Below are 72,089 nucleotides of genomic sequence, written 5' to 3'. Positions count from 1 at the left end.
ACCGTCCATTCACCCTCAACAATCTTGTTACATCGAGAAAGACTTAAGGTGCCTATCTCTTCCTCCCTTTGAATTTCCGTCAAAGTTTTTTGTCCATCAAGTTTCCTCTACCACCAACCCCCTTCACCCCCCCCCCCCTCCATTCCCCCCCTGCATCCCCTCCACACACCCCCCCTTCCCCTCCCACCCCCCCTCCATCCCCCCCTCTCCACCCCCCACCCCCCACCCTCCATCCCCTCGCACTTCTTCCCCCTCTCCATCCCCTCCACCCCCCTCCCCCTCACCCTCCACCCCCCCCCTCCATCCCCTCCAAAGCCCGCTCCACCCCCCACCCCTCCACCCCCCCTCCATCCCATCCCCCCCCCCACCTCCACCCCCCCTTTTCCCCCCTTGATCCCTACCCCCCCCTTCACACACACACACACACAATGCCCCCCCCCTTCCATCCCTACCCCCCCTTGCCCCCGACCCCCTTTTTCCACCCCCCAGCTACCCGCCCTTCTCTCCCTAACTAACTACCTATCTAACCTAAGGGCCTTATGCCCTTGCTCTTGCAAGGCATCCCAGCTACTCCAACTAACCATAGCACTTCCAAGGCTAAATTCATAGCCACTAGTGGATCTCCTGTCATATGCACATCCTGCCCAATTTGCATCTATGTATCCAGCTAGCTCTATTTCCTTGCCATATGCATAAAAGAGCCCATGTTCATATGTAGCCTTGACATACCACATAATCCTCCTCACTACATCTAAGTGAGACTTTCGTGGCTTCTGCATAAATTGACTAATGAGTCCCACAGCATATGCCAAATCAGGCCTAGTGATAGTCAAATATATCAAGCTAACAACCATCTGCCTGTACATGGTAATGTCCTCAATCTCAACTCCAAAATCAACCATAATCTTCAAGTTTTGCTCCAAAGGTGTATCCATAGGTTTGCATTCCTTCATGCCAAACCTCTCCAACATATTCAAGGCATACTGCCTTTGCATAAGCCAAATGCCATCAGGCGTTCTCAACACCTCTATGCCAAGAAAAAACTTCAAATCTCCCAAATCCTTCATGTCAAACTCCATTTTCAGCATGCTCTTAATTTCAGCAATGCCATCATCATCACTACCAGTCAAAATCAGATCATCAACATAAATCACAATCACAACATATCTAGCAATTGTCTTCTTTGTGAACAGTGAATGATCAGCCTTCCCAATTGCAAAACCAAGCTCCTGCAGGTATCTACTAATCCTTTCATTCCATGCTCTAGGTGCTTGCTTCAGCCCATAGAGAGCTTTCTTCAACCTACAAACATAGTTGGGATAATCAGGGTGCACATAACCCTCGGGCTGTACCATATATGTTGGGATATCTCAAGGTGTATGCCTCAGGCACACCTTGGTTTCTATGTGTGAGTGCTAGAGGCATAATTAGGTGCCCACAAGCACAGTTAGGTGGTGGAGAGCCACATAGGATGATTGAGAGAATCTAGGAGCAGATTGAGGAGATGATTGTGGAGCTCTGAAGTCATCAGTGATGTCAGTGAGCATGTATAAGGTGCCTACTTAAGGACTCACTCTTCTTCATTCCATAATGCAAGTATTCTGAGTTTGCAAGATCAATCTCACCAGCTAGAACCTTCTCTCTCACAAAGTGATAATGCACCTCAATGTGCTTCGTTCTAGCATGATAAACTGGGTTATTAGCAAGCATGATGCTGCTAATGTTGTCACAATGAATGACAACTGCTGCATGAACTGACTGTCCCATATCTGCAAGTAGCTTCCGTAACCAAGCTGCCTCACATGCAGCCATTGCTGCACCCCTGTACTCAGCCTCTGTGCTCGACAAGGCAACTGTTGGCTGCTTCTTGCTGCTCCAACTGATGGCACCACTCCCAAGGGAAAACATAAAACCACTAGTAGATCTCCTGTCTGAGACACTACCAGCCCAGTCAGCATCTGTGTATCCATGTACCTGTAATGCACACCCAGCTTCATAAAACAGTCCATAATGCAATGTGGACTTCACATACCACAGTATGCGCCTAGCCGCATCCAAATGTGGCTTCCTCGGTGCCTGCATAAACTGACTCACCAGCCCCACAGCATAGCTCAAATCTGGTCTGGTTATAGTCATGTAAATCAAGCTACCTACTATGCGCCTGTACATAGTAATATCTTCAAGAAGCTCACCTGTCTCTGCATTGAGCTTCACATTCTGCTCCAATGGAACAGAATAGGCTTACAGCCTGTCATCCCATATTTGGACAGCATGTCCAAACCGTATTGCCTTTGCAACAGCCATATCCCACTCGGGGATCTAATAACCTCAATGCCCAAGAAGTAACGCAGCTCTCCCAAATCCTTCATCTCAAATTTCTGCTTCAACAGTAGCTTCACTTCATTAATGTCTGCATCACTATCACCTGTAATAATCAGGTCATCAACATAGATGACTATAAGCACAATCCCTCTGTTTGTCCTTTTCACATAAAGTGAAAAATCTGAATTGGAAATCTGAAATCCAATAGTGACAAGATATTGCCCTATCTTGTCTGACCATGCCCTCGGCGCTTGTTTTAAGCCATACAAGGCTTTGCGCAACCTGCATACAAAATCAGGATGTGAATTATCCTCATAACCTTCCGGCTGCATCATATAAACCTCTTCCTGCAAATCACCATGCAAGAAGGCATTTTTCACATCCATCTGATGCAAAGACCATCCCTTTGCAGCAGCCATAGCAATTACTGCTCTCACGGTTGCCATCCTTGCAACTGGGCTGAAAGTTTCCTCATAGTCAATTCCATATGTCTGCGCAAAACCTTTGCAACCAATCTTGCCTTGTACCTGCTAACAGACCCATCAGCATTGTGCTTTACTTTGTAAACCCACTTGCAGCCAATAGCCTTCTTATCATGAGGCAAAGGCATCAAATCCCAAGTGTGGTTTGCATCCAAGGCAGCCATCTCTTCATCCATAGCTGCTTCCCAATTTTTATGCCCTGCTGCATCCTCAAAACATGTGGGCTCTGGCTCCTCTAGAACCTTGACCATATAAGCATAGTGATGTGCTGTATACCCATCATATCTCAGCCTGTCAACTGGATACTTAATACGAGTGGACCTCCGTACAACTGGATCAGTTGCAGGAATCTTTAAATCATGCCTGCTTTTCCTTGCACCAGGTGTAACAACAGAAGGAATCCCAAGTTCCTCATCAAGGCTCATTTCAGAGCCACTTGACTCTCCATCAACATGAGAGCTACCAGCAGACACATCAAACACTGGAGCATGGTCCACTTTTTCTTTTCCCTTATGTGATACCTGCACAACACTATCAGGGCTGCCATGTGACGATTCACTAGATCTCAATCTCCCTGTCCATGCATTAGATCCACTAGTAGAGGATTCTCTGGGTCCACTCAAGGCTTGAGATTGCTGCTCTGCATTTATTGCAGCATTCCCATTTCCTGCATCTGCATCTCCTACCATAACAGTTGGTGCATACCAGCTGCTCATTTCATCAAAAACAACATCTCTGCTCACTTGCATTTTGCGGGTGGAAGGGTTATAACAGCGATACCCTTTCTGGTGCTGAGCATATCCAATATAGATGCATTTTTTTGCCTTTGGATCCAGCTTGGTTCTCTTCTCATCACGAACATGAACATACGCTATGCAACCAAATACCTTCAAGTGAGAAATATCTGGTTTTTGGCCTGTATACATTTCTTCAGGCGTCATGCCATGGACAGCTGCAGTGGGAGTTCTGTTCATAATATAAACAGTAGTTGCTACTGCTTCAGCCCAAAAATAATCAGGCATGTTTTTCTCATTTAGGATCGCCCGTCCTACTTTTGCAATATGCCTGTTCTTCCTTTCTGCAACCCCATTCTGCTGAGGGGTAGACCTGCATGAGTACTTCCTTTGAATTCCCTGTTCTTTCAGATATTCACAAAATTCTTCTGAAAAGTACTCTCCCCCTCCATCAGATCTTAGCACTTTAATATGCACACCTTTCTCTTTTTCAACCATGGCCTTAAAAGCCTTGAAATGGCTGAACACTTCACTTTTGTGCTTCATAAAATAAATCCACACCTTCCTAGTGTAGTCATCAATAAACGTCACATAATAATGGCATCCACCAATAGAAGCAGTTTTGGTTGTCCAAACATCTGAATGGATCACTTCCAAAGGTCTTCTGCTCACCTTAGCATTTTTGGGAAATGCATGTCTGGCCTGCTTACCCATTTGGCATGCTTCACATACCTTTTGCATTCCTTCAACTCTGAATTTAGGCAAACCTGCAACAATGTTTTTCGTTTGCATAGATTTCAGCCTTTGTATATTCACGTGCCCAATGCGCTTGTGCCATATCTCAATATCTGCAATGACACCTCTCCCATGCGCAAACATAGCAGTTTTCACCTCAGGCATATCAACATCCAAGGTGAACATTTTGCCATTTTTGTTGCCTTTTGCAATCAAGCGGCACTTATTTTTCAAGTCCTCAACAAAGCATCCATCAGGATTAAATCTAACCTGCAGACCTTGCTCAACCATCTGGCCAACTGAAACCAGGTTCTTAGTGATTTTTGGAACATGAAGCACATCTGCCAAGTACTTCGTTTTGCCATCCTGCATAGCCAATGGCACTTTACCAACCTGCGTAATTGGGTGCGCAGTATCATCACCTGTTTCAACATAACCTGGCTTATCCAAATTTCTAACATCATGAAACCACTCACCATGACTGGTCATGTGGTTAGAGGCACCTGAATCAACATACCAAACATCATTGCAAGCTGCAGCATCTCCTGACATGGAGTTAACCATATGCTGCATCACAAAAAGGTGCTCATTTCTGTCGTCACCATGCCCACTTGATGATGCATAGTTGCTTTGCTGCAACTTCCCACTTTTGATGTCATTCTATTTTTTATAGCATGTATTCTCCTTGTGTCCAGGCTTTCCACAATAATAGCATTCTGTGCTGCTATTTACTTGCTGGTTCCTTTGCCATGAACCACGGCCTCTTTGGCTCCCCCTGCCTCTAGAACTACCACGTCCTCCTCCATAGGACTGGTTTTCCTATTGTTGCTGTTGGTTCTAATTTCCTGTACGGCCACCAAAACGGCCTCTTCCTCTACCCCTGCCTCTACCTGTATTCGAGTAGAAAGCAGTCTCTTGAGAAGTTGACGTGGCTGAACCACCATTCCTTTGCTCTTCACTCAGCAAGAGAGCAATAAGTTCCTGAAAATCAGGAAATGTTTCACGGACTCCAATGGATGTCCGAAACTGTGCATAATCTTTCCCAAGACCATTCAAGGTCACGGACACTAAGTCCTCATCATCAACAGGTGCTCCAATGGAGGCAAGAGAATCTGCAAGGCCTTTCACCTTCAAGGAATACTCATTTATATTCAGATTTTTCCTTTGCACATTGTGCAACTCTTGCTTTAGCTGCATCTTTCGTGCCTTGGTATTTGTGCTATACAGCTTCACCAATGTATCCCATGCCTCCTTAGGCGTCTCTACATCCTGTATATGCACAATCATAGAATCTGAAATGCTAACAGACAGCCAATACAAGCATTTTCTGGCTTTTTCATGCCATTCTTTATAGGCCTTCAATTCAGCAGGAGTGGGAGTAGCACCCAAAACTGGTTCTGTAGTTTCACCACTGATGTAATCCCAAACTCCCTTTCCCATGAGGAAGTTTGTCATCCTGAACTTCCATGCTTGGAAGTTGTTCTTGTCAAGCTTCTCACTGACAATGGTAGACAGATTCTCAGACATTTTACAAATCACGAATTGCAACAGCAACCTGTAAACACAGCAAATGCCTCACAAGGGCAAATAGCAAAACTTCTGCAAAAAGCCTCACAGGGGCAGATCTGCAACACTGACGAAAGTGGTATTTCACCACACAGTCACTTCCTAGTGACGATTTTGCATCAACAGGCAACAGGCATGAATCTGCAACTCCCAATATCTCTGCACACAAGCATACGATGCAATTTCTGTGGCACCTTTCCACCGACTGGCCGCGCGCAGTGGTCGCACAGCAAAAACAGGGCCTTTTTCTGAGTGCCTGCGAAGAACTTCCGCCTTCAAAACGGGCCTCGAAACGGCCTCAAATCAAAAAAATAAAGTCACCAAGGGCTTTGCCCTTATCCGCAGCATATACTGCGCTCTCGCCACACCGCGAAGGGCCTCTCAATCTGTAACAGTGCACTCCTGCACTTCTGGCTGTGCTACCTGCAGAGATTTGCTCCCAAACTTGAAATAGGAAAGCAACACTGGTCCTCTTACCAGGACACCACAAACTTGGCTTTCTTTCTTGAGCTCCTTACCACGAACAAGGCTGTGATACCATGTAAAGAATGAGGGAGAGAGATAGGAGACTCAAGTTCAGCTTTCTTCACAACACACAAAAGAGAGAGGACACAAGGTTGGAGGGTGAAGCCTTTCTTCACTTTTGCACACAACAACAATACAATAGAAGAGGGAAATACCCTATATGTCAACCCTAGAATACGTGGTTCATATGTGAACCCAAACCAAAAACATATGTGGTAGTCTAACTACACCACGAGTACAACTAACATAGGCGATGACATAAATGATAGTCATCCAGGAGATATATCAGGGGTAGAGCTTGATATCTCAACAGGGATCCCGCTAGAGAAGAAAAATCATATGGTATCATTGCTCTTGCTTTAGGAGATGATTATATTTACCACATCTCTGACTTAGAGTCTCCTTCAGAAGCTTGGTAGAAGCTTGACATGATTTTTGGTGCTAGCTCTCACATCTCTAAATTATCACTTAAAATCTCTTTCTTTGAATTGAAGATGGCTAGTGGTACTACTTTGGCAGCTCATGTTAACTATATGCGGAGTCTTATGACTCAATTAGCTTCTATCAATTCTCCTATTACTCCAGATGATGCTATGGCAGTGTTACTTAAGAGTATGCCTGAAGATTATGATCACATAGTTACCACTTTGAAAAATCTTCCTAATCCTAATCTTGAAGGTATTATCTCTGCTCTCCAAGAAGAAGAAAGGCATATGGAGCTCAAGAAAGGCAATGACACTGTTTATGCTGTAAAAGTCCAGAAGGGAAAGTTTACCCCTTGCAATCACTGTGGAAATACAAATCACCTTTCAAAGGACTGCTTCAAAATTAATCCATGCAAGCACTATGGCAAGAACAACCATAATGAGAAGTTTTGCAGAGCCAAAGCAAAGACAGAAAATGCAAATCTACTTTCAGTTGATGAGCCTCCACAAGATGAGGCATCCTTTGAAGATTATGCATTTTAAATCATCTCTATATATGCTCCAAATCTCTCTTTTTATGTCAAGGTACTCAGCCTGGATAGTCCTCCAAAATGAATAAAATAAACTATTGCATTTTGTGTGTTTTGTAAACACCTCTGGTCATCTTATGATGTAGGCCATGTGTATGTTTTGCTCCATGGTACCTCCTGCAGACATTGTGTGCATGTACATGCAGGGGAGATAACCATTGGAAGGTCTTTTTGTATTCCCTTTTGTTTACCTTACACCCATGGGAACCCTTGCTAGCATGAGAACCTAGCCATAGATTTATCCTTGACCACCATGAGATGGCATGAGAAACTATGAGACTAGATTTATCCTTGACATAGCCTGAGGCATTCCCTTGAGGGGGGGTATGTTGGGACATCTCAAGCTGTATGCCTCAGGCACACCTTGGTTTCTATGTGTGAGTGCTAGAGGCACAGTTAGGTGCCCACAAGCACAGTTAGGTGGTGGAGAGCCACATAGGATGATTGAGAGAATCTAGGAGCAGATTGAGGAGATGATTGTGGAGCTCTGAAGTCATCAGTGATGTCAGTGAGCATGTATGAGGTGCCTACTTAAGGACCTCACTCTTCTTCATTCCATAATGCAAGTATTCTAAGTTTGTGTTCACTCTTTGCTTTCCTTTCAGCTTACCAACAATATAGACTTCCTCCAACAAGTCATCATTTAGGAAAGCATTCTTGACATCCATTTGCTGTAATTTCTAGCCATTTGCAGCAGCCAATGCTATGACAATTCTCATAGTTGCCATCTTGGCAACAGGGCTGAAATTTTCCTCATAATCTAGCCCATACGACTGTGCATACCCTTTGGCAATCAGCCTTGCTTTATACCTTTCCACTGATCCATCAGACTTGCATTTTACTTTGTAGACCCATTTACATCCAATGGGTGTCTTTCCTGTAGGAAGCCCAACCAAATCCCAAGGCTGATTCAAGGCAAGGGTATCCATTTCTTCATCCATGGCTATCTGCCATTGCTCATCATGCACAGCATCATTGAATCTAGATGGCTCTGTATGTCTCACAACTTTTGCCATGTATGCACAATGTTTTGCCACAAACCCAGTGTATGTCAACCTGTCATCAGGGTATCTTACCCTTTGAGATCTTCTCACAGACTTTTCAGACATTGACTTTTCAGCTTCTCCTCTCTCATGAGGAGGCACATACCTGCTACTTTTCACACCTGGTGTGGAAATAGAAGGAATGCCTAATTCACTATCCAAACTGTCGTTACCAAAAGAATCATAACCTGAATTACATGGTCTAGGGGGCATATCGACCTCAATCTCAAGCACTGAAACAATCTCATTCACATTGTTCTTCCCTTTCTCTCTCCCCCTCACTGATATAGAGGTGTCAGTGGTGGAAGAACACAACCTACCTGACTAAGGACTCAAAGTGGAATCACCACTGGCTGAAGGGCCTGACATAGAAGTAGTATGTGGCTGATTTTTATCATTCAACTGAGCATCTGAGGCTTGATGTAGAACCACTATATCAGGTTTGCCATACCAAGATCCCATCTCATCAAAGATAACATCACGGCTGATCAAAGTCTTCCTAGTAGAGGGATTGTAACACTTATAGCCTTTTTGGTCTTGAGCATAGCCTATAAACACACATTTTTCAGCCTTCGGATCTAATTTTCTCCTCTTCTCATCCGGTATATGCACATATGCCAAGCTGCCAAACACTTTTTAAATGACTCACATCAGGCTTCTGTCGATACAATTTCTCATATGGTGTGAGCATATGAATGCCAGCAGTAGGAGTGCAATTCAACACATACACTACAGTTGCAAGTGCTTCTGCCCAATAATAATCAGGTAAGCTCTTTTCATTCAACATGGCTCTACCACACGAACCAATCACCCTATTCTTACGTTCAACCACTCCATTCTGCTGTGGTGTATATGGGCATGTAAGCTCCCGTCTAATCCCATGATAGGCCAAGAAGTCATCAAATTCATTTGACAAATATTCACCTCCAATTTTGATTTCAGTCACGTACTCCTGTATTGTGCTACCCCGCCTTGACATATTGTTGAACTTTTGCTTCAGCTGAATATCTTGTCAAGATATCCCATGCATTCTTGGGAGACTTGCAGTTCAAAATTTGCATAACCATGGCATCTGAAATAGATATTGAAAACCAATGAAGCACCCTCCGTGCTCTTTCTAGCCAAGCTTTATGATTCTTAACTTGTTCTGCAATAGCATTTCTTTCTGGCAAATTAGGCTCTTTCTCATCACCTGTAACCAAATCCCAATAGCCTTTTCCAGTCAAAAAGTTCTCCATTCTAAATTTCCAAATGGGATGGTTATGGTAATCTAATTTCTCACCAACAATCTGGATGATATTATCAGACCCACTTGCATTTGCCTTAGTTACAAAAAAACAGATTCCTACAACTTTTTATTGTATTCGACTATCAATATCTTTCACACCTTAGCTTGGATGCAAATACTATCAAAAGCAAAAATGTAGCTAGTGCATGGCTCTACAAACTTTCAGTTCAGTGCAGATCCAAATTCCTTAAGGATTTTCTGATATCTACTGTTGAAAATAGCCACTTGCACACTTTTGACTGCAGTCCAAGAACTTCCAGTTACCACTGCACAACTGATCACACTTTGCTTCTTTCAATGGCAAGGCAAAGCACGACACAAACCAATAATGGCAATCAAGGTGTCCAATAATGACTCACAATATTCCAACAGTCAATCACTAGCAGCTCATAGCATGAGCAAACAACAATCAATATGTACTCAAAATCAGGCATAAAAAGTATAATTGCTTGCTAGGCATCAAGATCCTCACACCAACCATTGTATCACAGCAAGATCAAGGGCATCTGATCCATTCCAAATATTCAAATATCACTACAAAATCATGCATCAACCATGGACCATATCAGGCCCCAAGATGCATCCACCAGTAGTATGTCACTAGCATAGGATCACCTGGTAATATGACAACAGATAAGCATAACCTCATGCATAGTAAGGCATCAACCACTGTCAACCACTGTCTCTATAAGTGTATGTTCCTACAAGAAAACCTATCCCCAGGCACAAGTCTACCACCCCTATAGCGGTGGGCTATGCCAATCCTTGCAGTAAAGTGAATAAGAAAAATGAGTGTAGTGTAGAGAAACAAGGCACCTATATTTCTTTTTCCACTATAAGTGGCAACCAATCTCTTGAGAACCTTCAAGAGGTCTTCTTCCCTCAGCCTCCAAGCTTTGATAGATAGTCTTCAATAGACTTGAGCAGATGCAACTTCCACAGCTTCAATATGCCAGATTTCTTCACAGGAATTTTAAAACGGGGATTTGGAGATGTAAACAATTGAATTCGGCCAAAAATTAGTAGACCCACGTCCATTGGACCTTAAATTACTCATGTTGAGATATCGAGCTCCACTTGCGATATGCCAGGGTGACCATTGTGCATTTATGTCACCGACTTATTAGCTACAGATGCGGTTGGTACACTGCCCACGAATAATAGCTGGATGACAGCTATCCTTATCTACACTAGTTCGTGGCTCAGTTAGTATGCCACCTTAGTTAGTTGAGTTTGGTTTGAGACCCACATATAGGGTTCTTCTATTTCTTTGTACTAGAGTTCTTTTGGCTTTCACAACTAAGAAGAGGAAAACTATTTTCAGCCTCTACCTTTGTGTGTATTCCCCCATTGTGATTGTGAGAAAGCCTCAAGTGAGACTCCTTCCCTCTCTCCCACTATCTTCACATGGTATCAGAGCCTTGTTCGTGGTAAGGAGCTCAAGAAAGCAAACCAAGTTCGCAGTGTCCTGGTAAGAGGACCAGTGTTGCTTTCCTTTTTTGAGTTTGGGAGCAAATCTCTGCAGGTAGCACAGCTGGAAGTGCAAGAGTGCACTGTCTCAGATTGAGACACCCTTCGCGGTGTGGCAAGAGGGCATTATATGCTGCGGGCAAGGACAAAGCCCTTGGTGACTTTATTTTTCTAATTCGAGGTCATTTCAGGGCCCGTTTTGGAGGCGGACGTTCTCCACAGGCACTCAGAAAAAGGCCCTGTTTTTGCTGTGCGACCACTGTTCTGCAGGTCGGTGAATAGTTGCCGCAGAACTTGCATCGTATGCCTGTGCGCAGAGACATTGGGAGTTGCAGATTCATGCTTGTTGCCTGTTGATGCAAAATCGACACTAGGAAGTGACTGTGTGGTGAAATACCACTTTTGTCAGTTTTGCAGATCTGCCCGTGTGAGGCAAAAGCTGTGTTTTTTGCAGTGACAGAATATTTTGCAGTGTTCTATAATGGCATCTGATTCTCTTTCACAGATTGTCACTGAAAAGCTTGACAAGAACAACTTCCAGGCATGGAAGTTTAGAATGACGAATTTCTTGATGGGAAAAGGCTATTGGGAGTTCATTACAGGAAATGAAGAAGAACCTGTTCTTCCTAATGTTCCCAATCAACAGGAAATGCAGGCATTCAAAGGATGGCATGAAAGAGCCAGGAAAGTTATGTACTGGCTGTCTATCAGTATTTCGGACTCCATGATTGTGCATATTCAGGATGCAAGTACGCCAAAGGAGGCATGGCATACTTTGGCAAAAATGTACAGCACAAATACGCAAGCTAGGAAAATGCAGCTCAAGCAGGAGCTGCACAATGTGCAAAGAGAAAATATGAGCATCAATGACTACCACATGAAGGTGAAGACAATTGCGGATGCACTTGCTTCCATTGGGTTGCCAGTGGATGATGACGATCTAGTTTCTGTGACCTTGAATGGTCTAGGAAAGGATTATGCACAGTTTCGGACATCCATTGCTATCCGTGAAAAATTTCCTGATTTTGAGGAGTTGATTGCTCTTCTAATTTCTGAAGAGCAGAGAAATGGTGGTGCATCTTCTTCAGCAGGAACTTCAAAAGAAACTGTCTTCTACTCAAATGCTGCCAGAGGTAGAGGTAGAGGTAGAGGAGGCCGATTTGCAGGCCATGGTAGTAATCAAAATATGCAGCAAATGCAAGAAAACCAGTCCTATGCAGGAGGACGTGGTAACTCTAGAGGCAGGGGGAGCCAAAGAGGTCGTGGTGGATGGCAGAGAGGCCAAAATGCAAACAGCAATGTTGAATGCTACTACTGTGGTAAAATGGGGCATATGGCTAAAGATTGCTACAAAAAGCAGAATGACATTATGAATGGAAAATTGCAGTAAGGCAATTATGCATCCTCTAGTAGACAGGGTGATGACAGGAATGAGCATTTGTTTATGGTGCAGCATATGACAAATTCTGTGACAAGAGCACAAGAAAGCAATGATGTGTGGTATGTTGACTCAAGTGCATCAAACCACATGACAGGTCATGCTGAATGGATGCACGATGCAAGGAAAATGGAAAAACCAGGATTTGTGGAGACTGGTGATGATACTGCACATCCTATTGTGCAGATTGGCAAAATTCCTTTATCTATGTAGGATGGGAAAAAGAAACACTTGTCTGATGTATTTCATGTCCCGAACATCACCAAGAACCTGGTCTCTGTTGGTCAGATGGTTGAGCAGGGCTTGCAGGTTAGATTTAATCCTCATGGATGCTTTGTTGAGGATATGAAAAATAATGGTCGCTTGATAGCAAAAGGAAAGAAGAAGGGCAGGATGTTTATGTTGGATGCAGACATGCCTGAATTGAGTGCAGCAATGTTTGCACATGGGACCAGAGTAGTTGCAGATATTGATATCTGGCACAAACGCATTGGTCATGTTAATATACAGCGACTTAAATCAATGCAAGCCCAAAATATTGTTGCAGGATTGCCTAAATTCAAGGTTGCAGAAATGCACAAGGTTTGTGAAGCCTATCAATTTGGGAAATAGGCAAGGAAACCTTTTCCTAGGCATGTTCAAGAGAGTAAAAAGCCATTGGGATTAATCCACTCTGATGTGTGGACTACTAAAGCTACATCTATTGGTGGCTGTCACTATTTTATTACATTTATTGATGACTTCAGTAGAAAACTTTGGGTGTATTTTATGAAAAAGAAAAGTGAAGTGTTTGGGCACTTCAAAGCTATGGTTGAAAAAGAAATAGGCCTGCAAATAAAATGCCTAAGGTCAAATGGAGGGGGAGAGTACCTCTCAAATGAGTTTGCAAGGTTCTTGCAAGAGCATGGTATAAAGCAGCAATATTCATGCAGTCATACCCCACAGCAAAATGGAACTGCAGAAAGGAAAAACAGGCATATTGGAGAGCTTCTTTTGAGCAAGCCATGGGAAATGAAAAATGGGAGAGAGCCATGGATGAAGAAATGGATGCCTTGGATGCAAATGCTACATGGGAATTCGTGCCTTTGCCTAAAGACAAGAATGCAATTGGTTGTAAGTGGGTTTATAAGATCAAGAACAATGTAGATGGTTCTGTAAATAGATACAAGGCAAGATTAGTTGTCAAGGGGTATGCACAGACATATGGCATTGATTATGAAGAAACTTTCAGCCCGGTTGCAAGGATGGCAACCGTAAGAGCAGCCATTGCTATGGCTGCATCAAAGGGATGGTCTTTACATCAGATGGATGTAAAGAATGCCTTCTTGCATGGTGATTTGCAAGAAGAGGTCTTTATGGAGTAGCCAGCAGGTTATGTTCATGCTATTCATCCTGAGTTTGTTTGCAGGTTGAAGAAAGCCTTGTATGGCTTGAAGCAAGCACCTAGAGCATGGTCTGACAAGATAGGACAGTATCTTATCACTATTGGCTTTCAGATTTCCAAGGCAGATTTCTCACTCTATGTGAGAAAAACAGAGAAAGGGATTATGCTGCTTGTCATTTATGTTGATGATTTGATCATCACAGGTGATAGTGATGAAGATATCCTTCATGTGAAAATGCTATTGAGGCAGAAGTTTGAGATGAAGGATTTGGGAGAGCTGTGTTATTTCTTGGGCATTGAGGTGATTAGATCACCAAGTGGGATACAGCTCTTGCAGAGGCAGTATGGACTGGACATGCTGTCCAAATATGGGATGATAGGCTATAAGCCTATTTCAGTTCCTTTGGAGCAGAATGTGAAGCTGAGCGTAGATGCAAGTGAGCTTCTGGAAGACCCTACTATGTACAGACGCATAGTAGGAAGTTTGATTTACATGACTATTACCAGGCCAGATTTGAGCTATGCTGTTGGGTTGGTAAGTCAGTTTATGCAGGCTCCAAGGAAACCGCATTTGGATGCGGCTAGACGCATACTCAGGTATGTGAAGTCCACATTGCAATATGGACTATTTTATGAGGTTGGGGTTCAGATACAGTTGCATGGATACACTGATGCTGATTGGGTTGGTAGTATTTCTGATAGACGATCTACCAGTGGGTATGTGTTCTCTTTTGGGGGTGCTGCAGTCACTTGGAGCAGCAAGAAACAGCCTACAGTTGCCTTGTCGAGCACAGAGGCTGAGTACAGGGGTGCAGCAATGGCTGCATGTGAGGTAGCTTGGTTGCATAAGCTACTCTATGATATGCATCAGTCTACAGATGGGCCAGTTGTCATTTATTGTGACAACATGAGCAGTATACACTTGGCAAAGAACCTAGTCTTTCATGCCAGAACAAAGCACATTGAGGTGCATTATCACTATGTGTGGGAGAAAGTGTTACTAGGTCTTATTGATCTAGTTTATGTCAGCACAGAGGATCAGGTAGCTGACATCTTCACAAAAGCATTGGGTGCAGAGAAGCTACGCAAGTTCAAAGACCTGCTTGGTGTGCAAGAATTGGGATTGAGCTCGAGGGGGAGTGTTGAGATATCGAGCTCCCCACTCGCGATATGCCAGGGTGACCGTTATGCATTTATGTCACCGACTTGTTAGCTACAGATGCGGTTGGTACACCACCCATGAATAATAGCTGGATGACAGCTATCCTTATCTACACTAGTTCGTGGCTCAGTTAGTATGCCACCTTAGTTAGTTGAGTTTGGTTTGAGACCCACATATAGGGTTCTTCTATTTCTTTGTACTAGAGTTCTTTTGGCTTTCACAACTAAGAAGAGGAAAACTGTTTTCAGCCTCCACCTTTGTGTGTATTCCCCCATTGTGATTGTGAGAAAGCCTCAAGTGAGACTCCTTCCCTCTCTCCCACTATCTTCACAACTCAGAGCAGCAAAATTGAGTAAGTTTGCAAAATTTCAACATCGTGACCAAAAACTGCATGTAGAAGGGAAGACAAGCCAGGAATTCTTCAACATAGGCTTAGCACGTCTCTCTTATCCTCAAAAGCAACCAGGGTTCTGCCTCAACACACCACTTTACCACAGCAACTCACCCATAAGCATTGAAGTGCTCTAATACCATGTCAAAGAAGATAATGTAGCAGAAGCGGGAACACCCAGGTATGATGAAGAACACCAGGAGGGCAAGCAACCTCCAACACACAGTCTATTCCATACTAGAAGGAAAAAGACAGTACATCCACCAAGTGAACACTCTAAAAAGAACTAAAAACACAAGATAAGACCTAATTGGACTAATAAGAACTAACCATGGGTATGAACCATGGTCTGACTACTACTAACTACTAACACACCAATCATAGTGCCGATAGGTATATCTAGCTATTCGTAACACATTTGTGGGATAGCATACCTGAGCTTGTCTTCCAACAAGTTCTGGGGAAACATTGCACCTCCTTCATAGACACCTTTACACTTAGCTCAAAACACTCTCTAAACTCCATGATTAGACTTCATCCAATGATCCAAGTCCCATAGACGTTGTCTAGGAGGGAAGGAAGATCCCTTTGTGACTTGGGAAATAGATAAACCATGTAATATGCACAATGAGCAGCCAAATAGACAACACTTTTGAGCAAAGAGGGAGCGGGAGCTTCAAGACTACTCACAGAGAGAGAATGAACTAGAGAGAGATGGACTCAAGAGTCTACATAAGAGAATATCTACAAGAGGGAGAGAAGGCTTATGGAAGAGGCTTGAGGAGACTAGAGCTATAACAACATGAGGCCTAATGGTGGAAGAGATGATGAACAAGGAAGAGGAGGGCTCCTTTTATAGAGATTTTGTGACCCTCCTTCACCCATTTACAATTGTTGTCTATAGATTCTTTTCCCCATCAATAAAATAAGCCTGTATGTCACCATCCATGTCCTTTTTGGCTACTATTGCCATGTGTCCCATCAAAAGATGCTCAATGCTCTTATAATATTAAGAAAGTCAAGAGTCTCTCCACATGGAGCCCATAGGGACCCTCTCTTTTCCATATGTCCACATCCTCCTTATTCCACATGGGAATTATAGAAGGATTCCTCTTGACTCCACACTCCTCCACATGCCTTCCACATGCTTGGCATGTGGCCTCTCTTATATTATTGGAACACATGGACATAAGCCCACCTCTTTACATGACTCACTCTTCTTATTTTCTAAAAACCCCATAAGATCCCATACACAAATAACTCTCACCCCATACCAAGGTATTTATAATTCATACCTATGGTATTTACCAAATGATCCATTCCACTCCTCTCAATCCCATACAATATCTTAGAAAATAGAAATAAGTGAGAGCCGCTAGGCTATCACTTTGATACTCAAACTCTTATAAAAAATAGAAGAAAACAATACCAATGCCAAATAAAAAATATCAAATTTTGGTGCCACAGTAGCCAAGCTCATCCACATCAGCTCCCGAGCCTAAAATAAAAGAAGCTCCATACCCGAATGTAGAAGTGGAGAAGGCTCGATTTTAGGCCCTTCAACAATGGATACAAAAGGAACAAGCTCAATTTGAGACTGACAGGCAAGCACAAGGTGCAATCCTTGACTTGGCCCCACCGAGTATTGATATTGTCCTCGAGCCTCTAATCCAACAATAGAACCTGCATCATAATGTACTGCCATGCCAACTTGAAGGAGCTACAGTCTCTAGCATTCTAAGCTACCCTGTGTAAATTCCCATTGGAATCCTATTATAGAATTGTCCCAATATCTAGGAGAGTGTCAAAGGCTAGATTGAACTCACAAATCCCCCTCTACCTATCAAAGACATAGAAGATATCCCTATGCGGATGGGTGAGAGAGATGACATACGCAACATCACTATGCCTTTGATCCACAAGGCATATGATGAAGTCCAAACCATAGTGGATGGTGAAGCAGGTGTAAATGTCCTATCCAAGGAGCTCTATGATGAATGGGGTCTCCCACCAATGCAAAAGGCTAATTTTAACATATGCCTTGCCGATCATTCACAAGAAAAACCCTTGGGAATAGTGAATGGCGTGTCAACAAAAGCCCTAGGAGTTTGCTTTTTCCTTCAATTCACAATCTTGGATCTCCCCGAGAAATCCTATCTGATCTTGTTGGGATGTCCTTGGTTGCGTGAAGCATCAGTCCTCCATGATTAGGGAGCTGATAGACTAACAATCCAAAATCGTGGCAGCGCAATCAGTGTGAATGTGGGGATAGGAGCAATAAAATGAATTGTGCCTAGAGCTTTGTATGAAACCTCTTCAACGACAATCTCAAGAAAATCATCTCCCCTGCAACAGCATGCCATAGCGGGCAATACACAACGTGTTTCCGATGCCCCATTGAAATTGTATCGGATAGAAGCATGCATTTTGTCAATGAGGTAATCCAAGAACTCTTGTCTGGCTTTATGGTAATCCATAGAAAAAGCACACCCTACTACCCCCAAGGGAATGGACAGGCCAAATCCACCAACAAAATATTATGCATTATCCTCACCAAGGTAGTAGAACCACAACGTTCTAATTGGGTAGAGAAACTAAATGCAGCCTTATGGGCATACCGAACCACACTCAAGGTTAGTACAAGGAATATACCTTTTCAATTGGTGTATGGCCTTGAAGCTATGGTCCCACTAGAATTTGTAATACCAAGCCTACACATAGCAGTACAAGAACACATGGGAGATCATGCATCCCTGAAAGAAAGACTCTATCAATTGGAGAAGCATGCAGAGACTAGATTAGTCACCTACCATGCCATGACAACAAAAAAGTGCAGAAGAAGGGCATGGTTTGATAGAAATCTAAAAGCCAAAGACATCGAGGAAGGTGACCTAGTCTTATTATACAATGCCAAAGTACACAAGGGAAAACTCAAGTATTTAGGTCAAGGACCCTACCGAGTCAAAAAAATAAATCCCATCGGAGCTGTGCTACTAGAAACATTGGATGGAGTCCAATTCAATACAACCATAAATGGGAGCCGACTAAAGCACTACTACTTCAACACGCAAGCCATCCCTGAAAAAAATAAAGATTTAGGAAATCCAAGTCTTCCTTATTTAGGATTAGATATCACGCACATATAGGTAGCATCAACCGATTTTAACCTAGGGCTCAGAAGTGATGCCTGAGTCCTAGCTTCCCTATGAAATCCCAGCAACAACAAAAAATCATATAGTTAGTCCCTACCTAGCTAATAGGTCACATGCACTCACACTCTTTCACTTAGACACATAGTCGATTGCATAAATAATTGTGCCCCACACTTTGATTCCACACTCTCAAAGCATGTGTAAAAATAAGATCTCTCACAAACACACACAAATGTCATATCCTCGTCATACCTACATGCCAACTAATCTAATGATCAATGGTACACCATATGTGTGAAGAGAGTGGGAGAGAAGTAAGGAGTCTCACTTGCAGCTTTCTCACATATGCAATGGGGGAATATACACAAAGGTGGAGGCTAAAAATAGTTTTCCTCTTCTTCGTTGTAAAAGCCAAAAGAACTCTCTCTCAGTACAAAAGAATAGGTGAACCCTATATGTGGGTCTCAAACCAAACTCAGCTAACTAAGGTGGCATACTAACTGAGCCACTAACTAGAGTACATAAAAATAGGTGTCATCCAGCTATTTTTCATGAGCGGTGTACCAACTGCATCTACAGCTAATAAGTCAGTGACATAAATGCATGACGGTCACCTTGGCATATCACGCGTGGAGCTCGATATCTCAACACTCCCCCTCGAGCTCAATCCCAACTCCTACACACCAAGCAGGTCTCTGAACTTGCGTAGCTTCTTTGCACCCAATGCCTTCATGAATATGTCAGCTACCTGATCCTCTGTGCTGACATAAGCTAGATCAATAAGACCTACTAGAACCTTCTCCCACACATAGTGATAATATACCTCAATGTGCTTTGTTCTAGCATGATAGATTGGGTTATTTGCCAAGTGTATACTGCTCATGTTGTCATAATAAATGACAACTGACCCATCTGTAGACTGATGCATATCATAAAGTAGCTCACGCAGCCAAGCTACCTCACATGCAGCCATTGTTGCACCCCCGTACTCAGCCTCTGTGCTTGACAAGGCAACTATAGCCTGTTTCTTGCTGCTCCAAGTGACTGCTGCACTCCCAAAAGCGAACACATATCCACTGATAGATCATCTATCGGAAATACTATCAGCCCAATCAGCATCAATGTATCCATGCAATTGTATCTGAACCCCCGTCTCATAAAATAGTCCATACTGCAATGTGGACTTCACATACCTCAGTATGCGTCTAGCCGCATCCAAATGCAGTTACCTTGGAGCCTACATAAACTGACTTACCAACCCAACAGCATAGCTCAAATCTGGCTTGGTAATAGTCATATAAATTAAACTTCCTACTATGCGTCTGTACATAGTAGGATCTTCCAGAAGCTCACCTGCATCTATGCTCAACTTCACATTCTGCTCCAAAGGAATTGAAATAGGTTTACAGCCTGTCATCCCATATTTGGATAGCATGTCCAATCCATATTGCCTCTGCAAGAGCCATATCCCACTTGTGGATCTAATCACCTCAATGCCCAAGAAGTAACACAACTCTCCCAAATCCTTCATCTCAAACCTCTTCTTTAATAGCATTTTCACATAAAGGATATCTTCATCACTATCACCTGTGATGATCAAATCATCAACATAAATGACAAGAAGCATAATGCCTTTCTCTATTTTTCTCACATAAAGTGAGATATCTGCCTTGGGACAAGATACTATCCTATCTAGTCAGACCATGCTCTAGGTGCTTGCTTCAAGCCATACAAGGCTTTCTTCAACCTACAAACAAACTCAGGATGAACAACATGAACATAACCTGGTGGCTGCTCCATATAGACCTCTTCTTGCAAATCACCATGCAAGAAAGCTTTCTTTGCATCCATCTGATGTAAAGATCATCCCTTTGCTACAGCCATAGCAATGACTACTCTGACAGTTGCCATCCTTGCAACTGGACTAAATGTTTCTTCATCATCAATGCCATATGTCTGTGCATACCCCTTGACATCTAATCTTACCTTGTATCTATTCACAGAACCATCTCCATTGTGCTTCACCTTATAAACCCACTTGCAGCCGATTGCATTCTTGTCTTTAGGCAAAGGCACCAATTCCCATGTAGCATTTGCTTTAAGGCATCCATTTCTTCATCCATGGCTTTCTCCCATTTTTCTTTTCCCATGGCTTGCTCAAAAGAAGTGGGTTCTGGTTCATGTATCAATTTGACCATATAGGCATAGTGAATGGCTATAAATCCATCATATTTTAGCCTATCCACGGGATACCTAGCTCTGGTAGACCTGTGCAAAATAGGCTCACTACCAGGTGCTCTCAAAACATCCCTTGTCTTCCTTACTTCAGGTGTAACAACAAAAGGAATACCCAACTCATCATCAAGGCTCTGTTCTGAGCCACTGGATTCACCATCCACATAAGAGTGGCCTGCATTCACATCAACCATGGGCTGATCTACTTTCTCTTTTCCTTTTTGTGATACTTGCATACCACTATCTGCATTGCTTTGAGGAGATCCTCTTGATCTCAATCTGCCAGTCCATGGCGAAGTATGTGAACCACTGCTAGAGGGCACTAAAGGTCCACTAATATTTTGTGATTGCTTCTGTGAATTCTATGTAGCCTTACCATTTTGTGCATCTACATCATCAATCACATTTACTGGTTTATCCCAGCTGCTCATCTCATCAAAAACAACATCTTTACTCATTGTAAACTTATGAGTAGAAGGGTTATATCATCTATACCCTTTCTGCTACACAGAATAACCAATAAAGATGCACTTCTAAGCTTTTGGATCCAACTTGGATCTCAACTCAACTGGCACATGAACATAGGCAATGCAACCAAAAACTTTCAAATTAGAAATATCCGGTTTCCTACTAGTATACCTCTCCTCTGGTGTCATGCCATGTATTGCTGCAGTTGGAGTCCTGTTCATTATGTAGACTACTGTAGCAATTGCTTCAGCCCAATAATAATCTGGTAGGCCTTTTTCATTGAGCATGGCATGAGATACCTCTCCAATATGCATGTTTTTCCTTTCTGCAAGTCCATTTTGTTGTGAGGTATGACTACATGAATATTGCTGCTTTATGCCATGCTCCTATAGGAAACTTGCAAACTCATTTGAGAGGTACTCTCCCCCTCCATCTGACCTTAGGCATTTTATTTGCAGGCCTGTTTCTTTTTCAACCATAGCTTTAAAAGCTTTGAAGTGCCCAAACACTTCACTTTTCTTTTTCATAAAATACACCCAAACTTTTCTGCTGTAGTCATCAATAAAAGTGACAAATTAATGACAACCTCCAATAGATGTAGCTTTAGTAGTCCACACATCAGAGTGGATTAATTCCAATGGCCTCTTACTCTCTTGAACATGTCTAGGAAATGGTTTCCTTGCCTATTTTCCAAATTGACAGGCTTCACATACCTTATGCATTTCTGCAACCTTGAACTTAGGCAATCCTGCAACAATATTTTGGGCCTGCATTAATTTAAGTTGATGTACATTAACATGACCAATGCGTTTATGCCAGATATCAATATCTGCAACTACATCAGTCCCATGTGCAAACATTACTGCACTCAATTCAGGCATGTTTGCTACCAACATAAACATCCTGCCCTTCTTCTTCCCTTTTGCTATCAAGCGACCTTTATTTTTCATATCCTCAACAAAGCATCCATGAGGATTAAAGTTGGCCTACAGGCCCTGCTCAGCCATTTGACCAACAGAAACTAGGTTCTTGATGATAGTCGGGACATCAAATACATCAGACAGGTATTTCTTTTTTCCATCTTGCATAGACAAAGGAATTTTACTAATCTACACAATAGGATGTGCAGTATCATCACCAGTCTCCATAAATCCTGGTCTTTCCATTTTCCTTGCATCCTGCATCCATTCTGCATGACCTGTCATGTGGTTTGATGCACCTCGGTCAACATACCACACATCATTGCTTTCTTATGCACTTCTCACAGAATTGGTCATGTGCTGCACCATAAACAAATGCTCATTTCTGTCATCACCCTTTCTACTAGAGGATGCATAATTGCCTTGCTGCAATTTTCCAGTCATGATGTCATTCTGCTTTTTATAGCAGTCTTTAACCATATGATCCATTTTACCACAGTAGTAGCATTCAACATTGTTGTTTGCATTTTGGCCTTTCTACCATCCACCACGACCTCTTTGGCTCCCCCTGCCTCTAAGGTTACCACGTCCTCCTCCATAGGATTGGTTTTCTTGAATTTGCTACATATTCTCATTTTTGCCACGGTCGACCTGCTCTAACTCTGCCTCTACCTCTTCCAGCATTTGAGTAGAAGACAGTTTCTTTTGAAGTCCCTCTTAAAGAAGATGCACCACCATTTCTCTACTCTTCAGAAATTAGAGAGCAATCAACTCCCCAAAATCAGGAAAATTCTCACGGACAGCAATGGATGTCTAAAACTGTGCATAATCCTTTCCTAGACCATTCAAGGTCACAGAAACTAAATCATCATCTTCCAATGGTGACCCAATGGAAGCAAGTTCATCTACAATCTTCTTCACCTTCATGTGGTAGTCATTGATGCTCATATTCTCTTTGCACATTATGCAACTCCTACTTGAGCTACATTTTCCTAGCTTGTGTATTTGTGCTATACATTTTTGTCAAAGTATCCCATGCCTCCTTCAGTGTGTTTGCATCCTGAATATGCACAATCATAGAATCTAAAATACTGATAGACAGACAGTACATAACTTTTCTGGCTCTCTCATGCCATCCTTTAAATGCCTGCAACTCCTTTTGATTGGGAACATTTCTTGTTCAGCTCCAGTAATGAACTCCCAATAGCCTTTTCCCTTAAGGAAATTTGTCATTCTAAACTTCCATGCTTGGAAGTTGTTCTTGTTAAGCTTTTCAGTGACTATCTGTGAAAGAGCATCACAAGCCATTATAGAACTCTGCAAAAATATTATGTCACTGCAAAAAACACAACTTTTGCCTCACAAGGGCAAATCTGCAAAACTCATGAGAGTGGTATTTGACCACATAGTCACTTCCTAGTGACGATTCTGCATCAACAGGCAATAAGAATGATTTTGTCACTCCCAATATCTCTACACACAGGCACACGATGCAATTTCTATGGCAACTTTTCACCGACCTGCAGAACAGTGGTCGCACAGCAAAAACAAGGCACTTTTTTGAGTGCTTGCAAAAAACTTCCGCCACAAAAACGGGCCCCAAAATGGCCTCGAAAGGTGGAGGCTGAAATCAATTTTCCTCTTCTTAGTTGTAAAAGCCAAAAGAACTCTCTCTCAGTACAAAAGAATAGGTGAACCCTATATGTGGGTCTCAAACCAAACTCAACTAACTAAGGTGGCATACTAACTGAGCCACTAACTAGAGTACATAAAGATAGCTATCATCTAGCTATTATTCATGAGTAGTGTACCAACTGCATCTACAGCTAACAAGTAGATGATATAACTGCACAACGGTCACCCTGGCATATCACGAGTGGAGCTCGATATCTCAACAATATGAACATGGATGCAGGTTCAAAAACAATGTTGCCACTAAAGAGGATGCAAAGAAAGGGCCTGCTGCCTTAGCAACGAGACCCCCTCTAGAGTTCACAGCCATCTACATCCTCTCAACCATGGTGACCACAAGCATTTGTGGTTCAGGGCGATATCTTTGAGGAGGATTCTGTGCATGACAAGGACACCCTAGAAGAACAAATGCCACCCCAGTCACACCACCGGTTTACACAACCATTGATGGGGCCTAGTCCTTGGAACTTGTGTGGCCACCTACGTCAACTTATGCTCTTTCCAATGCAACAACATCTTTCTTAGAGCAAAGCGGTTTGGGCAGTTTTTATGAGAGCCTAAAATCCTTGGAGGACATTCCTACAATGACCACATACATCAGGGACTTTCTCCATTCTTACCACTCCTGTCATGCACAGGTTGGCAAGCACGGCACCATCACTATACATCAGAGCCCACTCAACATTATCCTCAATAGTACATTCATTAAAAGCGCCTTCTCACTCCCAACACAAGGTGCAAAATACTGTACAAAGCCTATTGATGCTAAATTTCTCAAAGTACAGCCTCTCCTTATTGCCAAGGGCACAAAGTTCCATAGGGACAGGATATTATTTTGCACCATCATTAACCCTCACCTAAAGGAAACAACACAATTCCTATCCACAATCCTGGGGGTTAAGTGTAGCAAGAATTGATCCCTTCCACTCTGCACATTTGTTTTGCTAAGTAGGAATCTAAAGCAAGATTGGATTCAGGACCTAGTCATCTTCTTCACAAAAAAACTAGATGGTTCATCAGGCCAAAAATGTAAAATTCCACACTTATTGGCTGTAATCATCAATAAAGAGCTACAAGAACGAGAAATGACTCTGCCCAAGTCACCAAAACCTATTAAAGATTTGGGCATTCCCTTCTCACCAGCATGGGAGCCGTCACCAACTTCTCCTACTATCACATTAGCAAATGTGGATACCTCCAAAGAAATGCCTATTCTGGAGTCAAAATTGAGGAATTTCCCCACGAGATGCTACAGCTCGGTGCACAACTACAACCAATATATCACCAACAATAGCAATAGCCAGATCCTTAGGCTACATTGACATCGGTGCCAACACCACCCATCAATGCCATTCCAGTCCATGAGTCACAAGGGGAGCTAGTGCCAGATCAACAATATGACTATTGTACCCAAGTGACTGAAATACCATTGGAACAACCCCCAACAAGTACTAGTGAATCATCAGGATGGCTACATGGGCACCAATTGTATCAATAGCATCACCAGTCCTCATCACCATCTATCATTCTCCATCATGAAGCTAGCCAAATGCTCCAAATTTCAGAACTATTCACTAGCTTGAACATGCATGGGAATTGGAAAGGCAGACTGCAGAAGCAATAATCGAAGACCAATTCCAAGGAATCTCCATAGAGGTCAGGGCACTTTGGGCACAAATAGATAAGAAAGAGATTGAAGAAGTGCGCATGAATCAAGCTCTCCAAGCTCAAGAGAAGGCAGTGAGGGATGCGACCTCCAACCTCCACCAAAGCCAAATACAGCTAACAGCACTAGTAAAATCTACGAAAATCCTACAGACCTCCTATGACTACTTGACCTCCGCACATGCTCAGTAGATGGAGGCACTAGCACAAGCTCAACTCACTCTAATCCACATAGAAGAAGAGCTCCAGGTTGCCAAGAAAAGCTTGAAGAAATGCAACAGTCTTTGGAAATACACACATTCAGCATTGAAGAGCTTACACAGGAGGTATGTAGGATTTCCATAGTAAAAGCTACGAAAATCCTACATACCTCCTATGACTACTCGACCTCTGCACATGCTTAACAGATGGAGGCACTAGCACAAGCACTCTAATCCACATAGAAGAAGAGCTGTAGGTTGCCAAGAAAAGCTTGAAGACATGGAAATACACATTCAGCATTGAAGAGCTTACAAGGGACTGGCAAATCTTAAAGGACCAACTTGCTACCACTAAAGAGGCCAACACTTCTCAAGCACAAGTCTTGGACCAATGGTCCAACACCTTTGAAGTCATTCCTCAACAAGCGTAGGTCACCTTGCAAATGAAAAAGCTTAAGGAGGCATATAAATCCATCTACCATAAATATAAAGAAAAAATGGATGAGATGCAATCCCAAAAGATAGTCATCTCCAAGCTTTAACTCCAATTGCTAGTGCACAACAATGATGCAATGGAAGACAACACCAATGAAGCCCCACTACAATGCACAACGGTGGTGCACCAAGAGCTTGTGGCCGCTCTTCAAGAGGAATATCACCTCAAAGCACAAGTGCTTATCCAATGGAAGCAACTCCACATCAGGATCATATCTGCTCATCCAACAATCAAATGGGAACATTCCATAGGGACCAAAACTATGTGCATAATTTGCCAAGACTTGTCCAAAGATGAGAAAATATCTCCTACCTGTCTACACACACCGGGTTTATAGCACTCAGTATGGATGCTTTCATCACATATGTATGCCTAATGGGTAGTCCTCCCCTCAGAGTTATTGTTGGTTTGTTGCCATTGCTACAAAGGCCATCACTATTACAAGGCATGACATAACCAACATCCCACCCTTGTATAGCTAATGATACAATTGCACCAGCAAAAGAAAATGTCGAAAGATGATAGGGCCTATCTCACATCCAACTTTCCATATCTAACCACTCTCTATGCCAATGTCATAACCTCACTTACCCTTGCTGCTACGACCCTCTTAACCTTCCCTAAGCTCCAACCTAACATCTACTCCCTTCATTGTCTCTTTTCTCATGCCTCTCACCACTTTCAACTAACCCAATAGTCACAAACTTATGAGCCCCTCACACCTAGCTTCTTCCCTTCCCTTGCGAATCCTACCCTTGAGGATTACCAAGCTGATCAAACCATTTTCCTAGTTCTTCCCCTCCTTCCCTATGCTCCCCCTTCCACAACTAACACTCTTTCATATCTCTCCCCCATGTCCCTAGATTCTCTCCCTGCCCCATGATCTCCTCCGATACTACTTGTGCTGCCATCAGCAAAAAATGACCCAATATTTGATTTTGAGTATTAAGATCCAGATAATCCAATTCACACTCCCATGCCAAATTCCAATGATGGGTATGATTTTGATGAGATACCACTTCCCAGTAATCCCATCAAGGAATTTTGGAGCAAATATCTTGATATGAAAACTTGAAGTGGATGCAACTTCCCTACCAACCCTCATCATCAGCTTCAAATTAGTGAAGATTGGGTAAGCAAGTTGGATCCCCAACCTGATTGGCACCATCCTAAACTTTTTGATGTAATCTTCTTGAAAGAGGACCTACATGCACCTCCATGTCTCAAAACCCATCCCAAGTTCTATGTAGTTCCACGACATCACAGATGGGAAGCCAACATACACACTTTGGGTGAAGATTGCACCATTAATTGGACAATCATAGAGCCATACTTTGTGTAAAATCGAATATCCAAGGCACACTGATCCGAGCACTTCAACAGCATGAGCAAATAATGCGCGGCAACATTGACCGCATCCTTCACCAAAGTGCAATCTTCTGTAAAACATTGGAATACATTCTAGAGGTCCCCAGCCACATCGACTTGCCTTCACTCAGTTTCAATCCCAATGAATGGATCGATGCTCAGATTACAAGCCGATTCTATCAAAGAGCCATCTTCTTAGAAGCATGCCACCTATCTCTGTTCGAACAAATGGTGGATACAAGCTACCTGGAAATAGAGAAAAGGTTGTATGGTGCCAAGGCTTTATAGCAGGATCGACTAGCATGATACAAGTTCCACAGCCACTCGATTACATGCATGGCATCCCAACTCTGTGATCACAATAAGCCATAACCCAAGGATGGGTAATAAAATGGATCTAGGAGTATGTTGTCTCTCTGCCAACATGGACTTAGGTAGTACAGAATGTGTATGTAGAGTATCGACAAAGCTCCGCTTGTACTTGCATAAGGCTAGGAATAATCTCTCTTAGGAATCCTCAATATGCAAGTTCTACTTGCAACTCCTACATGCATGTTCTACATGGAAATTCTACATGCAACTTGCAACTCCTACATGCAACTTCTATATGCAAGTTCTACATGAAGAGAGTGAATGTCTTACGATTTCTACATTCAGAGAGAGAAGCTCTCCAACTTGTATAAACACCCCATAATGGAATGAAGCCCACACTGTTTGGGGAATTGTGTTGAGTTCTACTTTGGTATTCTAAGCAACTATCTCCAAGTGTCCATGCTTGCTTGCACTCCACATCCAAAAGCATGTCCTAAACTTGCAACTCCTCCTCCCCTCTCCTCCAACCTTGCAACTGATCCTCTCGCTCTCCTCCTCCTCCTCCTCCTCCTCCCTTCTTCTCCTCCCTTCTCCTCTCTCTCCTTCCCCCCCATGCTCTTACATTTTCTTCCTCTCGCACTGCTATGCTCCCACTAAACCCTTAGTTCCTCCACCCTTGACGTCCATGATCTACGAGGGAGATGAGTTCTCCACCATGTACTCTACCCTGAACCTTGGATCCTTCTTCTAACCCTTGAACCTCTTCTAAACTTTGGAACCTCTCTCTAAACCATGGAGCCTCCTTCTAAACCCTGAACCTCATTCTGACTCTTAAACTCCTCCTAAACCCATCAATCCCCAATGAAGGCAAAAGCCTTCATTATCCCAACCATGATGATGCACGTTCCTTTCACACATGCATGCAATATGGACAATCTAGATGCCCTTTGATGTTTCAACAGAGGAACTACAAATTGAGGAGAAAATCTTGATGCAATAGGCCTCTCAGGAACCATCAGTAGTAGCAACCGCTATGACCACCCCCTCAAAGACATCCAGGAAGCATACCCTATCTCCAACACAAGGGGAGTACAAGATTGTGAGGTCCTAGATGCACTCGCAACTCGAAGAAGCCTAGATGCAACAACTCAATAGTTGCGTAATCCACTCCAGATATGCCTATTAAGGGCATGAGTACACCCTCCATTACCACAACATGGCTGCACACCAATACCTCAAGGAGCCAAAGATACAAGTCTCTCTAGCTCTGATAGGCCTTGGAACCGCGTTGTAGACCACCTTGCTTGTTACCTCGACATGAAGCTACTTGGGGAATTCCTCTAGGCCTACAACTTGAACACCAACATTGGCATCCTCCGTGATGCAACAAGCACCCCCCACTTCTACCACCTCAATGTGGATGTGGTTCGGCCTCCTCTTCAGTGCAAAAAAGTACTCCTAGAAGAAAGAATTGCACGAGGCCACAATGATGTACCGTGCCTATGTTCCCTTTGCAACTCAACAGTTGGATAATCCACTCTAGATATGACCTTTAAGGGCATGAGTACACCCTCCATTACCACAACATGGCGGTGCACCAATACCTCAAGGAGCCAGAGATACAAGTCTCTCTAGCTCTAATAGGCCTTGGAACTGCGTTGTAGACCACCTTGCTTGTTACCTCGACATGAAGTTGCTTGGGAAATTCCTCTAGGCCTACAACTCAAACACCAACATTGGCATCCTCCGTGATGCAATAGGCACCCCCCACTTCTACCACCTCAATGGGGATGTGGTTCGGCCTCCTCATCAGTGCAAAAAAGTACTCCTAGAAGAAAGAATTGCACGAGGCCACAATAATGTAGCATGCCTGTGTTCCCTTTGTTGCTGGATGATTGGAACCCACAAAATCAATCCCCCATTTTTCAAAGGGTTTTTTTTCAATGACTATTGTTAGGGGATTGAACCTTTGTGTTGTGGTTTAGTAGTTTGTTGGCATATATCATAGCTTTTGACATATTCATAGGCATCTGACCAAAGTGTTGGCCACCAGTATCCTGCGAGGACTTTTCTTGCTGTTGCTTCCCCTTGGAAATGTCCACTTGCAATTCCTTCATATGCTTCACTAAGGATTGGCATGATCTCATGTGGCATCATACATCTCCTTAAAACCTGGTTCTTGCCCATCTTGTATAGTTGTCCTGCAATGAGTTGATCGGGTGCAATGTTTAGAAGTAGTTTCCTAGCATCCACTACTTTCATTTCAGGAGGTGGTATTCTTGCCATTACGTACCCAATGATGTCTACACAACACTAATCAGGCACAGCATCTATTTGAAATAATGTGGCATCTGGTAGGTCATCTTCTATCCCTTTCGGCTCTTCTCCTATCCTCAATCTTGAGCTCCTTTTTTCACCACGATTTTGAAATTGAATTCTTGTAGTAGTAGAAGCCATTGAGTGATCCAGCTTGTGGTACATGGCCGATTCATAAGATATAATAAGGCATGATGATCTGTGTAGAAGAGAAAGTCAGTAGCCTATAGATAGTGTCAAAATTTCTTCACGCTGTAGATCATTGCCAAGGCTTCTCTTTCTGTTGTGGTGTAATTCACCTCCGCATCATTTAGGTGCTTGCTTGCAAAGGATATTGGGTAGTCTTTGTTTTGTTTGCCAAGTTGACATAACACACTCCCTACTGCATAAATGGAACTGTCAGTATGTACATGAAATTCTATGTCCCAATTTGGTGCCATTAGAACAGGGGCTATGATCAATCTCCACTTGAGGGTTTCAAATGCTTGTTTGCATTTGTCTATCTAGATGAAGTTGACTAGGAGTTTATATAGGGGCCCTGCAATCATGGCATGCCTTAGTATGAATCTTCTATAGTATCTGGCATGTCCCATGAAGACTTGGACTCCCTTAGCATTTAGTGGGGGGGGGAAGTTCCATGATGATCTTTATTTTGTCCATTTCAATTGCAATCCCATGTCAAGAGGCTATGTGTCCAAGACTACTCCGTGTGTGACCAAGAATTGGCATTTTAGAGGATTCAAAGAGATTCCATACTCCCTGCATTTTTTAAGGACTTGTTCAAGGAATTTCAAGTGATCCTTTTTTCTTGATTATATGCACAAGTCGTCGAGGAAGACTTGTAGGAAGTTGTTGAGAAATTCCTTGAAGGCGGTGTATATCACCCTTTGAAAAGTAGATGGGGCATTACATAAGCCAAATGGCATGACTTTGTATGCAAAAATGCCCCATTCTATGGCAAACACTGTCTTTGCCTGATCTTGAGGTGCAATTTGTACTTGGTTGTACCCGCTGAACCCATCCAAGAAGCTATACATGTCAAATCCCACTACCCTTTCTAAAACTATTTCAATCAATGGTAGGGGATAATGATCTCTGATTGTTGTTGCATTGGCATTCTTGTAATTCACACATATTCTGAGCTTCTTGTTTATCTTAGGAACAATCACAATTGGTGACACCCAATCGGTATGCTCAATCTCATAAATGAAACCAACATCCATTCATTTTTCTAGTTTTTCATAGACATGGGTGCCATACTTGGGATTTGTCCAATAAGCTCAGCATAACTTTGGTTTGGATCCTTCCCTTATTGGTATGGTATGTCCTACAACTTCTGGGGAAATCCCTTTCATTTCTTTGTAGGCCCAAGCCATGCAATCTCTATATTCCATCAGCAATGCTTTTAATTCTTTTTCTTCTTCTAGAGTGAGTTGTTTACCGATGTAGACATGCTTTACTTCTTCTCTGTCCAAGGCAAGATTCTGTTTCCTTGTCTTGGCTGGTCCTTTATAAATTGGGGTATCCTCAATATTCTCTGTCTCTATGAGCTCTAATTCCATGACTGGCCTAGGCATTGCTATTGTTGCTTCTCCCCTAGTGTAGTTTTTGAAGTAATCGGGAACTTCCCTTAGGCCTTCATGGCACTTTGAGGTGCTTGCTTGGCTGCTAGCTCCACTAGAAGATATTTGGTCCAATTCACCCATGTTCCCTTGCTCTTCTCTTTTGTTACTATTCACCATTTCACTCTTCATTCTCACATTGGGTTTGAACTTTCCAAGCTTTTTGCTTTGTGAGACTAGTGATGGATTTTCAATAGGAGTCACACTCCCAAGGCATGGTTCTTTGACCATACAAACACCTTCAAGCCCTTTAGGATCCCACTTAAAATTTGGGGACTCAAGTGCTTTTGTGGGCTTAGTTAAGTACAATTCCACCACTCTATCTTGGCCTGTTGGCATTGTACACCCTCCTTTTTTCTGGACTAATTGCTATTGGCTAGTGCTGGAGGGTCGATCTTGGGGTATTCTATGGCCATGAGTGCTTGTAGGATTGCCAAGTCATTGTTAAATACTTGGCCCTCCAAGGTTGCATTATCAGCTTCTATTTCCATATCCCAAGCAATGACGGCACTGTAGCCTTCTATTATGGACTCTTCAAGGTCACTATCCCACTCAATGCTTGCCATGAAGACTGGCATTTCCACTACTTCCGATTCATCATCCCAGATTGGTGCATCTAGTTGTATCATTTGGGCATCCACATCTGGCAACATTGGATGTGTTGTTTTACAATTATCTATTATAGCCAATGCATGTATCCAATTATTGATGTCCCTTTGTGTATCCCCTTCTATGGGCTTTAGTACATTGGTAGGTATAGGGGATGCATGAGTGGTGGCTGTAGTGGAGAAAGTGTCTTCAACATTTCTAGGAATAGTGGGCTTGATTTCCCTTGTTCCCAGATTTATCTTGACAGTGGTTTCTCTATTTTGGATAGTGATTCTATCAGTGGCCCAATCATGGAGTACCAATGCTTCCCAAAGCCATGGTCTTTACAACAATATCTGGTATGCTGTGGCTCCCTTGGGAAGATCCAAGATAGTAAACTGGAGAGTGAACCTTACTCCAGCAATTTTTGTTGACACATTGTCAATGATACCCAATGGCTTCATTTTCATGTGGTCAACTAGGCGGATGTTAGATGTGGCCTTCTGCATTAGATGTAGGCCCCATTCTTCATATAGCTCTCTTGCTAGAATGTTTACTCCGGCTTTGCCATCCACTATTACCAGGTATTGACCAAAGGCTTTATGCTCTAGCCGGATGGCTACATTTTTTATGTCATCCCTAGCACCGAATTTTATTGAAATTGCCTTTTCCTCTTCTTCAAGTGGGGGGAGAAGTGTGAAGATTCAGTCCATCCCTTGAAACTCTCCCATATTGTAGGGCAATTTCTTAGTAAGGTCCCAATTGGCATCATGATGGGTCAGCTTATCAAGCTTACTAGTACGGTGCCATCCAATTGGGGATGTTTTGCATGTTGCTCTATTACCCATTGGAAGTTGTTGGGATCAATCACTATGTCAATGTTGGGTGCTAATGGTGCTTTGACCTCTGTTGCTACCATCCTGTCTATCTCAAATTTTTCTTGCTCCTATTTTACCCATTGCTTCAAGGCTTAGTAACACGCCTTTTCAGTTTTAGCATTGGGGTATGCTTCCTTGGTTCCTTGGGTGGCACTTTCCATGGATGTGCTAGGCATGGTCTCACTGTGTTGTGGGATTGGTCTGGCTTGTTTTGCCAGAGGGCTCTTACTTTTTGAGAGAAAAGGAGTTTTTGTCATGCCGCTTTAATCTGGTGTCTTGTTATGATCAAGACTGGTTGCAATGCCACACTTTGTGTTGCCACACTATGATTTTCCACACTTATCATCCCCAAGGGTACATCAAGTTTTACTCCTGTGGTTGGTTGAGGCTTTAATCTTAGTGGGCAATCCATGCAAGCATGCCTAACTCTGCGTTCCTTGCACATAGGTTGGAATGTAATGGGGTTACCCTTGTGTGGGCATTCTACTGCTATACGGTGGTTTTCTCCATAACCAAAACACTTGATGGGTGTTCGATATGTGGTGGGCCTTACTTTATTAGCATACACCGAGATGAGTCCTTTGGCACCATCCATGTAGTACATAGGGTATTTTGTTTCATACTCATAGTGAGATTCTAGCTCTTTAGGTTGGAGTTGTTGCACCGAAACTACCAAAGCAAGATTGGGGGAGCCCATTGATATTGTGAAGGATTGGGATTCCTCATTAGTTGAGGCACTTGTGTTCTCACTGGGAGTGGGTTGAGACGTAGCACTTGTGCATTAGGTCCCAGTGCCGGTTGTCTGTACACTGGGATTGGCGGCTCTTGGTATTGTTGGGGTCGAGGTTGTGCTACCCTCATATTGTAGAAACAAGTATTTACATCATGCTCTGCAACATTGCAAATGGGACACCATAACTATGGGGGCTGAGCCACTTCTAGTGGGTTTAGTCTGTTCCTCAAGATTGGGCATTCATTGGCTATATGGTTGGCCATACAGTGTGGGCATGAAACATTTTCTCTCCGTGGGTATTGTGGTGGTTGAGAGACATGCAGCTTTTGCTCGATGGCCTGCATCATTTCATCTTTTACTCTTAGGGCCATGGCTTCCACTCTATCCTTGGTGGTGTGATCTTTGTTGGAAGTGCTTCCCTTCTTTGAAGATTTCTTGTCGCGTCGACTTGATTTATAGCCATCATTGTCGCTGTCAGAGTCAGTCATGCCATCCTCAATGTCAATTGCAACTTCATGAGCATCACTGAAATGTGCATAGCTGCTAACTTTTTTCATGTCCTTGTGAATGGATTTTTTCACGCCAGAAATGAACCATGCTATGAGGTACTTGTCGTCCAGATGGGGATCACACTTTGCTATTAATCTTTTCATTCTTCCTAAGTATGTTTTGACCTTTTCTTTCTTGCGCATATCTATATTGCCTAGTTGTAATGTAGGGTCATCTTGCAACCATTCTATTTGGAATCTTCTTTTGAACTGCTCAGATAGCAGTGCCCATGTGGCTCTTTCCTCTACAAGAAAGCTGAGGTACCATTCTGAAGCCTCATTGGTTAGGCCCATCGAGAACCAAGTGGCTTTGGTTTCATTTGATTGATCACCTCTAGCACAACATGCTGCATCAAAGAGTTGAAGGAACCTAGCAGGATCCCCTCATCCATTATACTTTGGCATTTCCAATTTACCAAAGTGTCATCTGCCATTGTTGTTGTGGTTGTGGTTGCATTGTTCTCCAAGGTGATCTGTAGGATGCAGATCATCATTACCTATTTCTTCTTCAACTGTTAGGTCCACCATGCTGCTTGTTGATGGTGAGAGGTTGAATTCTTGGAGAGCATTGAGGGCTAAAGAAAGCTCGTGAAAGTATGCAGGTGCTAGTCTTCGTTCAGATCTCAGGTGCATACATAATGCTTAAGTGTATCCTTTAAGTGAGTGCATTTGACTTTGAAATTTGCAATTGATTTCGACCTTCCTAGCCCGATAATGGCAAAAAATATGCAATCGACGAGTCAAAATCAGTGCCTACGTAATGGCAACTACGAATATTAAAAATGATGGTAAAAAGACTTGAAAATTATCGTCTGAGATTGGACACTGTGTGACTGAGACTTGGCGTTAGACTGGGTGTGATTTGGTCTTCAAACGGCCAAGATATGAGCTCCCAAAGAAGGAGTAAAAAATGTTAGGGGGGTTAGAGATGCATTAGTGTAGTGGGGACCATCGTGTTAAAAATGTGCCTAGGATTATCCCATGTGAGTGGGAAAATGTGTCGGTGCAGATGGATTGTCAATTGGAAGTCACAATAGAATCTTATGAGCGAAATTGCACAAAAAAGGGGCCCACACGAGGGTGCAAATTGGCAAGTATTATGGATGCCTAAATGGTGTGGAATGGTGTGGAAAAATTCCCCATGGCATGGCGGTTTCGTGTGTGAATCCGTGGCTCAATTCAGGTCCAATTCGGGTCCCAAATAAGGAAGTTATGAACCTTTAAAGTTAGGGGAATTTAGGGGCCCTTTGGTCTTTAGGTCCAAGTGTGAATGGACCTAGACCTTAGGCCTAACTAGAGTTGTGAGCTAACTGCTAGTTATTGAGAGACAATTACTTTAAATGGTCTTTAGCCTAACCTAGTTAATCTAGCTATCCAGTTAGTGTGACTGTAGTTAGTCCAACTAACCATAGTTAGTTACTAATTGATCCATAGTTAGCTTTAATCTAACCTCAAGCTAACCTAGCCTATGGTCATCTAGCCTAACCTAGGTTACACTAACCTAACAAGTTAATTTTCTAGGGTTAGTTCTCTCATCTCCTCTTTTTTTTTTTGAGAAGGGGGGGTGGGGGGCAGCGGGCGGTGGCTGAGGTGGTGGGAGGGAGGTGGGTGGTGGAGATGCAAGAGGGGGGAGGGTTGCAAAAGGAGGGAGGGGGGGCTGGAGGTGTTATGGAGGGGAGGAGACCCAGGAGGGAGGCATTGTGGAGGCCTAGAGGTTGAGGGCGCCACGTTGGTGGGCTCCGAGCGAGCACCGTTGGGTTGGCAGGCGCCGCTTGGTTAGCAGACTAGCCGCCCATGGGCAGCCAAGGCCCCAAGGGCCTTTTAGTTAGAGTGCTAGAGAGGGGGAAGCGAGGGGGGGGGGGTTGAGGAGGATGGGGGGGGAAAGGTGGAGGAGATGGGGGGGTGGAGGGGGGGGTGGAAGGTGGAGGGGGGGGCGGGAGGTGACTTGGGGGGGGGGGGAAGGGAGGGGGAGTGGAGGTGGATGGGGGTGGGAAAAGGGGTGGGTGGGTAGGTGGAGGTGGATGGGGGGAAGGGGGGTGGGGGGTGGTTGGAGGTGGAGGGGGAAGGGGAAGGGGGGTGGGTGGGTGGAAGGTGGTGGTGGTGGTAGAGGGAGGGGGGGGGAGGGTGGGTGGAGGTGGAGGGGGGGGAAGGGGAGGTGGAGGGGGAAAAGGGGAGATGGGGGTGTAGAGAGAGGTAGAGAGATAGTGGAGTGGAGGGTGATGGGGATGTAGAGAGAGGTAGAGAGATGGTGGAGGGGAAAAGGATGGTTACCTTGAGTGGGGGAGATGGGGGATGGACGGAAAAAGTGGAGGTGGTGGGGAGAAAGATGATGGGAGGTGGAGATGGAGATGGAAGGGGGGGTGACTGGAAAAGTGGGGGTGGACGGGGGGTTGACAGAAAAAGTGGTGGTGGTGGTGGTGGTGGTGGTGGAAATGGTGGACGGAAGTTGGAGGATAGAAAATAGAGATAGACGGAAAATATGGAGGCTTAACGGAATTTGGAGAAGGAAGTGGCTTGCAAAAGTGTGGGGAAAGAAGTGAGGGGGGTTGGTGTTGCTTTTATAGGATGTGAGGGGATTAAGGGTTAATTTTGGGTGTTTAGTGTATTAATGTGATTTTGTAAGTCAACATTATCCTTACACTTTTTGGAAGCATTTTTTCACTCCTTTGCCTTGAGGGATGTATCTTGAATGGTTTTTTGAAGGGGGTTCTTTTTCACACATGCAAATACGTGCTCCGCTTTTGCTTCAGGCACCAACCTCCCTGACAGTGGCACCAAAATGTTCACTATTTCTCCCAAGTGCAAGTTTCAAGGGTGTTGGTCACCTATAGTCGTGTGTTGCTCATTGTAGCATAGTTGTTCACAAGTGTAGCATATGTCCTCGGGTCGTGTTCTAGTGAGAGGTGTAGGCTAAAGCATGGAAAGTAGAACTCATGTGCGTGTAAATGAGAAAGAGAGATTGACCATAACAATTGATGGAGGCTCTTGCCTCCACAGGAGTTCAAGCGTTTAAAGGGGGGTTGCAGCGTTTAGGAGGAGTCAAAGGTTGAGGAGTGGAGAGCTAGTCTCCTTCGCAAATTCGAGGGGTAAGGGTTGAGGAGGAGGGACAAGAAAGGAGAAGGAAGAGAGAGGAGAGTGGAGGAGGAGGGAGGGAGGAGGAGGAAGAGGAGGGAGGAGGAGAAGGAGGAGGAGGATGAAGGAGGAGGAAGGAGGAGGAGATAGGAGGAGGACGAGGAGGAAGGAGGAGGAGGAGGAGGAACGAGGAGGAGGAGGGACGAGGAGGAGATGGAGGAGGAGGATGAGGGAGGAGGAGGAGGAGGAGGAGGAGAAGGAGGGAGTACAAGGGTAGAGAGTGCAAGGTTAAGGGCATGCTAGAACACGATAGTGTAAGAGAGCATGGACACAATGGAGATTAATTGCATGAACACAACAGTGAGCTTGAACACTGAACCCCAAAGAGTGGGAGCTTCATTCCATTGAGAGGTATTTACACATGTTGGTCTCTACACAATCTGTAGGTACCTCCGTGGTGGGACCTCTTTTGTAGGAGACCTTTTGGACAAGAGTCCCTCCACTTTTGGGGGGGACCTTTTGGGTCTCTACACAAAGTGGGGGGACCTTTGAGTCTCTACACAAAGTGGGAGGACCTTTTGGGTCTCTGCACAAGGTGGGGGGACCTTTTGGGTCTCTACACAAAGTGGAGGGACCTCAAAAAGTGTAGGCTTTTAGTATTTCTCTCTCTAGATTTAATCTTTCTTTCTCTAGATCCTAATTTTGCAAGTATGATTGGATCTTTTTTAGAGAGGATTTTGGCTATCCTCATCCTTTAAGATTCATCATACCATCTTTCACGCTCAAGATATTACAAACAGAGCTTTGTTGCTACTCTACACACACAATGCTCTCATAGTTATTGTCCTAGACTGCACGTGTGGCCCTTGTTGCCATAGGGTTAACACAGGCCGTTTGCCCTGGGGTAGTATGGCATCGACTTTCTATGTATGATCATGAATTCACTAGTCAGGATCGCTATAGTTTCATCGAGGAAATGAGTTCCTTGGTCACTAATCAATTCTAAGGGGCACCCAAACCGTGTGATGACCTGTTCGTATAAAAACTTAATTGTGGACCGCGCATTGGCTTTTCTTGTGGCTTACCCCTCCACACCCATTTGGTGAAATAATCTATGGCCACGATAATGTACCTTGCCCCTATTCCTTTAGTGACTAGGCTTATCGAGCCAATAAAATCTATGCCCCTCAAAGTGCTGATTGGTTAGTATTCTCGTTAGGGGCATCATGTCCGCTTTATGTGGGATTTGCACTCTTTAGCAGGGATCACATCACTTGATAAACTCAACTACATCTCCAAAGAGAGTGGTCCACCAAACTGCCTGTAATACTTTACGTCTTGTAACGTCAGTGGCAAAGTGATCGCCTGCTAGGCACCTGCTATCCTAAAATGGACCTCTTCAAGCACATTGATATATTCGCGCTCGCACATGCACCTGCACATGATGCCATCCTTGCCCATGCAGTATAGTTGGCCTACAATTAGCTGATATGGTGCTACATCCATGATGAGTTTGCGGGCCCTGTTCCTCTTGAGGGCTTTGTCCAGAGGCAACCCATTTGCTAGGTAGTGGCCTATTTCGGCTGCCCATTCCGGAATTATCTCAATAAGAATATAGGGGAGCATCTAAGAAGTCATCCTCGACTCCCGTTGGAGCTTCCCCATTGCATGTACTCTCAAACTTCTCAGAACAATTTCATCTCCCTGCATGAAAAGAATTTAGTGAATCAACCCGAAAAAGTCACATACAAGAATGGAATTTCAGTACATGAAATGAATTTAGTGAATCGCCTCACAAACTAACAAAAGGGAGCTTGTACCTCATTGTTCAACTCAAGGTCAGAAGGCTAGAAGTGACCATATCTCTTTATTTGTGTGATTGATATGGTGCATAGTCTCCTTATTTGTCCTTTTGCATTGCGCACAACCACAAAAGACTTGTTCATAAAGATTTGCTCTACTAGCCTCTTCTTCGGATTCTGATGAGCTTAAAGACATTTACAAAGGGAGCACTTGCCCATTACATAACTATGTTATTGCATAATCCATCCATGATGATAAAGAATCCATAAAATTTTTGCCACTGCTCTGTTTGATCGATAACCTCTCTCAAAATTTACCAGAGTTGATACTTCCATTGATATTAGCACTCGATAAATGCATCGATAATCTGTTTTTTGGGGACAAGACTTTGAACTCTTGCTTTGATAATCCAAAAAATTTTAAGCTACCTCATGACACTGATATCATGTACTCAGATTTTGATGCGAATCGGATGCCATTATGATATATACAATTATTGTTTTCCAACTGATAGTGAGACTTTGCACTATGGAAAACCTGCCTCAGCAACCTTCTAGCCATGCAACTAGTATCCAATGGCAATGATACTTTGCATAGGCCTTAAAATCACTTAGTTTAAGGCTTATGCGAAGTATCATGGCCATCAAATACCATCTTCATGGCTAGAAATCATATTTCCTTGTTTTTCACCATGCATGACGCATGGGCATAGGAAAACATGCCTCTATGGTCTTCTAGCCATGAAAATGATATTTGATGTACAAGATACTTAGAATGAGAATCACTTATTTTAAGGCATGTGCAATCTATGATGCTCATGCATGGGTGTGAGAAAAACTTGCCTCGGTGGTCTTTGTACAATGCAAATGATACTCGATGGGCATGGTACTTTGCATGGGTCTTAAAATAAGTGATTTTAAGGCCCATGAAAAGTATCATGGGCATCCAATACCATTTTCATGGCTAGAAGACCCTTGAGGCATGTTTTCCTATGCTCATGCAAGATGCACAATGAAAAACAATGAGATATTCATATTTCACCTTACAAATGGTACCCGATGGCGATGATACTTTGTAGGGCATTAAACTCAAATAGCTTAAGGCTCGTGCAAAGTATCATGCCCATCAGATACGATTTACATGGCTAGAAGACCATTGATGCATTTTTTCCTACGTCCATGCTGATACATGGTCTTAAACAAGGAAGTTCACCATGAAAATGGTACCCTACGGGCATGATACTTTGCATGGGCCTTACAATAAATTATTTTAAGACCTATGCAAAGTATCATGGCCATAGGATCCCATTTCCATGTCTAGAAGACCACCCAAGCATGTTTTCCTATGCCCATGCATGATGCATGGTCTTAAACAAGAAAATATGGCTTCTTCACCATGCAAATCATACCCCAATAGGCATGGAGGATCAAGAGCCGCGAGTAAAAAGAGACCCTCTAATACCACTACCTCGACTAGTAGTATGGAGAGCTTGTGCACTTAGATCTAAACGATAGGGAAAGACTCTTGCACGAGTTTGAGGGGAGGAGAGATGACGAGTGTCAGATCCACATGCCTCCATAGAGATCTCCCAAGCTACCACCCATGTTGGAGCTAGAGAGAGAGAGAGAGAGAGAGAGAGAGAGAGAGAGAGAGAGAGAGAGGAAGGGAGGGAGGGAGGGAGGGAGGGAGGGAGGGAGGGAGAGAGAGAGAGAGAGAGAGAGAGAGAGAGAGAGAGAGAGAGAGAGAGTGTTAATGTAGACACTCTTGTTCCAAAAGATCAATTCTACAAGAAGGAAAAGAAAGGGGAACCAAAGCCTGCTTGGGTCCACCTAAAAGATTGGAAAATTATAAAAAAATAATTCAAGGATCCCAAGTAGCATGATCATCAAAAGCAAGTAGCGACTTCAAGGAAGAGGAAAATGGGCCAATCCCATGGGCTCAGGTGGCAAGATGCTTCTTTTGTAAGTACCTACTATTTAAAATCTTTTAGTATGCAATTTTGGATTGCAACATGTAAAACACAGAAACTAATGTGTATTCTTGTAATGTTAGAAAATGAAAATGGGCATGCAGTATACAGATAAGGAGTACAGATATGCATACAATAATAGTACACAAGCTTTGATGGACTTACTCTTGCAAAGAGATGGGAATTTGTGCTCTTGCTTAATGTAAGCCATTACTACACCCATTTATTTTCAAATGCTCAAATTAGACAACTATACGATATACTAACCTCTAATATGTGTCTAGTTGAACAGGAGGATGGAGACAAATACTTCAATCAAGCCTTCAAAGAGGAAAGAGAAGATGGAGAAGCAAGAGGAGGGGATAGTGGATAGGATGTAGATATGAGTAGGCTAGAATAGGAAAATTTTATACTCAAACAATAAAAATGGCCACTACAGTGTAATACAGAACTTTATACAAAAGAATAGATAAGGGCTTGGCCAAGCCCTAATCTTCCCTAATTTTTTTTTGCCAAAAAAGAAAAGTGTCGATATTTCCATCAAAGTAGTTTCGAGATTTTTTACCAACATCGATGATCTTTGACCAGCATCGATATTAGCATCAAAATAACCATTGAAAAGAGTGCATGAGAAATTTTATTAAGCTTGTAGTCTACATCCCTCATGTAAGGCTAATTTGTAAGCAAGTTCTCCAATCCTCTTAAGTATTGTGAATGGTCCACAATATCTAGGAGACAACTTCGGACATTTACCTGTCTTTAGAGATTTTGAAGATTCAGGTACCTTAATGTAGACTTTCTCATTTACTTCAAACTCCAACTTTCTACGGTGGGGGTTTGCATAACTTCATGCTCTATCTTGAGCTCTTCTTATGCTATCTTTAGCTAACTTTAGCGTTTCATTCATATCCTCAAGAAAGTCTTTGACTGCTTGAACCTTCTCTTTTTCGAGTCCCACTATCATTGGGGCTCTTTGTTGAAATCCATACATCGTCATGATGGACTAAAGCCTGTAGCTGAATGTTTGGCACTGTTATATGCAAATTCTAATATGGGCAAATATTGTTCCCAATTAGTTTGTCGTTTACTTACATATGCTCAAAGCATATCCTCAATGATTTGATTGACCCTTTCAGTTTGACCATCACTCTGTGGATGATCCACGGTGCTCATATTCAATGAAGTTTCTAACCTCTTGAACACAGCCCTCCAAAAATGGCTATTAAATTTGCTATCCCGGTCACTAACAATACCACTTAGTAGCCCATATAGTCTATAGGTATGCTCCACAAATAGCCTAGCTAATTCTGGAGTTTTAACATCTTCACTGACAGGAATAAAATGAGCCATCTTGGTCAACCTATCCACAATTACCCACACAAAGTTGTGCCCCCTCTTTGTCCTAGGTAACCCTACAATAAAATCCATGGAGATGCTTTCCCATTTGCCAGATGGAATCTCCAATAGGTGTAGGAAACCTCCTACCTTAAGGCGTTCAGCCTTATTGACTTGGCATTTTTGGCACTTCAATACATAATCTTGGACGTCCTTACCTATTCCAGGCCAAAAGAATTGTCTTTTTAGAAGCATATATGTCTTCTGAATTCCCAGGTGTCCTACACTCGAACTATCATGACATTCAAAAAGGATTAGGCGCCTAATGTCATTATCATCCGAGACACATACTCTACCATTGTAGAGTAGGTAGCCATCTTCAATAGTATATTTTTTCCACTTGAGTCCTTTATCAGCAACCTGTGGTGTGTTGCCATTTCCATGCGACTCCTCAGTGAAAGCCTCTCGATTAGTTGGATCCCTATTTTTAATTGCTTTCCATATTTCAGAGAAGTGAGGATCAAACTCACATTTCCCCTTTAAGGACTCTAGGAAATCATTCTGAAATCGAGTAAAACTCAATTCATTAATAATTGGCATTCAGCTAAGAGAGTTTGCTACCACATTGAACTTCCCTTTCCTATATGTTAATTGTATATCAAACTCTTGCATTAACTTAGCCCATCTAACTTTTCTACCTTTAAGCTCTGGCTGATTACAAATCCACTTAATGCTATCCTGATCAAAGATGATCTCAAATTTTGCACCGTATAAATAGTGCCTCCACTTTTTTAAAGCATAGACTATAGCATATATTTCCTTCTCATGTGCCGAGTAATTCCGTTGGGCACGATCTAAATTTTTGCTTTCAAAAGCCATCGGTTGACCTTTTTGTATAAGTACTACCCCAACAGCAAAATCACTGGCATCTGTCTCAACCACGAATGGTTCATTGGGATCCACTACTTTTAAGACAGGAGTTGCCGCTATAGCTACCTTTAATTTTTCAAAATTTCTCTTTTGAGGTTCATCCCATATGAAGGTGCTTCCCTTCCGCTTAAGCTGGTCCATCATCAAAATAGCAATCCTAGCGTAATCTTGGATGAATCTCCCACAGAATCCTTACAAACCTAAGAATATCTGTAATTCTTCTAGATTTGTAGGATGTGGCCATTACAATATGGCCCTTACTTTATCAGGGTCCATACGAACTCCTTCTTGGGATATTATATGTCCCAAGTATTTCACTTCTTTTGCAAAGAATTCACATTTGGATTCTTTAGCAAAGAGTGAATTATCCCTAAGCAGCTGGAACACTTTCTGCAAATGTTCCAAATGCTTTTTTTTGGTTTTACTATAAATAAGGATATCGTCTAAAAATACTATAGCAAATTTCCCTAGATAAGTCCTTAAAACATTATTCATAAGTGTCATGAAAGTTGCTGAAGCATTTGTTAATCCAAATGGCATTACTTTAAATGGATAATGCCCATACCTAGTACGAAATGATGTCTTAGGGACATCCTCTTCCCTAATTCGTACTTGGTGATATCCTGATCTTAAATCAATTTTAGTAAAATATTTTGCCCCTTGCAATTGATCAAAGAGCTCATCAATGTGAGGCATAGGATACTTATTTTTTATGGTGATTTTATTTAGTGCTCGGTAATCTATGCATAAATGCATAGTACCATCCTTTTTCTTTACTAGTAAAACTGGTGCAGACCAAGGAGAGCTACTTGTTTGGATTTGGCCCTTCCTAAGATATTCCGTTAACTGTCTTTCAACCTCACATTCCTCCGTTTGACTAAGCCTATATGGGGGTTTACAAACAGGGGTAGATCCAGGAATTAAATCTATTTTATGATCTACTTCTCTCTCAAGAGGTAAACCATCAGGTAAATTAGATGGAAAAACATCTTTAAATTCAAACATTAAATCATTGAAAGAAGATTTATACTTTTTAACATTATAAAAAACAACATTACTTCTTTCCAATGCAAAAGACATAAAATTACCAATAAAAGTAAGTTCACAAAGATATACCTCGCATTCTTCTTGGTGTAGTAGTCGTTCCAATTCCATCGAACAAATAAGAGGAGAGTTAGGCACATCATGTTCTCCTTGAATCTGGAAGACTGTACCCTCTTTTTCAAACATAATGGGGTTATTAAGATAACTCCTCTGTAAGCTATGCCCAAGACTATATAGCCATTGTCGACCAAGCACTACATCTGTTCGGTTGAGATTCATGATTTGGAAATCCAAGGCATCCTGATAGCCTTGAATATCCACCTCTACACCATATATCATGGTGTCCCAAACTTTTTTATCACTGCCCTTCGCCAAAGAGACCATATATTTATGGGCAATGGGACTCTCTGGCAATTTTAATTTCTTAACTAATGAGTAGTTTAAGAAATTATGTGTTGCACTATCATCGACCATCACTCTTACTCTTTGCCCCTTAATTTTTCCATGCATCCTCATTAAATCATGAGGACCAAAGGTGGGCTACCACATAGACAACACATGGGGGTGGTACCCTCATGATAGACCTCTACCTCAGTGTACTTTTCAGTACCATTAAGCAACAACACTTGCACCGCATGCACTTCTCTTTGTGGTGGTCTATTTGGGGCTTTAGCTCCAGCTGGTTTATTTTTAGGGCAGTTTCAAGCAGCATGGTCTTTGCCCAAACATTTGAAGCAAATATTTTCTTGCTTGGCCCTTTTATAATCCTCTTTCTTCAAGAGAGGATAATTTTGTGTTTGAGGTTTCTTAGGTGGTACTTGAGGAACCTCCTTCTTAAAGTGCCCCTTCCTTTTCAAATTGGGAAATTTATTGAACTTTGGAACAAAACCTGTTTGCTCTGAAGTTCTAACTCTCAATTTCCTCGTCGTATCATCATATATTTGGGCATACTTAATGGCTTCCTCAAAGGTTTTTGGAGAATTTCTTTTCACCTCAAACTTATAAGTGTCTTTGAGACCTCTCACAAAACCCCTTATCTTTTGGAATTCATCAATTCCCTTCAGCTTAAGGACTGCCTCCCTATAGTTCACTATGTATTGGTGGGCTAGAGTGTTTTTACCCATAGTGCAATTGTCCCAAGCCTCCCATGCTCTTTCTAATTCATTTTCCGGTAAAAACTCTTTTAGAAAGGCTTGTTCAAACTCAGTCCAATACCTAGGAATTCTATCACTCTCCCTGAGGCTCATCCACCATTTATAGGCTTTATTCCCAAGGGAAAGACTTGCTTCCATGACTTGATTTTCAGGAGGTGTATTCCTAAGTCGGTGGAAGTCTTGCCATTTTTGCAAGAATGTATTAATCACATCTTTATTATGCTCCTTTTCTTCCCCATTGAAAATTGGCAGTTTTAAGTCCTTAAGGATGTTCGAGGTTTCTCTAAGTCAAGAAGTAGACCTCTCAACTTGATTAGGAGGAATCGGTGATTTTTCAGTAATAGATACCGATTGAGCATCGGCTATCTTAGTTATAGCTTTAGCTAGGGTTTTTAGTGTTTCACTTTAATAACTCCTAACTGTGTTTCTATATTTTGTGTTCGAGTTTCAAGTTTAGTGAATTCCATATACGGAATTCCATAATCACCGTAATCAATATCGTCCATTTCCACATTATCCTCTTGAGTTTCTGTTTGTACCTCCTCATGTGTTTCCTCTCCAACTATTGCTTTTCCCTTTCTAGTCCTTTCCTGGGTCTCCCTAATCATATCATCCCCCCTTTCTAGAGTTGTCATTTCAAAGACGTAAATTTTCCAGAAATTATAAAGCGAAACGCTTTATGTCAGAGAGAAAAAATGTAGTGCCCACTTCCTTGATATTTGTTCGAGGCGTTGGATTTGTCTTTAAAGGTGACGCGTCCTCTCATGCATTAATTCTTGATCTCTCGTCTCTCCTTTATACTCTTTGCTTCAAACTTTTCGACCCGTTCTTCGATCTTCTTCTTTGAGTTTGGTGAGGCTAAGGAGATTGGAAAGAGGGGGGTGAAAAGACTTTGAAAAGAGAGGGGGGGCTTTAGGCTTTAGAGAGGGTATAAATGCTCTAATGAGGTGGCTTTTTCCAAAGGTTTCTCAACCTTTGGATGACGTGGCTTTGAGGATCTTAACACAGAGAAGAGCTGCGCGACCAATTCCTTTAGCAATCGCCTCGTCAAAGCACCTGAGAATTCTCTCTCCATTTCTTGCACTCTCAAAAGGAGCATGTTCTTAGTCGTCAAAAGTGGCAAAAACCTTGTTGAGTTGCCATAGTTGTCAAAGCTCTACTTCTGCTACTTGATTTGCCAATTGGCTTGTTGGTTGGGGTCCTCAAATCCCAAGCAGACATTAGAGGGCTGCAACTAAGGCTCCAATGCCAATTCTTCTCTTCATTCCTAATTTGTGTGTGATCTTTGATCAAGGCGTCGCTTGCTGCGCCAGAGCCTTAATGCGGAATAGACTCTATAATTTACATTCGGAGTCACGTCGCAACGTCACCAGCCAGTAAGCATTGCATAGGAAGAGAGCTGCTAGTGATTAGAATAGCACCCACAAAATACGGACCCCATTGAACAATTTACTGGACTTGCTGAAGCTTTGAATTCCTCGGACCTTAACGAGGAACATAGGGAGCTTGTGAGTTCCATCCTCTCTTCTTAGATCATAATCATTGATGTTCTGAGTGACATCCTTGATCTTGCTAGCATGGAGTTCGGTAAGTCACGCACTGCCTGATCGGGTTGATTCCTTTCTTTGGAACCACTGCGACTACTGAGTTTTTGCTTTACTTAGCTCACAATTTTTACAAGGCTTCCATCTCATCGGAATAGGGAGCTATGTTTCTGGCCTGCTTTGCATCATAGTTGTAGATCGACTCGCAGCTCTGATACCAATGTTGCATCCCCTGATTTTGAGGGCTTCTTCTCATTTCCTCCCTGCCTCGGTTTCGCAGTGATCCCCTGTCTCGTAAGTAGTCTTTCCTTTTTCATTTCCTCCCCGCCTCGGTTTCGCATTGATCCCCTGCCTCGTAAGTAGTCTTTCCTTTTTCATCATGCTGAAGATCACTCTCTGGAAACCTCCCCCAAGCCCAATGCTTGCAAAGTAGCCTCCTCTTTTTGTGCCATGTGTCCCACAAGGGACCTTACCCTTCTAGCCCCCTTATGGGCTCTCCTTTGCACCTCTTAATTAATGTCTAGGCCTAGGCGTGACCCTAGACCCAAACCCTCTAGGCCTCATAGTATGCAAGCATCGTCAAGCCCTCTGGTTCCCCGCCTAACCACAATCGCAATACATGGTTCCGGGATTATGGCTGACGTAACAGAAAGGGCTAACAAAGAGGGCCATTTTTGCAAGTGATTAAGTGCCCTCAGGTAAGGCCAAAAACTTAATCCACCCAAAAGTGACAAAGTCACGAAGAGACAAAAACCTAATCCTAGGCGTAAACTACCACTCATCCTAACAGTAAACACCCAAATGGACTAACATTCTAAACTATTAGCCAGATTAACATTCTCCAATCGGCCCAAAATTCAATCTGTATTTCAGCATCAGTTACCCTTTTTGCAAGGCCAACAAAAAGCAAACAGAAAAGGCGAGAATTTGAAGCTGCCCTCAGATTGTGATGCAGACGAGGAAGCAGCATTAATACCCAGTCAAATCCTCAAAATCTTGATGTGCTGTGTTTTTGGAAGCAGAGCTGGAGAGAACCAGAAAAGTTCCTTTTCGCTAGTTTTTTTTGTGGTGGACGCAAGGCTTTGCTGGTGCTTTCGGTTCGGAGGACTCCAGGTATAATGGCCTCAGGATTTCGACCTTGTCCGGTAGAATCAAAAGCAAATTGTCAAACCCAAGGTTTGGTATTTCACAGACAACCCACAGAAATGAGCAGCCTCGAGTCGCTTCTCCCGTTCGCTCCCTCGACATGAGCAGCACTCAACACCGCTGTGTCTTCGGTATATCACGCCTCCTTGACTGTTTGTTACGTAATTCGCCGTTCATGTTTTCAGGTCCCCTGTTGTCATCAACTGTTTCCACGTTTTTACCACCGCATCTCAAAACCCGTTTTTTGCGTTGACGTTGTTTGGCAGAGCATCGATTCTTCTCTTCTTTTCAAAGACTAAGGGGGGAACTCGTAGGGGAAGCATATAATGTGAATATTGTGAGTTGTTTCGGATTAGTTTAATGAATAGTTCTAGAATGCAAGGTTATTCACGTGGAAAGCATGAGATTTATGCACATACATGTCTTTGGAATTACAGAATTCTAGTTTATTGCATGTCGGGGAGTGGCTGTGTGGACGACTATGTAAGCATGATGTAGATGTAGCCATTTTATAACCAAGTTTAATACTGCAGCTGATCGATAACAAGAATCAACTTTAATAGGGTTTGCCCTCAAGTTTGTGCAATTCTAAAGGCCAAGCCTGCCTCGTACAGCCGCAGACACTTGGCACTTGTCCTTTTAAAAATGACCTGCATGTGTCCAAGATACAGATTGTCAAGATGCCACAGCATGCAGTCTTTGCTATGTATATGGTCCTTAAGACTTTAGATCTTACTTCCAGTCTACAAGTGTGATTCCTTTCAGGATGTTATTCTGGTTGATACCGGTTGTCTTATGGTAAGTCATGTCTTGACATTATGAATTTTTGTTTGCTACAGTGGGAAATATACCATATGATGCAACAGAGGATCAGTTGATACGGATTTGTGAGGAGGTTGGTCCAGTCGTTTCATTTCGGTGGGTTCAAGCTCGGCCTGGACATGTGTCAGGCTGTTATACAATTTATCTCTCTTGTAGTCAAGAAAAGATGAGGATGGAATTAAAATTACTTCCATGCATTCTTCTTTCCAACGTCAACCATTTCACTTACTTGGCTTCAAAATTGCATTTTCCCATGCTTCTTTTGCACCAAATGCCTTGCTTTTGAAATGGTTTTGCGGTGGTTGTGGAGGAAAGTTGCATTAGATTGCTCTCAAAGCTTTGTGGGATGGCAGAAATAGTTAATTTAATTAATTTTGATTGCATGCATTTTTAAAATAAACTTCAATGTACAATATGTAGACAATCTCAACATTACAAAGACAAAGCCAGTGACTTCCATTATGTATGGGAAATGGGGCCAGAAATTGATCTTTCATGCAAGGATGTTTGGGCAGAAAGAGGATTCTTTTTGTATGATTGGACTTATTCTAGTCTTACAAAGGTATATATATTCTTTTTGAAAAATATATTTTGATATGAACGTCTTTGTTTCCAAACAGCTTTGAAAATGATCTTAGACTATCTCTTTGTGCTGTTTTTGGGTCTAGGGTGCAAGTTATTCAGCAGAATGATGTAATTGATTTGTTTTGTAAGCCTTTTAAACTCACAATGGCTGCTGGCACGTATCTCATCTCTGGCAGTGTGACAGGATTGTTTAATAAAATACAAATTAAAAAACGTGGATTATTGTTATTGAATTTGATTCAAGCTCATGGGTATTATAAATGGTGCGCTGCTTATAGAACCACCTCTCTCTGATTTTTTTTTCTGGCTGTGCTGGCTCTTCCATCCAGCCTTTCAGGTGAGCCTAGCATTAGAAGGTGACCACATCCCATCTATGGAAGGGGGGTGAAGTTAGGGACTAGGATTGAGAAATGTCTACTGCTATATAAGGAAGCATTCAGATTTTGACTACATTGTGCAGTTCTTTTGGAAATATGCATGGGCAGTGGTCTTTCTACTAAATGAACATATGTATGTCTGCCTCGGGAAATACAAAATAAATCCATGGTGCAATGGTTATTTTCTATATTTCAATTGTGTCATCATGCATTGCAATACCAAGTTTGCCAGGTCAAATTGGGCATTTTATTGATGTAACATGGCTTCTCTTTGTACCAAAAGAAAGATGCATTCAGATTTCTTAATACGTGATGCAGACAGCAAAAGCTGCCCAGTGGCTTCTTTTGGTGTTAAGTAATTGATAACTATATGTGCACATGTTCTTCTTCATGTACCATGGTGGGCATATTCATGTTGATGTTTGCTGTATCAAATTCATCTGCTGCTTTTTAAAAAAATCCTTGAGCATCGATGGGCAGGCTAGTTTTACAGGCTAATCGATCGTGCTTTTAATACCCAATTTATGACTTACCCAATTTTGATGTTTGCCATTGATGTTTGCTGTATCAAATTCATCTGCTGCTTTTTAAAAAAATCCTTGAGCATCGATGGGCAGGCTAGTTTTACAGGCTAATCGATCGTGCTTTTAATACCCAATTTATGACTTACCCAAGACTTCAATTCTAAAATAAAAGAAAGTGCTTTTGATAGCTATGATATGGTCTCATCCATCTGTTGAAACAAGACTCTTTATTTTGTTATGGTGATTATACTTATATCGAAGATGTACAGCGTGAACAACTTATGAACAAGAACGATGGTTTGGTAATGCATACCTCTAGAAAAATGGATGACAGTCAGGTTGAAGTAATCAACTTTAAAGATGACCTAGTTCTATATTGCATAAATTATGGCATCAAGTAGCATGTGTGAATACTTGATTTGAGGATGATGTACTTCAAATTTATTTGTGATGCCAAGAATGACTTTGCATGATACATATTGTTTGTTTGGTTCAGCACGGCTAAAGCCATTTTAAAAAAGAAGCATTGGTGCATTGATAAAAAGTGTAGAGACTTTATACGAGCAAGAATCCAGGTGCTCCACGCTGAGGAGCATAGGCATCTCAGATTTCTGGAATCTATACTTTTACATGGGTTTGATATTTTGATTTGAGGTTTGGAATATGTGACGATGAGATAAAGCTAGGGGTGTTTTACCTTCTTGGTTAACTGATTAAGTGCAATAAGTAAGGGGATAATTGTATGGAACAAGTAGAAGGATTTGATGAAAAATAGGCTGATGGTTTTCTCATTTCTCAGAATGGAGTGCGGTGTCTATGGGCTGTAGTGGTATATCCTTAGCTCTATGTCTTCTGTATCACAAAGATTTACCTGCCCTTTTAAGAGAGATTTTTGTGGAGCATGTTAAAATGACTAGTTTCACAACTCTGATGTTGTGGATGGGTTTGTGCATTTCTTGTAATGATTGTGCAAGTGAAATGCTGAATTGAACCTTTATTGCAGTGATGGACATTACTAACTTACCTGCTTTTTTCTTTTAACAAATAAAATTGGTGCTCATGCATACCAGGTTTGATTGGTTACATTGTTTAACTCTACAAACATTAGATTAGTATCCTAAAACTTTAGAGATGAGCAGTTGACATCTCATTAAGATTGCTCTCTGCCAGACTGGTTCTTGACAGGGAGACTGGAAAGCCAAAGGGCTATGGCTTTTGTGAGTTTAGGGACGAGGAAACAGCCTCGAGTGCCCGGCGTAACTTGCAGGGCTACGAGATAAATGGGAGGCAGCTACGTGTTGACTTTGCTGAAAACGAAAAAGGAAGTGTAGATCGTACTAGGGAGCAGGTATGGCTAGGTTTTGGTATCGGTATTGACATGCGAACTTTTACCCCTCTGGACAGAATTTCGTTCTCATTACAGATTTTTGTGGAAACTGTAATCCCATGGACATTCATGCATAACTGCATGGGGTTTATAGGCAGAAAATTGCCATGAAAGGACTGGAAAGCTTAGTTATTTCTGATGCCTTTTTGCGGGGGGATTTGCTTACCTTTTACTGCTTGGATTTCTTTTTTCTGGTGGGGAATTTGCAGGGGCGTGGAGGGCCTGGCCTTGTACAAGCGACTGGTGAGCACTGAGCCCATCAGGAGTCAAATTTGATATTGGAGGATGCAGTAGGAACTCTTGGCGAACTGACATTATACCCTGGCAGATGCTAATGTTTTGTACAATCGAGATAAAATACGTTTGATTTATTTTATTGGCATGACATTGCAATTTTCTTTTTGGGGGCTATCAAACTGTGGGGTATTTAGAGTAGTGATCAGTAATGAGTTGTATGCATTTTCTTTATTGCAAACTACTTTGGTGTTTAATGTGCTTACTCTTCAGTGTCTAAAATAACAGTCTATTGACTGTGCTTAGTCTTGCTTGTGATGTTTCTAGTAATCATGTGGTTTTTGGAGATTTGCATGCTACACTTCAGATGCATGACTTGTGGATTATACTGTCTTTGCCATTGAAATTTTGTGCTGGATGCTTTATATGTGAAGTTTAGAAATAGAGCAATATTGTTTGACGAGGGACAGCACAGCTCTAAAATTCCAAGCCAAATTTACACACCTGCACATGCCTTAAGAAGGTGCTGGAACTTTCTCATGGAATGTCTTTTGCAAGGCCATAACTAAAGCAGCAGATTAGTCGCAAGAGACCTGTTGGAGAGGCTTGAACACTGGGATCAAATTAATCCATCTCCTGGTTTATATATTTATGACTAGTCTTACACAAACACATTGAGTCTTCACAGGCAGTCGTAGCTTGAGTGAAAGAGTTGACAGCTTCTTGATTAGAGGATGAGTTTGGGAATGTTCCTGGATTCATCTAGGTATATGCTTCTTGATTAGCCGCCTCCTTTTGTGCTAGCTTCCGTCATGGTGAGTCTATCTATCACCTCAGGAGTACTGACAAAAATCAGATTGAAGGCTTTGTGTACATGGATTCTCAAGTGTGTGGGTGGGTGCACAGATGTGTGTGAGAGCATATGTTATGGTCTATACTCACCATTGGGTATTGACGAGGTTGGTGGGGATGTCATAATAGCTAGTCTTGCTACGTGGTGGAGTCTACAGGTTTCATATTGTGGGTGAGTGGTTTATGTTTGCTTTTTCAATCTAGTCAATGACGTTAATATCAATATGAAGAGTCAGTGGAAGGGAACTGAGAATGATGTCATCTTCTCTTTCTTTAAATGTCTCTCCCCAAACGTCCAGCATTTGTGTACCAAAGTGTTCTTGTCTCGTTCTTTCTATTTTGATATTTGGTTGATTTGGCAAGAAGCAGCTGCAAGTGTCTTTTTTATGTCCTATCTAAAAGTATCAACACTTCCGAATAGTCCTGTCCTGCCTTTTTTGGCTTCTTTGGTTCCACATGCCTCGCTTTTCCTTCGGGATGTGGCTGAATGAGATTCTTTCAATTCAGCCGTCTTATCCTTTGCATTAGTCAAGCTTGCTGAATTTCTTTGGAGTCTTTTTTGAGTTCATTGGTGTAACTCGAAAGAGAACATTAACTTTGGACTTGTATGGGTTGTAATTATGTAGGAACCTCCAAGGTCAAACAAACAAGGCTACACACTTAACACAAGTCTGAGTGAGAGGATTGAGGAGCCTAGCCATAGTAGAGGTTTAGGAAATACTATACTAGGTTATCGCAGAATTGCAGCAAGAAAGGAATGTGACAATTGAATCCTTGAGGAAGATCTCGGTAGCGGTTTAGGTGTAGGCTGTAGAGGTGGAGGTGGGCACACACTTGTGGTGAGGAAGCAAAGAATTGGTAAGTGCAAAGATCAACTAGATCTTTTAGACAGGCTTTTTGCCTAAGGGAAGGAAGAAAGGTCTTGTGCAAAGTTTGCCATATAGGCACACGCTTCAAAGCTAACTACAAAAGTGTAGAAAAGGTCTGGGGTTGACTAGACTCAAGGCTTGTAGCAAACTTTTACAAGTGAATCCTGATGTGTTGTGCTCTTGACTATAATTAGGTGCCTATAGTGTGAGATGCTGCTCAATCAAATGTCTTGGAGACGAACTTACCATGCACTAATGGTCTTGGAGACCCCCCTTGAAAAAGAAGCGCCTAAGTGGGCGACCTTGCTCTAAACTTGGTGGAGAAAATTAGCCATAACTTCATAAAATGCTATTTTGATGCATATAGCTTTACTGAATGGTGCAAAAAATGTGACACCTTGAGAAATGATAGCCTAAAATGGGCGCCGGAGAAAATTAGCCATAACTTCATAGAATGCTTATTTTGATGCATACAGCTTTACTAAATGGTGCAAAAAACGTGACAAATGTCTAAATTATGTCTTGCCATTTGATTTGATATGCTACATGACTTGTCAATCAAAAGATAAGGTTAAAAAATTGAATGCCATGGTCACCCAAGTTTTTGTACCAAACCCAAATGGGCACTTGAGTCTCTAAACTTCGCCTTAAAGAAACGCTGCTTAAGTGTGCCTCATAGATTCCATATCGTTATGGTCGTCACTTGGGCTCCAAACCAAAGTTGCCAAAGAGTGATGTTGGATGAGCTATTAAGTAGGCCTTGCAATCTAACGTGTATGTTGACAATACAATGTGGTGGGGAGTGATTTGGCTTTAGTCCATGTGTAACCAAAAGGTTGAGTCTCTGTGCTATACAATATGCAACTCTTAGCCATTGACCACCACATGCACTAGCTTATCTCACCAACGAACATGAAATCCGTCATTGAATATTGAGAGTGCTCTTTGAGAGTTTTTTTTTAGTGCTAGCCTTTGTCATGGCTGAGTTTGCCCTTCACCTCCAGAGTGCTGACAGAAACTCAGTACGAAGACTTTGTATCAATGGATGCTCAAGTATGTGTGGGTGTGTGGATTTGTATGTGTGAGAGCATATTTTTATACTATGGTCTACACCGATTGTTGGGCGCTGATGACGTTAGTGGGGATGCCATAGTAGCTGGTCCGTGCTATGCGTGATGGAGTTCATGGTTTTCAATCTTATGAGTGACTATCATGAGATTGAAACTACACTATGTTGTGTTTTTAGAGGATGAGTTTGGGAATGGTCCTGGATTCATCTAGGTATATGAATTGGTGTCGATGGTCATTGAATGTTAAGAGTGCTCTTTGAACTGAGCTGGTGTCGATGGTCCATGTAGAGCCGGTCCATGTAGAGCCTTGCCATAAAGAAGCCTCCACTTTAGTATTAGTGACAAATTCTTAAAATATAGAAGGAATACAACATTGAAACATTGCAAATATGAAAATGACGGATATATGTAAACGGTTTTCGCTTGCAAAAGGATTTTGAGTTCAGACATAGTTATTGGGTACGTCATTGGAAGTTCTTTAGCTAGGTTTCCTTTGGTTTAAGGACTTAATCTTAATAAAACTTCTAAAACTTTCTTCCTCTTAGACAATAGAAATACATTTATTGTGTGTTGTGCTATTAGTTATCCTTGTCAATTCTTTTTTGGAATAAATTGTTTCCAAGAGATTGCACTGAAATCCAGGTGTCTTCAAAAGTAGCTGAGCTTGGATGAATAGATTCGGATATTTGGATTATATAACGTTCCATGATGTAGCCATTATTAGGATTAAGTGTCAGAATGCTCATCAAAGTAGGCAGCAAATGAATGTCATTATTGTGCTCCTCTACACGAGGATGATTGTACACAACGTTCAACACAAGGTACTCAACGTGGTTATGTTCTAAATTCTAAATCGATACTATTCTAGTGGACAGCTGCTTGCCCGACTGCATTGAGCACTCCCTCCTTGCTGTGTGCCTGCTAGAGATTTAATAGAGAGCCAATATGCTCCCTATTTGACAGTCTGCCACCCTCCTAAAACTGGTCGACTTGCTTTGGTAATCTGACCTGTGTTTATCTGTAGTAAACCCGACCTATAGGTCTGCCAGAAGGCTGACCTGGTCTGTGAAAGGGCTGGCCAGATCTGCCCCAGACCTGACCCCAACCTGGGCCCTTCATGTGTGCCTATAAAAGGCCACACCCAGCCAGCCATTCCAAGCCCCATGTGGGCTGGGCAACAGTCGACCTGGACTGTCAAGCCCTCCTCTTAAGTATCCAAGCAATCTTTTCTTTAACCTATTAACCACGGACACCCCAAAAAAAAAGAGAGGACACGTGGCAGCTTGGAGAAGAAGAGCCTGCCATGTGTCACAAAGAAGGAGCTTTTGGATGGAGGCTTGGAGGGGGGAGGAGGTGGAAAGACAAGAGGTAGGATTTGGGGAGGAGGTGGAAAGACAAGAGGCAGCTTTAGGGGCAAGGAGGAGATAGAAGGTCAATGGAATGGAGGAGATGGAAGGTCACTTTTGGGAGGAAGGAGGAAATGGAAGTTTAATGGAATGATGGAAGGTGGGTTAAGACTTAGCCAAAATTTAAAAATCCAATCCAAGTATGCAAGGTGAATTGATTAGCAATTTAAGAATCAAAGATCCACCTTCAGATGGGGAGTTGTTGAAGATGGTCATGCATCTTTGCACGGGTTCAGTACTCGTTTCAACAAGCATGAGAACTGCATAGCAGCAACAGTTGTGGGTTGAACATCAATACACCTATGTCGACCATTAGTGTTTATTTTGTATGTTTATCTAAGTTCTACTTTGCTAGCATTATACATGGCATAAATAAGTCGTATAAATAATGTTGTTGAAGATTTGCCGTTCATAAGGCCTACAAGAGAGTGGCAATTGAACATAATAACTGTGAATGGTTCTCTCTTCCGTTCTCTTTTGTTTTTTTGAGTCTACTTAGTTCTAGTCCCTAGTAAATAAGTAAAGTACCAGCACTTAGGTGTGGTTGAAGCTTTCTTTAGCCAGGGTTGAAGGGAAAATGTGATTTTGCTTCTCGTTCTGCAGACTCCCATAAGCCAATCAGTGTACCAACAGCAGTCAGGGATCCTGCTATTATTCAGCCTATAGGGCTTGCAGTAGCAACTTCTGCAGCTGCAGTCATGGCCGGGATGTTGGGTGCTTCACAAATGTCTGCCACTACAAGTCAAGGAGATATGGGTAGCAATGGTCAACAGAATGGTGGGGGATCTGGGGGAACAGCTGTGGGTTCTGATGCGCTAACGAATCATTTAGCAGGCATGTCAAGGCATCAATTATATGAGATTGTCTCACAGATGAAGGTAAGATGACTCTACTCATATTCAGTAGACCATTAATCATGATGCCATTATTGACATTTGTGTTTATGGTCGATGCCTAAGCCCTTATTATTGAATCCAGGATCTTATTCAACAAAATCAGCAGCAAGCACGCCAAATTCTGATAGCAAACCCACAATTAACAAAGGCTCTTTTTCAGGTGCCAGATGCTCTGTGCCCTTTGTTTATAAGTGTCTATGCTGAAGATCATAGGAAATGACAATGTGGCTTTTTTTTTTTGACAGGCACAAATCATGCTGGGTATGGTGCGGCCACCACAGACAGTAAGCAAAATTTTCTGTTGTCGCCAGGGTTTAGGCCTTTTTTAATCATCAGTTGCAGACATTGAAGATGTCCCTGTTTTCTGCACAACATACTCATCACGTTGATTATTTCATGCAGTCACCTCTTCAAAACGTGGCAGCCCAACCTTCACAACAGCAGCCTGCACAACAATCTGAAATGCAGCCCGTGCAGGTGCCGCCTGTTCAGCCACCGCAGGTTCAAAATATGCCTCAGCCACCGGCCACACGGACGATTGTGCAACAAGGACAACCCCAAATGCCCACTGGGCAGCTGCAGAACCAGTTGCCTCAAGCTCTCAATCCACTTCAACCACATCAACCTTCTCAGAACTTGCCATTCCAACCTTCCGTGCAATCGATTCAGCAATCTAATGCCAGGACCACTTCGATGCTCCCTTCTTCACAATCAGTGCAACTGCCAGGCCTGCAGCCTCATAACCCACCTATACAACATGCTCAACCTCAACCACCCCCGCATGTGCATCCACCGCCCTTGCCGCAACAGCCTCGACCTTTACCCCCATCTCAGCTGCCACATCAAAATGCTCAGAATATAAGCTTTCAACTCCCTCCTGGTCCTCACTCACATCTTCCCCAGCATCCATTCCAGGTACGGCACAACTTATTGTATTCTTATTGTTTGCTCATCAGGGATGATCATTATCTGTGGCTGATGCCTCGAGTGTTTCCCATACAGCAAACTAGTGGAATTCTTCAGACCAGCATGGGCAGATTTCCGACCAGCATGGGCTTACCATATCAAGCAATGCACCCTCCTTTGCCTAATCAGCCACTACCACCTCAAGTTTTCCAGGTTTGTAGAAATATGGTCTTTGACACTTCCTTTTTGCAATTAGTTAACTTAGAGTTTTAGATATGCTGATGGTCTTGTCCTGATAGATGTCTCGGAGTGGAGCTGAACTTGGGAGTACTGGCATCCCACAAAGTGGTCTGCCCAACAGTGTCAGCATGGGTTTGGATGCAATCGCACAAGGTGGAAGAGGGCCTAGCATGGGTGGTCCTGCTCCAAATATGCCCTGGAATCCACTGCCTTCAAGTGGATCAATGGGAGGGGCTCCCCAGGGAACTAGTTCTATGGGTATGGCTGTTCACATGGGCCCAGGCCCTTTGTTGGGCAGTGGCAATGGAATTGGTTCAGGTTTGGCTGGTGGGCTTTCAGGTAATGGAGCACAACTAGGGGTTATTAGATCAAATGTTACTGGTGAAGGACCTGGTTTGATTTATTCGCAAGGATACAGTCAGCCCCTGTTACAGCCTCCACCTCGACCACAATCGCAACAGGTAGATCAGTGTATTTAGCAACTTATCTACGTATGTATGTCATTTATGAAGCAAAGCAGAGACCTGTGTGTTTCCTTTTTTTTTTCTTGGTGTGATTTTTTTTTTTGGGGGGGGGGGGTTCATGTAAAAGCTGTCATCATCATATTAACATATGTATGCTCTAAAACATATTTTTAGATTTAGTTCAACGTCACTTCATAGTGGGGTGAATGAGTGGATGTTGTCTATCTGTGGGGAACAATTGTGAGGATTTACCTTTCGATTTACATTTCTTGGGGCTTCATATACAGTTGTCATTGGAGTTGGAACAACAGAAGGCTTTGTTGCAGCAAGTGATGAACCTTACGCCTGAGCAAATAAACTTGTTGCCTCCCGAGCAGAGACAACAAGTGCTCCAGCTACAGCAGGCATTTCGGAGTCAAAGCTCTTGAACAAGAAGTGATTCCATCACATTTTTCATTTGACGGGATTGATTTAGGTTATCTATTTATATTGAGGTCCCATGACATGTCTGCCGCTCATGTGTTTCTTCGCTCGAGAGGCCTTCATTTTTCCTGGTTATTTGCTATAAGGAAAGGTTCCTTGGCTGGAATGCTGTTCGAAGTGTTTCCAAGTCTCATTGGTTTGGAGAGAGCGACGCGGATACATGCTTCAGATGTCACACGTAAAAGTGAAAATATCACAGTATCCCCTCGTCTTTTGGAGTTTGAGAAGTTTCAGTAACTGTTTAGAAGTTCAGCAACCGTTTCATTCTCCTATGTCACGGTGCTAAGAGAATGAGTTGGATGAGATGACCAGTAGTACTGTGAAAGGCTCGTGGTTGCTTCACAATTAATGCTTTGATTTTTGTGCTGCAACTTAACAATTGTTTGCCTTCATTCTGCTAATGGTTCAAATATCTCCGAACTGGTGGTTTGTTATGGTCTTTACCTAAGTTCAAGTTTAAAGTTTCTTTGGGTCATTCTTTCTTGTCCTTAATGTTATTATACTTTTGAAGTGTTATGAATTGGACACATGAACACACTCATCTAGTGGAATTGCAATGCTACCTTTCTCGACATTTTATAATTAAGAGCTTCAGAATTTAGTGAAAATAAAGTGCTAATATGAAGTCCAAGAAGATGGCCTTGGAGAATCTTCCTTCCAGATAATGACCAGATGCAAAGCTTCAAGGTCCTTCATAAGACATGCTTGACACAACCATGTCTGAATTTACCACCTTTTTGAGTGCAACAGCTCCCGACATGTAAAGGGGGTCATGCAGCAGCAAAGGATATGCAATTGTGTGCTGAGGTCATAAGTACCACATCTCAATACAAGAGCAGTAGGGCTAAGGGGGAAGTCTAGAAGTCCTTTAGTGAGAAACGAATCCAAGCTCGGAGCGCATTTTTGTGGACCTTGCAATGGGTCCTAATATGTCACCAAAGCATACACAGCCTTGATTAAGAAATGACATGTGCTATCGAAGGTGAACCAATAAGATTTTGACAATCTTGAACTTTTTGTGACAATGCCAGATCCATGGTGGTGCTACAAAACACCCCCCGTACAACACAGTTCTCATTCGCCACGTACGTATGAAGGCACCCCTCATGCTTGGGGAATTTGAACAAAACTATGCCTTTTGGTCTATCCATGACACACTTACGTCTTGCTTCCTTTTGTTGGCAACTTTAAAGGAGCCTAATGCTTGCATTATGTTATTGGCTCAAGCTCTACCTAGTCACTTCCTTATCAAACTTTAATAATGTTTTCGACTGTGTTCTCTCTACATTTGACATGCAAACTATTTTTTTGGAATGAAGTTTACCAATGACAAGTGAAGCATATAGGAACTTTGCCTTTTGGGTTAAGAACAAGGAAATAAAGCTTACTCTTGATGGCACATTTAAGCTCATAGAGCACATTTTTTAGAGGATGTAGAAGCGCTTACATGGAAGATTTTGGATCAGTTCATCATGGGATAAATGTTGCTATTGATGCTGTCCATACTACTATCTCTACGGTAACTTTAAGAGGTCACCTTGGACTTGTAGCATAACAGTTGAAATCTTCAATTATTTTTATTTAGTATCCTCATCAAGTGCCTGTATTTAAAAGCAACTTCTCAAATTCTGCAATGCACCATGTAGATTCTTCTTGCAAAATTAGATTCGAAGCATAAACAAGATGTAAATTCAACAACTTATCAAGTATGCATAGCTCTATGTGTAAAGTACATGCGTACTCTCCCTAATGGGATGGTCAAGATGCGATCCCACTTTGGATCGTTTTTGTCATGTTTGGGGACTTGTGTTTGGTTATAAGAGATAATGCCATTCTCTCATTGTAATCTATCCTTTTGCTTTGTTGAGAACACATGTTATAAATTCATGTGGACATTGCATTTGCTCTTGCATCACAATCATGTAAGCACTTGAGGGTTTTCAAATCACCAGCAAGATGCCATTTAGCTTGAAATGTTCCATGGCCATCAATTGTCAACATTTTTCCTTTGTCTTGTCTTTGGATAGTTGATGGGATTCATGCTCTATCCAGAACCCACTTCAAATGTCTCATGGCACTCTTTGGATTCTTAAATATTGCAAGCCACCAAATGTATTTCCTAGATTGAACTGAGAAATCTTGCTCAACTTTCTCATCCCCTTGAACAAAGGCTAAAGATTTGTTCATAATGCAGATGCTCACTCTCTCTAACTCGTGTTCTTTGACTAATTGAGCTTCATCCATTTTGATAACAAATATGAGCCTACCATTGCATTTGTAAAACAAAAAGAGAGAAATAGTTAGGATAAACACGATATAGAAAATGAAAATAAGTAAAGTGCAATGCTATAATGTATTTTCTCTTACCATCTTCTCTCATGCCATAGAATTTGACCATTGCTTGTTGTCGTAGTTTCTCAACATCCAAGTAAACATTATTGAAAGCATTCATCTCAAAATATTGCAAACCAAATTTCTGTACCCTGCAAGAATTTCTCTTGTGTGTTGGATGTTTCTCACCATGCATGCCTCGTAGGCCAAGGTGTGGGTAGTGGCACCATAGACTTCTTTTACTTTTCCATAAGAGCAAACTTGAAATTACACCAGTAGCATTACAAGCTGTAAGAATCTCCTTTGCATCTACAATGTCCTTGAAGTCCTTCATCACCTCTTCAGTAACTTGCACATGTAGGCATTTGTGTCTTGGGTCCTTTAGTATCTTGATGACATTGTCCTTGCATGCTCATCGGTGCAATCAAAGGCTTTGCCAAGGACCTCTAGGTGCTATTTGTTGATGTAAACTACCATAAGGCCAAGATTTATTGGGAAGAAGACAACTATGCAATCATATAACCATAAGAACAATGAGACTCAATTGGGAAGAAGAAAACTATACAACCATATAGAAATGGTGTAGGGGGGAAACTACTACAAGTCAGATTGTGTAACACTTTTGTAGTACTATAGTAGGTGAGCCTCAAAGAAGAATGCTATGGGAACCAAATGGAATTGAGTATTAATAAACATAGAAAGCCTCTACCACCTTCACAACCAATGAAGACCTAAGAGCCACATTCAAGACAAGGAAGGATCCATGACCCTTACCTTTATAGAACAACCCTCAAGCTCCCATGATGTTGATCTCAGTGTGAGATTGTTGTTTGATCAGCCTTGCCTAAGAACCAATAAACAAATTAGACAATCACAAATTCGCTATCATGACATCCTATATAGACCGGTGAAGGAAAAAGGAAATACCAAATAATACTTGGGAACTTATAGAGGCCCATAGAAGCTTGAACTTTCCTAAATCCTTACTTAAAGCCATTTATGACCATAATGCAATAGCCCAAAGGTCACAATGTTAGGGAATGATCAAGATCCCTTATAGAAGGAGAGGAACAAGCTAGAAAGTAGCTCCCCCTTAGACACCTAGGAGAAGATGATACAATATAGAGTCTTATCAAGGTTTCAAGAACCCTGAGTGTTCAAAAGAAATTGTTGTCAACATCCTCAATCATATGCTGTCTAAGATGCTAGGCACACACCTTGGAAGTAAATCCAATCATGTTCCCATTATGGCTAACAACTATGCTTTGCCTTTTAGAGGCGGTGATTCAACTAGTACGTGTGGGAGTGGCAAGCAAGATGGTCCTAGAGGATTCTAGTTTTACTAGATCATGCAAGTTGGCTATGCAATCAATATCCTAATATGGTGTCTGATGCTTAGGAGAGGAAAGAACCATGCCACCACCCTAATTCCTTGAGGAGCAAGAGCTAACTGCATTCTAGACTAAATGGAACAACTATGCTTTGCCTTTTAGAGGTAGTGATTCAACAAGTACGTGTGGGAGTAGCAAGCATTCCCTCTATATTTACTGAGAATAATTTTCATGATTTGAGGGAATCCCACTTAGTGTCTCAATAATAAATATCCTTTGATAATGGGGAGGTATTTACAAGACATGTCCTTTTTAACCTTTCACCACCAAGGAGCATATGATCTATATACAACATCATTTTGCCAATCTATATTATAGATCAAAGTATCAATTAATGTATGAGGTAATCATATATCCTAGTATTAATTAGGGACATAGTGGTCCAATATGGGTAGGCATCATCCATTTTAGAGGCCTTACCACATTATATGCTACTAGAGCCTATTCACAATATGGTGGTCTCTATGGTTGTCCTAGCCAAACCGTAGTGAGGGTGAAGGAGATGTATCCCCCAATGTTATCATTAGGCCATATTTATTTATAAGGGGATGGGAAAAATGGAACAAGTAAAGTGTGATTGCTCTTCCTTCGAGAGGAAAATGAAACAAATCAAGTGAACAAATTCCCAATGCTTACAAATACTCTCCCCCATGCTCTTTTCACATCCATGTAGAGCCTTTCTGCCAATATCTGGGATAGATACAAACCATGTTGTAGTTAAAAGATTACCAAAATGAGACACAACCCTAGAAATCAAGGGTCCCCAAGTGTGTGTGTGTGTACGCACGTGCATGTGTGCATACACACATTTGTGTGTGCATGCATGTGTGTGTGTGCGTGTGCACATATATGTATATATAAGGGTTTATTTAGGCTGAGAATGATCAATACTAGCCATGTGCTCATAACCTCCTTAAAGTTTATAAAAGCTACTTCATGAATGATAGATTATTTAAAAACAACACCTTTTCTAATCAATTTTTGCATAGGATGTGCAATTTTGGCAAATTATGGCATGTACCTCTTATAAAAAGAGGAAAGACCCAAAAAGGATCTCACATCTTGAACATCAATGGAAGTTTCCCAGTCCATAATATTTTTGATCTTTGCTACATCCCTGCAAAATATTGTTAGCAAAAACACTATGACCAAGGTTGGTGACTTTTGGTACAAAAGAGATCACTCTTCTTAGGATTGACAAAAAATCAATTCCCCCTCTATATTCTTAGAATGATACTAAAATGCATCCTATGATTCTCTTCTCACTTTTGAAGATAAAAAATACATTAAATAATACTTCGCCAAATGCTTGTATTTGCAAAACATTCAGTCCATTGTGTAAACAAAAGTCATTGGATCAATCCTGAGTCCAAAGCACATAACACAAAATGTTCGCTACAAGATGTTTGGAATGATGTTTTGTGAACATATTTAGAGTATTAACTTCTTGGTTATATCTCCTCTTTAAATCCGTCTTATTGAAAATGCTAACTCCTAGAAGACAATCAAAGATAATTTGTTGAGAGATCATGCTCAACATCATGTGATCATATGTGCATATCACTGACACTTATAGAGTGCTATAAAGGAAAGGGTTAGATTCCATAATCCTAACCCTAAATGGGATTGTATATATTCTACATTTTCAACTAAATCTAGTGTACAGTTAGTCATTTGTGGTGTGCTCTCTAGATGTGCCCTCTCTCCTCATCTCCACTCTTCTCCTCTCCTCTCTTCATATTTTGTCATGGTATTAGAGCATGGTTCTTCCTTCCGCTGAGGTGCCATCATTGTGAGAGAGATTGAGTGATTGAGACATTGAGAGAATCTCGAGTGTTCTTTTGAGAGTTCACTTCCATAGAGAAAAGTTTTCGTTCATTGTGTTGAGAGAAATTTCCATCCATTTTATATTGTTTCCATTCACTCTTCTTGAATGTTTGTGATTTCAATTCATTCTAGTGATTTGAGAGGAGAGAAAATAACTCTGCACTTGCTATACTGAACCTTTGAGAGAAAGGAGAAAATCTTGGGTTTCTAGAGCTAGCCTACAAAGAGGTGCAGCCTCCTACAATCACCTAGAAGTGACTCTGAGCTATTGAGCTTGTGAGCATATGCCTGACCTTGAGCTTCAAGGGGGCTCAACAAAAGCAAGCTCCTCCAACGACATGCACCCAACGCCATCTATGACACAAAGATTTGTAGTAGCAACAAGCAGTGCCACTCTGAGATCCTCAACACTCACAAGCGATCTTCTCTCCAACTAGCTCCTAAGGCAACTCAACGAACTCTATAGCCTCAGTTGCAATAGCAGATCCGCATGTAATGCCAACTCCTAGCTATTCATACAATGCACGGCTATTTTATGAATTATTATTAATTATACCCCCACACACACTCTTACTCAAAATTTAGTCCCTTAAGTATATTGCCCCCCTTCTTCGAACACAAACTTTGGACTTGGATAATGTCCACTACCCCCTAACCCTCATATTTTCCCTTTAATACCCCCCCTAAACCTTAATGTCCCTCTATAAAACTCCCCTAGATCACCTTCCCCTACCTTAGCCTTACCCTAAGCTAACACACACACACACACACACACACACACACACACACACAAACACATTAATGTTGCTTAAATAATTCAGCTTACACACACACACACACACACAAACACATTAATGTTGCTTAAATAATTTAGCTAACATACACACATTTTATTCACTTTTACACTCAATTATACACATGCACACATTCCCCTCTCCATATACTCACACATAATTCAATGATTTCATTTTTTTAAATTTAAACTCCCCCCAACCCTTTTTTGAATTTAGATAACGTAATTCTTTACTGTTCATTGATATGGCATTTTTAATTTAGCATTTTTTTTCTTCTTCTTTATAGCTCTTGTTATGTTTTCCCCCCTCCCACCTAGCTAGACCCTCTAACCCCCTTTCTTATGACCGAGACCCAAACCTTTTATTAAAGAAACACTATGATTGGTCGTAAAGAGACTCAAGCATTACACTTTGTACAGTGCTCACATATCTTCACTTTGCCAAACAAGGTCACGTGAATTATTCCACTTTTGTACACACTTGACCTCAGGTCTTGGACATATGTAATCATTTTCAAATTAAATCTCCTTTTATTCCAACTTATTTGAGGATAGGTTGTAACTTATTTTCATACCTACCCAACCTATTCTTTCTAACCTATTTTTTTACGTGGCTAATGTAGTCGCTGCTTGCTCGTATTTACATTATATAAATATATGAATATAAATTTATATTTAATTATTGGGTTCAAGTTGTTTCCCTGGTATGTTCACTGTAAGTTAATTTTTTTAAAAATTCATTCTATAGTGTTTTTTTTGTGTTTCTTCTACATCTTTCTGTTAACCTTATCTATCTATCTATATATATATATATTTGTATATATATAAACTTTTCCTATTACTTTAGGTGCTCTATTGCGTTTCCCTTGTCTAGTGCTAGCCTTGATTGCTTTAGTTTTAAAGCCTTATATATATATATACTTACATATACATACGTACAAAAATTTATTTATTTATTTACTTATTTATATTTATACTTTTATTTATATTTATATAAATGTTTACTTTATGACTTCTTTCTAGAACACACTATTCAAAATTTTTGGACTTGTGTAAAGTCCAATTTGAGAAATGGACTAAAAAACAGTCCAAAAATTTTGAATATACTAGTAATGTTGTTTTTTGAACTAGATTTGCCAACTCAAAACAAAAGATTTAATGATGAAGTACTAAGAACATCAATGCATAACCAAATCTCTTACAAAGGTGGTTTACATAAACATCTTCATAACTTCACAAAAATCTCTTACAAAGTGGTCTACATAAACATCTTCATAACTTCTTGTGAATTGAGCTACTATCACCTAAGAACATCAATAGATGACCAATTCTCTTACAAAGTGTTCTACATAAACATCTTCATAACTTCTTGTGAATTGAGCTACTATCACCTAAGAACATCAATAGATGACCAATAATAGATGACCAATTCTCTTAGAAAGGTGGTGTAAATAAACACCTTTATGTATAAGTGGTGTGCACACACCTTTATGACCATTTCTTTTAGAAAGGTGGTGTACATAAAGACCTTAGAAAGGTAGTGTAGATAAATCCTTTTATGTGTAAGTAGTGTACATATACACCACACTTGGTATTAAAAAATACCGTTAAGTATAAAATGGCCCCGCCCTCATAAACAATCTTTATACACAATAATGAGAGCAAAGAAATAAAAAAAGTAGTAAACTTTTTATTAGATATTTGCTTTACATAGAAGTTCAAAACTTGTGATTACAAAGCCGTTAGCCATCATGTTACTCAGTACCAATGTCCTCAATGCCAGGCCCTTGACTACTAGGGTCCTGACTAATAGGCTGCTCTAAGACTGGAGTCTCAGTAGCAAGGTCCTCAGTCTGTCACGAATAGGACCAACGTTGATCTTTTCTTATCTGCCATAGGACCTTCTACGATAAACCGCACAAGTTCAACTATCCGTGACACTGCAAGGTCTTGCAATTCATCTATGAAAAATACGCATGGCTTCTCCCAAGCATGACCGCTCATTGTTATGAAATGCTTTGTATCAATGCCATTGATGTGTGCAAATTTTGTATCATTCTCTGATAGCAGGATATCATAAGAGAAGCTGAATGGAGAACCATCATCTAAACCACCAATTGCTCTACCTTGGGTAGTGGACTGCAAGGTCTTTTTCTTGATGTCCATATATTCTGTCTCAACAACCTTTGGCATTTTAGCTCTTAGATCCTTTGTTGGTGTGGCATCTGCATCCATTGAATCCAACCACTTTCTAGCCCATGTCTTATCAAGGAGTTGACCTAGGCTAAGTGCTTTCTTCTTATCCACATCAATTGACTTGCCAGCTAACTCATCATCAGATTTCAATAAAAGTAATAGTGCCGAGAGAGCAGCTTCACTTTGAATCATTCGGGTGACCACTTCATCTAAGTTGCTATGCTTGCTCTTCTTTCCAAAGAAGCAGTCACCACTTAGGATCTTCTTGCATACTTCTTCTGTTATTGCATCTTCTTGAGCAACAGGTTGGGGGGTATATCCAACATGTTGCACAAATCGAGAAAAATCATAAAATTTTGATTGTATTTTAGGGTTAGGATTTGGTATTTAGGGTTAAGGATTTAGGGCCTAGGATTTAAGATTTAGTGTTTAGGGTTTAGTGTTTATGATTATATTTTTAGGGTTTAGGGTTTAGGATTTAGGGTTTAGGGTTTAGGGCTAAAAATCTAGGGTTTAGGGTTTAGCATTTAGGGTTTATGATTATTATTTTAGGGTTTAGGATTTAGATTTTAGGGTTTAGTATATAAGATCATGAGCTTAGAGTGTAGAATCTAGGGTTTAGAATTGAAAATTAGGGTTTATAATTTAAGTTATAGGGATTAGGGTTTAAGGTTTAGGGATCATAACTATTATATAAGTTTAAGAGCTTAGATTGTATAATCTAAGATTTAGGGAACTTTAGGATTTAAGATTGAGCAACAGGTTGGGGGGTATATCCAACATGTTGCACAAATCGAGAATTTTCTTGATTTGTGCAATCAAGCAACAGGTTGGGGGTATATCCAATCTGTTGCACAAATCAAGAAAATTCTCGATTTGTGCAACAGGTTGGATATACCCCCAACCTATTGCTCAAGCAACAGGTTGGTGGAATATGGGATATTCCCACAACCTGTTGCTTGAGCAACAGGTTGGGGGTATATCCAACCTATTGCATAAATCTAGAAAATTCTAGATTTGTGCAACAGGTTGGATATACCCCCAACCTTGGGGGTATATCCAACATGTTGCACAAATCGAGAATTTTCTTGATTTGTGCAATCAAGCAACAGGTTGGGGGTATATCCAATCTGTTGCACAAATCAAGAAAATTCTCGATTTGTGCAACAGGTTGGATATACCCCCAATCTATTGCTTGAGCAACAGGTTGGGGGTATATCCAACCTGTTGCACAAATCTAGAAAATTCTAGATTTGTGCAACAGGTTGGATATACCCCCAACCTGTTGCTCAAGCAACAGGTTGGGAGATATATCCAACAACAGGCCTCCAACCTGTTGCTTGGGGGATATATCCAACAACAGGCCTCCAGGGTGGGGGGTATATCCAACCTGTTGCACAAATCGAGAATTTTCTTGATTTGTGCAACAGATTGGATATACCCCCCAACCTGTTGCTCAAGCAACAGGTTGGGAGATATATCCAACAACAGGCCTCCAACCTGTTGCTTGGGGGATATATCCAACTGTTGAACCTGTTGCTTGGGGGATATATCCAACTATTGCTCAACCTTGCACAAATCAAGATTTTTCAGTTGTAGGTTGGATATATTCCCCAATTGTATATCAAATTGTTGCACAAACAAGAAAAATTCTTGATTTTTGCAACAAGTTGGATATATCCCCCAACCTGTTGCTTGATATATCCAACTGGTTGCTCAAGCAACAGGTTGGGGGATATATCCAGCCTATTGCACAAATTAAAAAAATTCATTAAATTTTGGTTGTATTTTAGGGTTAAGTTTTAGGGTTTAAGATTTAAGATTTAGGGTTTAGGATTTAAGATTTAGGGTTTAGGATTTAGAGTTTAGGGTTTAAGGTTTAGGAGTTTAGGATTTAGGGTTTAGGAATTAAATGTTTAAAGTTTAGGATTTACGGTGGTTAAGATGTTTTGGTATTAATTATTTAAAGTTTAGGATGTAGGGTTTAGGTTTAATGCCTTCTCTGCTAGTTTTGATATAGAAGTTATTAAGTAATAATAAGCTCAATGATTATTTATTATGTTCATTTTGAGTTGCTAATCTACTTTTATACATAAAACAGGTATTCACCCTAACAGAGGGTATGGATGTGGTGTTATATAAGAAGAATAAAGTGGTGGCTTTTGGACGAATTCATAGTCTTGAAGATAGTTCTAAAGGATTCTAGTTTTACTAGATCATGCAAGTTGACTATGTGATCGATATCCCAATATGGTGTATGATGCTTAGGAGAGGAAAGACCATGCCATCACCCTGATTCCTTGAGGAGCAAAAGCTAACTGCATTCTAGACTAAATGCAACTTATGAGACAAGAGATCGAGTTGAACATATAGCACAAGAAACAAAACAAGGGGCAATTTATAGACCATGTGAGATATGCATCAATTTCAGCATCAAATACACCACAACCCAGTAAGGTGGCTAGCCAATTGGCCAACTACAAAGTTAATCTTAATGGATGAACGTCTTCATGTAGTCATACACTAACTTGAAGGGAGTGTCCCCCATCGAATGCACACGATACTATACAAGCTGGAGACAAGTAGAAACAATGTCAATATAACAATGGGTGCATTAGAGAGCGGATGCTCCAAGCTGACTCTTAAAGAAGGTTGGCATCATCTTTCCAGTCCATCTTCCAAAATGGTTTGATATTAGATATCAAGTTTTGCATGACATAGGGCCTTTTCCCACTTGCCAATAAGTAAGGCAATTGTGACTCCCAAGCCTATCTACAATGCTTAGTCCAAGCGCCAGGCAATGGTGACACTTGAAGCCTCCACGTAGCACCAACGACCAGCACCTCTGGAGGTTCACATAGCCTTGGCTCCCTCAAGCTCTACTAGCTCACCGAACCTCGTAGCAGATAGATCCTCCATGCATCAATGAGCAACCAAAAGGGCTCAAGTGTCTCCTGAGCAGTAACTCAACATGGCTTCATGCCACCAGCACCGTTGCCAACGAGAAGATAGGAACAAATGACACCCTCTCCTATGGTGACAGGATCTGAGACATAATCTATTGATTCTATTAGCATCTGGAGATTCCAACGTCAACATCCTATCCTCATAGTGACCAAGCTTGGTCAATGTGTTGACACGCATGTATCGACGAGAGTGTCTACTGATGAGACCATTGTGGGAGAGTTGCCACTAGGGGCTTATGCTAAACTATTAAAAGCAAGTCATGTGAGAACATGTGTATGCCAAGGATCAAGCTTGTAACATGATGGTGACAACTATGTGTCGGGATAGCCAAGAGGTTGTACCAAACTGATGTATGTGTAGGAACCAATGCCAAAAATAGTCAACAGTGTGTGACTTTACATGGGTGGCATGTGTGTGTGCAAATGTACAACAATCCTGAATCTGAGAAAGAGAACTCTGCCAAGTGTCACACTATGTGATGAACTGCCGAATGCCAAGATAATTGAACTGGTGTCAGATAAGGGACTGACGCTGGTGGGAACTAATCAGGTAAAGTGAAAACGGTTGACTTGGCTTGGTGGAGTTGGATCTCCTCTATGGCTATGTTAGTCTACATGTAAGCTACACATCGAAGTGTCAAATGCAGCAAAATGAGTTTTAGTTCGTTCATTTTATGTGTTGGATGCATTGTCATTCAAATGATGAAGATTCAATGATGCTAACC

The 72,089-nt window shown here is 41.8% G+C and overlaps 1 protein-coding gene across 2 annotated transcripts; it reads left to right on the top strand.

The window, feature by feature from the left end:
- Positions 1-48,483: 48,483 nt before the first annotated feature.
- LOC147894751 (cleavage stimulating factor 64-like) lies at positions 48,484-60,291 on the top strand. 2 transcript variants are annotated; one of them, XM_087384576.1, is made up of 12 exons: positions 48,484-48,712; positions 48,792-48,876; positions 49,585-49,663; positions 52,224-52,401; positions 52,650-52,683; positions 57,475-57,749; positions 57,850-57,927; positions 58,013-58,051; positions 58,170-58,682; positions 58,770-58,886; positions 58,973-59,374; positions 59,665-60,291. In XM_087384576.1, the coding sequence occupies exons 1-12, from the start codon at positions 48,599-48,601 to the stop codon at positions 59,803-59,805; spliced, it is 2,055 nt and encodes a 684-aa protein (XP_087240702.1). In that variant the 5' UTR covers positions 48,484-48,598; the 3' UTR covers positions 59,806-60,291. The 2 variants fall into 2 exon arrangements, with proteins under 2 accessions (XP_087240702.1, XP_087240704.1); XM_087384578.1 differs by having other exon boundaries at positions 52,224-52,411; positions 52,660-52,683.
- Positions 60,292-72,089: the final 11,798 nt, after the last annotated feature.

Source organism: Dipteris shenzhenensis, chromosome 14 (assembly GCF_047967505.1).
Source record: "Dipteris shenzhenensis isolate YYH24624 ecotype China chromosome 14, Dip_SZ_1.0, whole genome shotgun sequence".
Taxonomy (NCBI): Eukaryota; Viridiplantae; Streptophyta; class Polypodiopsida; order Gleicheniales; family Dipteridaceae; genus Dipteris; species Dipteris shenzhenensis.
Note: the sequence above shows the minus strand (reverse complement) of the source record. Positions and strands in the feature narration are given on the sequence as shown.

Coding starts and splice junctions, on each gene's coding strand:
- LOC147894751 (XM_087384576.1), top strand. CDS start 48,599: ATGTGCTGTGTTTTTGGAAGCAGAGCTGGAGAGAACCAGAAAAGTTCC. Junction 52,684..57,474: donor TGGCCTTGTACAAGCGACTG/GTGAGCACTGAG, acceptor CTCGTTCTGCAG/ACTCCCATAAGCCAATCAGT. Junction 58,683..58,769: donor TTCCCCAGCATCCATTCCAG/GTACGGCACAAC, acceptor TTTCCCATACAG/CAAACTAGTGGAATTCTTCA.